Source organism: Malurus melanocephalus, unplaced genomic scaffold (assembly GCF_030028575.1).
Source record: "Malurus melanocephalus ecotype Western Australia unplaced genomic scaffold, MMel_1.1 scaffold_95, whole genome shotgun sequence".
In the NCBI taxonomy this organism is placed as follows: domain Eukaryota; kingdom Metazoa; phylum Chordata; class Aves; order Passeriformes; family Maluridae; genus Malurus; species Malurus melanocephalus.
The window spans coordinates 519,497-591,585 of NW_026623327.1; the positions used below are offsets into that span (position 1 = coordinate 519,497).

General features: G+C 39.2%; 1 protein-coding gene and 1 long non-coding RNA gene across 3 annotated transcripts in view; both read right to left on the reverse strand.

Moving 5' to 3' along the window:
• Positions 1–338: 338 nt before the first annotated feature.
• On the reverse strand, positions 339–53,662 carry SAMSN1 (SAM domain, SH3 domain and nuclear localization signals 1). Of its 2 annotated transcripts, XM_057368595.1 has the most exons (10): positions 53,598–53,662; positions 49,920–50,043; positions 48,366–48,742; positions 16,631–16,702; positions 15,888–16,043; positions 13,846–13,966; positions 12,300–12,451; positions 10,063–10,269; positions 8,948–9,098; positions 339–870 (listed from the first exon to the last, which is right to left on the reverse strand). In XM_057368595.1, the coding sequence occupies exons 1-10, from the start codon at positions 53,598–53,600 to the stop codon at positions 665–667; spliced, it is 1,569 nt and encodes a 522-aa protein (XP_057224578.1). In that variant the 5' UTR covers positions 53,601–53,662; the 3' UTR covers positions 339–664. The 2 variants fall into 2 exon arrangements, with proteins under 2 accessions (XP_057224578.1, XP_057224579.1); XM_057368596.1 differs by lacking the exons at positions 48,366–48,742; positions 49,920–50,043; positions 53,598–53,662 and adding an exon at positions 32,117–32,274.
• An 11,349-nt stretch (positions 53,663–65,011) lies between these two features.
• The window catches only part of LOC130575004 (uncharacterized), a 15,668-nt gene continuing 8,590 nt past the window's right edge, over positions 65,012–72,089 (reverse strand). The window contains exons 2-3 of the long non-coding RNA XR_008965504.1: positions 71,225–71,362; positions 65,012–65,049 (exon numbers count right to left, since the gene is read on the reverse strand). This is a non-coding gene — a long non-coding RNA (uncharacterized LOC130575004). The remainder of the gene's footprint in view (positions 65,050–71,224; positions 71,363–72,089) is intronic.

The window sequence follows — 72,089 nt, forward strand, 5'->3', positions numbered from 1 at the left end:
TCTGTTCTTCCACAAGAAAAGGAACGCAGAGAACTGAATTCACATTCACCTTTYAGTTCTCTCATGCCTCCAGGGAAAAGTACAGGAAATTATGGGCTACTTTAGAGCTCATTTTGGAGAAAAGTGGTGTGAAACAGCTTTAGTATTAATGAGAAATGGCTTAGTACTTTTCAAAGTAGGGTATGACTGTATCCGCTTTTTTATTATGACGATATATCAAAGAAAATACATTCTGTACACAAATCAGCAAAACACAGATGGAAATAGAGACAATGTGATTTATCCATATATTTTTAAAATAAATATGTACAGTATTTACATTTTGAACTGTCCCAGAAATGAACATCTCCAGATTATGAACCTAAAAAATTCTCTATTGTTACAGAAAATGCATTTGCTGTACAAATATTTATAAATACTTTTGTATAAACTTTTTTTTTTTTTAAATATCTGTGGATTCATTGAAAAGAAAAAGGTGAGAAATTCCTATTATCAACTAGCATTTCGCTATCAAGTGTCCACGTATTAAACAGTTTAAAGCATCATGGATCAGATAAAAGTAGATTTTCAGTGTTGACAATATTCTGTGTTCTGCTTCCATGCTGTTGCACTGACGAATGTGATTGTCTTTTCTGAAAATCTGCAGAAAAGCAGCAGGACCGAATCAGTTTGACTCACTGATTGTTATTGACTGCACCATGTCAGACAGGGCTTCTGGGTCTGCTTCTTCTTTACCATTATCTGAATTTTCTGATGAGATGTAACAGCCGGAATCTCTTGGACAGTCATTTAACTGTGATTTGTCAAAGCTCTGGTGAGAGCTTAAGTTCTGAGTCTCCTGACCTCCCTCACTGTTCTGCTGTTGTTCAACTAGAAGAGGAAAAAAAAGAAAGAAAAACTTGTCAAAATAAGTACCTTGGGAAAGAGTTGAGACAGCAGCATGACTGATCTTGAAGAACTTCGGAAAYAGAGCTGGTGATCTACACGACTAAATATATTTTTTCCATCAGAAACAGAAACCTCAGTGTGAGAGAATTAAAAAGATGATTACTTAAGCGTAACAAGTTAATGCTGAGGTTGATCTTTTTCCTTCTGGATGTTTCTCAGGTGCCATTCMCAGCAGGGATGGCGCCATTCCTCCTCCTGTGCTCGTGTATCCCTGGATGAATCCCTGTTTATAACWCATTGCTCTGCAGGTTTGTGACTTTGGAGAGCAGCCTCCAGCCCCTGAGGTGCTCTGTGCAGGGAGAGAGAACGTGCTGGCCCTCAGAAGTGTTTGGCACGAGGATGTGGTAACCAGCTTTTCTAAAGCTCTGAGAGCTTTTCAGCACGAGTGGGTGGCTGATGGAAACTTCCTAAGCTTAGCTTGATATCCAAAAGGTTATTTTCCAAAACACAGAGACCTCACAGGAAGCTAAGATGCCTCACTTCTGCTGCATGGTTTTTGAACACTCTTACAAGACTGAGTAGAAGCAAATTATCTTGCAAATAATTTGTCCTTGTTTAGCTACTGTATGACTAATCTATTCAAATGAAAAAATCTGCAACTTGTAAGAGTATCAACAGACCTCTCAAGAAAAGCTCAAGGAAACGTGTCATGTGTTTTCGTGACTTTTCGTGTTTACTTGTATTTCATGACTCTAACACGTACTGGTTTTAAATATCCTGTTCATGTTTTCTGGCTGTGAAGTACATGTTTACTCGCAGTAAATAAATACTTTAAGAAAATAAACTGTAAAATATAAATCTTTCCCTTTGCTACTTTTTTTCTTGTGCTGTTATCARCCTCCTGTAGCCATAGTTTTACTTCAAACTGTGTTTGGCTTTCTGAATAAAGCAAACTGAACACATTTCAGAAGAAACAGATGGTTTTACTCCATGTTTTCAGTCCTTCAGAAAAATAGTACCTTTTTGCTTTTATRAAGAAATTTCCCTTCTTTCACTTGATTTGTTACTCCATGGTTAAATAGTTCACTTTGGATCTTTAGTCATATTTAAGCTGTCTCAATACAAGTTCAGGCAGAAGGGCAGTCCTAAGATATGAAGGATTTAATGCTGTGTCAAAATCTAAATCTATTTTAGTTCCTAGAATTTTAAATCTCCACAAAGAAAATTCATACCGACTTTTCTTTCAATTGTTGGAAATCGTAACATTTAGTAAAATGGGAAAGATTTTAAATTTGATTTTTTCTATATTGTATTGAATAACAAAGAATAAATTAGAAATGAAAAACTGAAATGTTTCACCCTTTTAGAGCAAAATGGAACAGCGGGAGAGTTTCTTCTGAGACCTTTTTCATTGTGTGAGATTTCAACAAGCTTATTTCACAAAGCATTTTGATAYATGGAGAAATATTTTGAGGTCTTGATGGAAGTCTTGTAGATTTGTTTGGCCTGATTAAATCTGTTTAATATTTTCTAACTTCCAGTTGCCTAAAAAAATTGGAAAAACAAATCTGATTTTTAAAGAAAATAATCCAAAGTCTCAACTTAGTTATTTTTTGAATAAAGTCTAAGGGTGTAGGCATAACCAGATGTATTTAGAAGAATAATAAAAGTAATTACTTTAAATATTTTGCAAGGAATAAGAATTCCACCTTGTTCCCAAATAAATTAACAGTTAATTGCACTTGCGTGAAGGAGTACACGTTGCAGCAGATTTAATTGATATCTGTAACTGTTTGATCTCCTTCTCACTTTACAGAACACAGTTTGTCATGTCAAATGTTATCTCTCTCTTTGCAGGGAAAATATTTGATCATGTAGGCTCCAATTGATTTCTGATTGRAGTCAGGAAGGAATTACAAAGGCATCACCCCGGTAAAGGTATTCCCGCTCTCTCAGCAGCCACAGAAGCATTCAGCACAAACACCAGCGATGCCCCAGTAAAACCTGATCCCGAGTGAGTCTGTAGCTGCCCCCAGCACCATCCCATCCCATCCCATCCCACCCCACCAGGGCAGAGGGAACCCGGGCTGTGCAGCACCAGGACCGTCCCCCCTAATCCCCTCGGCCGCCTAAAGCCGCTCGCTGCCTTTTCATCTGCTCCAGCATCATCTGCTGCCCTGGCAAGCTCTGACCTAAAAAGTGTTAATCCTGTTTACATTTTCAAGGTCAGAGGGGAGCCTCCCTCCACTTTGTTTGTTTTACAATGGCAAGAAGACTGAGTAACCAGTGGATTAAATGGAAAATGCAGTCTCAGTCACTGTATTAGTGCCTTGTAACTAGTTGTCTACATAATCTGAGTGATGCCTGGGTGAACAACAGATCCTAATTTTTTTTTTAATCAATATCTCCCTAGTGTGTTTCAGAAAAAAATTCACAGAAATCCTGGAACTGAGAATTCTTTTTTTTTTTTTTTAAGCTGAATTTAGGTCAGTTAGGAAAATAAGTAAAAGACATACAAATGTATAAAACTTCCTGTAACACTAGTTGGGTTTTCTTACATGAAAAACTGAAAASTGGAAGTATTCAGGTGTTTGAGACAGTAAAAATGTTATATTTTCTGGTTTTCATTCTAAGCAGAAAAAGTTGGAAGAACACCCCTCCCCATCCATTTTTAAGAAGAAAAGACTAAAAGCAAACTTTGATGCCTTTTTTTTCTCTTTAAAGCAACCTTAAATATTATGCAGTAACTACTAAACTGTTTGAACAGGATACTGAGTATTATAAATATACATAGCATGCAATTTTAGAAGTTGTTTTGTGAGAAAAGCAAAGCAATTTTTGCTCTTTTTCTTTCCTTTTCTTTTCTTTTTTTTCTTTTTTAAGCTCTTGGCTCTTCTACTCAGTTTCCTGAAGTAATTTCTCTACATGGTCAAGTTCCACATTAAGAAAGGTGGGTTTGCTGCCTTAATCTTTTGGACATCAGAAGAAAGCTACRCTGCACAGAAAACAGGAATTGATAAAATTAAACTGCCGTTAGATGTTGCGGAATCATCAGAAATAACTATCTTATCAACAAATGGAAGTCCTATCATTTTTCTACAGTAAAGCAGTTTCACATAAGATAAATGGCTCTCAGTCACTGTTGTCTATGATATGGCCAGAAGAGCCCAAGATATGCATCATTTTGACACATATATTCCAGTACTCCTTTGGACGGTAGGATTATATTCAGACTTCTGAAAAAAAAGGGAGCCCTTTAGCCTTGGTAAGAGATGTGTGATGCATCTCTTATCTTCCTCCTCACTGTTTAGAYCTTTAAAATGAGTTTTTGTTATTCAATGACTTAGATGTGCAGGACACGTGCAGGGATAGATTTCTTTTTTCCTTCACCAGCGCTTTTCCCCTTTGTAATGAGGTTAAAGTCCTGATTAGGGAAGCATTTTAAGCTTGGGTTTAGGGGAAATTCAGCTCAAGACTGCACAGAGGTCACACTGACTCTTGTGAGTTTATGTCAGTTTAAACCTGATGAGTGGCAGGAGGCTTGGATTTTGTCTTGGACCAAAAGAAGGAAAACTTCTTGTGTTGTTGTTTCTGGCCACTGGTCCTTGCCCTGTCACTGGCCCCACTGAACAAAGCGAGTCCTGGAGGATGAAACCAGACCTCCTACGTGTGTACACAGCCCMTGTATCACAGACCATCTAAGTGTGAAAAGGAAAGGGGATCTCACAAATATCAAACTTAGAAAGGATCATTTTGAAGCAGTAAAGGGAGGCAATTCTCAAGACGCAGAGAAACCTGAAGTGGTTTGTGCAATACTTTGGGTAYTCAAAAGACAAAATATTTTGCAGATATTTACAAATATACAGTAGTGCACTCACTGAAATCAGTGGCATAGCTTTTGTGAGAGAGAAGTTATTGAATAGATGTGAGAACTTGGGGTGAAAAAAAGAAATGTGAAGCTTCTTTTTTTTTATCTAAAATCTGGAAGCAAACAGATGTGCCTGGAAAAAAAAAGTTGAAAAATGCTAATAGTCATGCAAAGATGAGCTTCCTTGGGAAATCTGGCAATATTATGTCCAGGCCAATGAGTTGTAGCACAGTGCAGAAGGGGAGRTTGTCTTTGAGCACTGTTTGACCTTGACAGGATACTGTGTGATCCCATGTACGTAAAGGGACTGCCCAGTGTGAAATGGCACTTGTGGAGCTCGATTCTTGTGTTAGGAATGTGACTGAGAACTGGAAGTTGTGTCCTTATTTCCTGTCTTGTTGTCCGAGTGCAATACATAAAGAACAAACCTTATCTGGTATTGGTAGTGGAATTTACAGTATAATCTGCCCTGAAATATGAAGAGTAAACTGAGGAAATGGATTTGGGGAGATAAGTGTAAAATATTATCCCCAAAATTGCACATATTCACCTTTTGGGGCTTTTTTTTCCCATAAAATGAACTGTGTACACATATCTAATGGAAGTCTAATTCTTCTTTAACTCAGAATAGCTTTGGACTAGTGTAACCCACTGGACTTCAGGGATGAACCTCTTGATTTAAATCATCTAAGTGAGGAGACAATCAAGCCTATTTCGCACACACAAAAACGTGTGTCCTGGGAAACGGTCAAGAGAAAAGTTCCAAATTTCTTTTATTACTTTATTCATTAACCATCCAGCAACTGCCTCACTTTAAAAATAGCATCCTACAAAAGCACAGACATCCATCTCCTGTCTAGAAGCCATCTGGGAGAAGAATAGAAAGCTATTWAGAAATACTTTATGAAAAAGACTTTTTTTTTCCCACAGCCATGAATTCATGGAAACCAAGAATTTTGCCCAAATACATAGGTCTGATCAACTCATAGAAAATCTAAAAKGATATCTGAGATCTGGGGGAAGGTCATGAGGTGCTTAAAAGTCCTTGCAGTTGTAGGATAGCCCTTCGTTGTGAAATACTTGAAGATGATGAATTTAGGTCTGGACTCCCAGGAAAGGTAGAAAGAAGATAGAGCAGTACTAGGAAAAAAATCTGCTTAAAAAAACACTATGTGGTAGCATTTTCTAAATAAAACTTACTTTTTAATTCATGGTATAAGATGGGTAAAATTTTTCCTTTCAAATTCATTCAGGTCTAAATAGAATGTAAGATTAAAACAATGTCACTGCCAGAAATCCTATATTTTGTATGGCTTTAGGAAGCATTAATGTGGAAACTACTGCTGCAGTTAGAAAACTGAATAAATGTCTTTTCTGCAAAATTAATTATACACCACAAGTACATGTTATGAAGAAATTACTTAGTATAACATACAATAAATGTGAAGAAAAAGCCAAKGAATGAAAAAGAAATTAAAAGCCCTGTAAAAACCTCTGGACATCTCACAAGATCAGATTTCACATTAAAGAAATATGAAATCTTGGTTTTACTACCAAGGATGTTCTACTACTAGGAGGATCTAGTAAAATGAGGCTGTGTTCCAGCACATTTGTCTGTTTTGAATAATATAATTTACAAAAACTCAGAAACCCTTGTATTTCAACTCTGGGCTACACCTGACCCTTCATCCATTAATCAAACATGTACTTCATGGAAACATGAATGGAATGAAGACATGGAAGTCTTCTCAGCTCTGTGAGAAAGATGGGTTTGGAACAGTAAATGCAGTCTATGGCCTTAGCTTACTTTTTTTCATAAAGCTTATTAAAAAAGTGAACTTTTTACCTGCCGAAATTCTATCTAGAATACCCTCGGCCTGTAAACAGATTACTTTGTAGCTGTGGGTAATTATGCAGCTCACTTCTAAGCAATGCACAAAATCAATTTTAATTAAAAAATCATTTATGCTGTACTGAGCCATGCCCATTTAGGAAAAAAAAATATTGACCCAGGAAAGTTCAGTCCTGATGCAGAATTCACTTTCACAGTAGCACCCAGCTCTTTCAACCCAATTTTCCAATGTGACTGACAGAAGGACAAAGAGGTCAAATGATTCCTATAACGTCAAACTCATGCTGAGCTTATCCCCAAGATCATCTTGACGCCTTGTCTTTTGTTATAACAACTTAACAGATAGCTTCTATCCATTTTAGTCTYTAGGATCCTCCTTTTTAGCACAGGTTGTTCAATCCTGTCCTTACCAGTCACGTGACAAACGCTCTGATCCTTTCGCAACCAGACAAGRCAAGGATTTGATTCAGCCCTGATGCAAGATTCAAACTAGGACAGTATTTATTCATGGCTTACCTTAAAATATACATAAGTCTTACGAAACTCAGCTAGACTTAAAGGAATGCTTGCAGCTGGCATGGCATTTAAAGATGTTGTGGTTCTGGTCTCCTGAGAATTCATTAATTCTGGGAAAATTATTTGACTGAATTTGAATACTGGAAAGATTYGTTCTACCTATCTAAAGTGCATGTGAAACAAATACTCATTTCACCTCTTGAAATAAGACTACAGTGTCATCACTGATTTTGAAGCATAGACCACTTTATAAGATTTAATGTTATTATTCCCAGAACTGTTACAAGACTTTGAACTATKGGATTACCATGCAGATAACATCATGGGCACTGTTTTGCCTGGAGAAGTTACTTAATCTTATGTTGCCAGTATGGGAAAAACCCAATGTGGATTATAAAGGTAAATTTATTAATTTTCAGTGTATGGGACATGTAAGAACCTTGTTAGGTTTGGTCCTTGCAGAGGACTATGTAGAATATTAAGTGTTAAGACGCCTTCAGAAAAGAGGTTCAGTATTGAAAGCTGCTTGCTCTGCTTTTTTAACTCCATGAACATAAACAGCAAACCATATTCTCACCACTACAGAATAGTTTGGTTCTCCTGTGGTCTGTTAGAAACTGTTATGTGTCGGTTTGGCTTTCACACTGATGCGAAGCTGCAAAATTACAGTCTAACATTTTTCTTTATGATTTTTCTGGTGTTAAATATTAAAAAACATTCACAATAAAAGGTGCAGAAAGCACAACAAAGCTGGTTCCCACAAAGAATACACCATGCTCAGTATATGTGACACATATACATAATTTTCAGATGATTTCCAGGTAGATCTCTGCAACAGAATTCCTGAAAAAMCCCTTTTTCTTCAAGAAKTCACTCTTTCAATTGTTTTTTCTACATAGACAGCCCTTCAAGAGTTCTTTTCAAACCTGTCATCTTGCAAAGCTACAGACCAGAAAGAACTTCTGAACCTGGAGGGCAAAGAAAACATTTCTAACGCCACTCCAACATGTTTGCAAGAGCCTTACCTTTCCCTGGAAGCTGAATAAGAGCAGAACAACTGAATGTACAAATGGGCTTCCAAAAAAAGCCCAAACATTCAGCAAGAAAATTGAAGGCTGCCTACCTACYGAGGAGATAATAACTGGATGTGTGACAAAAATTGATATTAAAATTTCCCAGGAATACATTTTTCCTTCTCTCCCTTTCCTATGCTTCTCAGTTGCAAGTGCACATTTGATGATACAACTGTTCAGCATAGGGGGGAATATGCACAAACATTAATGAAGACAAAAACATCTCCTGTTTTGAGTGCCTAATTAAATAGATGCTCAGCTGTAGTTTCTACAAAGTTGACATAAATTATTCAAAACCTGAAAAGTCAGACTGGAAACACCATTCAAATATCAGAAGAAAAGGTTTTTCTGTTCCATATCCTAGTTTTTCCACTCCCAATGAAAGGAAACAAGTGAAAAAAATATAATGGTGAGCAAGACATGTGCATATACACACCCCATGTGTACACCTCTTGGAAACTCACCTGAAACACAAGTTAGATTAATTTTGACAGAAGAAAGCAGACCAGCTATTAGTGGGTTTTTGGTTGACTTTTTTTTTTTTTTTTTTTTAATAATACCTTCCCACAAGAAAAAGCTAATTTGGATAAGGATTTAAGTGTGAGATGAAGTTAGGGAAGAACAAATCTGTAATTACTTGTAGAATGTTGTTTAAAAAAATTAAAGAAAATTCTTTGCTGGAGCTGTTTGGAATAAGCTCTGTTTTGGTTAAGAGACTAAGGCATATGACTCTTAACAAATCTCACTTACTGTCACATTCCTGGAGATTTTCAATTGCTGATAACAATCTTGCCCTGTCTTCTGGGTTTGAAATATTTAATTCGATCAGGTGGCTGTCCTGTAGATCCTTTAAGTCCTCTAGAGTTTCATAGCCATTTAGCAAGAGGGTTGAGGCATATTCCTACAAAAGCAAACAAGCAAATCATCCCATGAAAACAAGCACTATATTTAGTAGAGGAATAGGCAGAATTTCACTTTTACTTTTTGGCCAGGTTGAAAAGGGCTCYATTCTCCAGTCTGACTGACTCACCTTTGGCAGAGGTGGAGAGCAAGAGGGGRCAGAGGCAGAGATGCCTGGAAGTCCTCCTGGCCATCCCAGCCTGTAGAACAGTCCAGCGGCAAACTGGACCAGGGCAGACCCTGTCAGGARTTATTTAATCTGCTGAGCGTCTGGATTTTGTGGGTCACTCCCACACTGGGCCCAGGAGGGACTCTGAGGAATGGAGTGCTCTGGCTTTGCACAGGAGGAGCCCCTCGAGACCAGCAAGGTGGAGGAGCTGAGGGAGCCCTTGGCCCTTGAGCTGTGTCAACTCAGTACAAAACTCTGTGCATGCTCCAGGGGAAGGAGTGTTTGCATCAGCAGCAAAGCAATTACCCTTATTAAAAATGTTACTTGTAAATCATGACCTCATTACACTTTGACACTCAGTCAGGATCCAGGGTTGCAGAGAGGGAGAGGCACACCATRAGCTTAGTGCAAAACCACTCTGGCTCCCTAAAGATCACGAGAAATTACAAAYACAAATTCTCAATTTTGGCACTGGACTCAGACTGCAGCCCTGTCCCTGAAGTGTCCACAGCCACACATCTCCTRTGCTCAGGGACACAATTGCAGCCAGGCTGACCTGACAAGCCACCAGTGTCCCTGTGTGAGTGGAGTCTCCCAGCCCTGCCATGTGATGCGGTAAAATGTGGTTCTGTAAGCCGCTCACATCAGATAAAAGACAGGCACGAGGTTGCTCTGCTTTGCTTTGCTGACATCAAAACTGCTGAAAGCTGCCTTTCTCCTGCCTGTRAATGACATTCAAACCCGAGTGCACAGAAAGGGAACATTTCAAACAGAGCTGGGAAATGCGTTGGCTGACCTGCAGGTGGACGCATTCCAGGAGCTCTTGCAATGTTTTAGACTTGGTCCTTTTGCTTCCTCTGTGTGGGTTTCTCTTTCTGGGTGCAGCTTCTTCCTCCAAGATAATATCCACGTAAATGAACTTGAAATTTCCTACTTTGTTGTTCAGCATGCCAGTCCATATGCCCATGGGTGTTTTGCAGATGATATCTATGATGTCTCCTTTCTAGAAAAATAAAAAAAAGCACACCACTGCTTACACTTCTGGTTTGTTATATGTAGCTTTTCCTCTGTAGACCAAAACCAGCACTAGTCAGTGTGAACTAACTTTTTTTAATTACCTAGATTTAGTGCCTTTGCTTTTATAAAATCCCAGGAAAATAACTACAGAAAATGTATCCTTATCTCCAAACCTTTGTGAAGGAGAGGTCAGCATAAGCAGCCCCTCTGACTATTTTTGTGCTCCGCTTGGTCCCTGAAAAGGGATGGGGTTGCATCACCAGTTTTGTCATGGGCAGTGGGCATAGATTTGGCAAAAAGGAAGGGATTACTGTAAGGTTATTTTTCAAATGTGTGGCAAAGCATTTACAGAATAATCTTATTACCTAGCCTCTCAAGGGTCTTCAAAAACAGATAACAGATMTATGTGAAAGGTGGGCTCCTATACATTTTATAGTAAAATACACCGGCTACATTTCTTAAAGATAATAAAGAACATTTAACTCCCTTAACAAATAGGAATGCTAAAACAGTTGACAACACAGCTACTTCAAGGGGGCTTTTTGGTAAAGGTGTTCACTGTGACACTGTGGAAACCAAGGTCTCAGCTCAGAAAAATGGTCACTCTGAGTAATTCTCATAGTAAAAAGACTCTTACAAAGTCACCCCACACAACCTGCTCCCAGGACCTCAAAAAATGAGCCCTCTCTTCTTGGCACATAGCAGAGAAAAATGTTGAAAGCCTTTGAAGGGTTATCCAACAAATGCCTACTTTATTTGGGATGCTGTTACAAAGTTAGAAATCAAACYCAGTTTGTTAAGATGTGTTCACAGCTCCAAGACTTTCACATCTTTTCTGTTCTGGTCAAGGAACAGCAAGTCAAGTGGTCACCMTAGTTTTGGTACAAATCCAAATATAAAATTGACTGTGAGCTGGTGWCCTGGTTTAATTAGAATAAAGAGCTCAGAGCAACGAGCACATTTGAAATGTAAACTAAAATATATTTGTTTGAAGCTGTATAAGCACACATGTTATTCTACACACTCATGCAGTCGCAGGAGCTTCAGATGTGGATGCAGATAAGGATAAGACAGTGGCTCTAAGCCAAGCTGCAGAGGCACTTTGAATTCAGATTCAGGGTACTAAAATTTTGTGTGACAAATATAGGGGATTTCAACCCTAAGTATTAGTTTATAATTCCAATATACCTAATGACTAAATGACTAATTAAACTAACTAAAACAGTTAAAGTGTTTTAAGAGAAATGCCCCAGACATGGGTGGAAGTGGAGAGCAAGTGGTGAAGACCGCAAGCTCTCACGTGGGCCAGAGAGGAGGAGAGGAAGTCTGTGAGAGATACAGCTGAGGATCTGGCAAAAAGGCTGTAAAGAAGAAGAAAAGAGGCTGAAGTGTGAATAGAGTCTGGATATGAAGGCTCTTCCAAAGAGGGAAGAGAAGGCCAGATTACAGACTTGAGTAAGACATGAGTACAGACATCTGAAGGGCCAGGGGGGCCCATGTTTGTTGCTCCTCTTCCTCACTCACAGCTCAGATACCCCTGCCACGTCTGGGCTGAAGAAAGTTCATAGCTCAAAGGCAGGCCTTAAGCAAAGTCTAATGAAAAGGCAAACTGTTTTTATTAAAGGCACTGGGTGCCACTGAGCGGYGGATATATCCTGGTTGTGCCTTAGCAAACTGGGGAGACAACTTCATGTTCAATGAGATTTTATCTTCTCTTACTCCAGATTATGTATGGGGAGAGCAACACGTGTTTTACTCTGAGGAAAGCTGGGGTATGTAGGTAGATACCATGAGGAGGCACCTACCTGGAATYTGTGCCTTAAAGCCTTGAGCAGCAGGTGGCTTTGTCTGAACTAAGTCCTTACAGAAGCATTGAAAAACCTGATTGGCCTTGCTGTTCGAGTGTTCCAATGCTTCAACAGTTTAAAACTCACTATTAAATGTATTTTCACAGGTAAAAAATGCCATCCACTGGCACTGTTAGTGGGAAAGAAGGAATCCTGGTGCCTGCCTTACCTTGATTTTGAGTGAGTCGGTGTCGTAAGGGCTCGGTGTGAAGTCGGTGTGGACTTTGGCTCGGCCGCAGAAGGGGCCGTTGTAGGGCACCTCGTCATCAAAGCGCAGGCTGTCCCTGTTGCTCGTGCCATCGGAGCAGCTCGTCACCCCACCTGAGAGAGAGGCAGCTTGAGACACCCTGCACCCYGTGCCCAGACATGCAGCTCTGCACACAGCCAAGAGCAGAGTGTTCAAAACCACAGAATCAGAGGCAGAGTGTGTTCTGGTGGGTTTGACACGTTCCAGGGTAACTACATTCAATAAAAATCATGCCACAAGAGACGGGAGAAAATGGGTAGGAGATCTTTCATTAATACCTTCCCTACAGTAATCTTTTTCTGGTGATGATACTAATARTCTACACATTTTGCTTACAGACTTTTTGAAATATTACCTCTGCAGATTAATAAAATGTACCCTAAAAGTGCAATTTAGGGAATTAATTCTGCTGAACCTCTCCTGTTTATTCAGAGGAATGAAAACAAGTACTGTAGAAGTTATTTTATTTCATTCCAGAGCTAGCTGAAACATCAAAAGAACCTGCATTGCAGAGGGAAATTTTAATCTTATCAACATTTCTGCCTGTCATTTTATCCAAGTTGAGCAATAAAATATCAGCAGAGTAATTCAAGCAAATTTGAGCAAGCTCTGCAATATCCCATCCAAATATGTTTTTAGATAAGAGCAGCAGTGTGTTGGAAGTAAACTCCATATACGATTTTCACAAATCACGTCATAGAAAATGATCATAAAAATGGTTTTGTTTGAGGTGATTGCTTAAGTGCCCAGCTCCATCTCAGGGCCAGATGAACTCTAAGTGCAAATTGTCTGGACTGCAGCTCCAGTCTGCACTCAGGGCTCAGGTGGYGCCTGCAGGGTGGCACAGCAGTGTCACCAGGGATAGCTGTGCCCTGACACTCAGCAAATGTCCACAGCAGAGCAACACAGAGAGAGAGAGRTGGAGGCACATTTCCCATCAGAGACTCCTCTGCCCTCTGACCCAGACTGCCCTGATGGGGGAGGGTTTTCAGTGTGTTTCAGATGGGCTGTGTCTCCCTGCATCATGGCCTGAGACGGCCAGGTCAGACTCACATTCCAGCATCTCAGAGAGACTTTGCCCCACGTCTGCAGGGCAAAGGATGAACTCACAGCCATTCYCCCAGGAAAGGATGCTTGTGTGGCTGCACCCAGTGACTGCAAACCAGCACTACAGCAATGGTAACCCCACAAAAAAAWATTATGGCATGTATGCCAGCAACATCCCATAAATTCCATCCTAATTTTTTTCTTAAGTTGGTATTTCCACTCWTAAAACCACTCAACTTATTTCTGGAGAGAACTGTATCTACCCTAGCTGCTACCCACTTAAACAAATTACACTTTTGTCTGTCAGACTGAAGAGCTCTSTACCATCCCATTTTTGATCACCAGCTCTGATTTCACAGACGTAAACAATAACTGTATTGATTCAGTCACTGGATAAGAAGCATAGGTGTCTTGTACTTACTAGATGAGCTCTGGCCACTGTTCAGGCTATAGAGACTTTCCAAAGAGTCACTGGTTTTCAGGGAGACCTTCTCAGTGTGTGTTCCACCACCAGGATCACTGTCATCTTTTCCCTCTTCATTCTTTAACACAAAAATCAAATGTTAACCCCCAAGAAATGTATTTGAGAGAAATATTTTTTGTTTGTTTCAAAGCATCATTGGAGATTAGCTCATCAGTGTACTRAATGAAAAACTACTTGGTGAGAGAAAGCATTTTAGAAATTAGTGCCTGGTACTAACCATGCCCAACAATCACCCCTAGTGTTTTATGATCTTGGAGAAATTCCCTGTCTTGTCTCTGTCCCACTCACCTCATCCCAACCCTGCTCAAACAGCTAAGCCAGGAAGACTGCAAGACAGCATGGCAGAGCTGAAAGCTTGTAACAGGAAATTCGTMGGCAATCTGATAAGATTTTGTCTGCTTGTCTCCAGAGAAGGAAATACAGAAAAGCAGGTGAATTCTGAAGAACTGGCTGGCACAGCTGTGTTTGAGACTGAACTTGTGAAGAGGGTGTTGKCTGGGTGGCAGGCTGGGGACAGCTTGCACACACGTAGGGCACTGGTGTGTTCTAGCACCGTGCTCACCACACTGCCCAGCAAACACCCTGGCCTCAAAATCCAGTGCACTTYAGAATTAACAGGTGCATGTTTCTCTCACAAAGTCTAATGGTGTATGAAATTGGCCCCTTGAGATGATACCAATAAATCACACCTCAGGAATCACAGCCTGYTCAAAACAGTAAGATCCATATTTCAGTCTCAGGTAAGTTAGAGACGATGTAACAGATAAATGAAATAGTGATGACCTTTCAAAGGGAGGGATTTTTCAGCAGAATTCACCATGTTGCCAGTGTCTGTGATATTCTGATGCAAATGAAGCTTCCTTCAGCACATTATATTTCGGTAAAAATAAGTTATTCAGCAGTTAGATGCTGAAGTGAAGCAAAGATGATGGTACATGTGCAAAGTACAAGCACAGCTCAGGCATAGCACTGAAATGAGAATTATGCTGGTTTTCAACAAGAACTGTGCTTGTTACACCAGCCAGCAGTATAACCCATAGAWTCATCAGCAGGAGGCCAGCATTGATTGCCATCATCTCCTGCAGGAATGAAGATCATGCTACATGTGTGCGTCCAACCAGATAATCCATTGAATTTCTGTCATGGGAATTGTTACTTTAAATGTGCAGAAAGYAAATATACAAATATAATATAAGGATCATGGATTACATTTTAGAAAAAAAAATAATGAGATAGAGATCCTTGTCTTCGACCTTCAAAAACTATTTCAAGGTATCCTGTGAAATACAATTTTCTACTTGTGAGAAAGTAGAAACTGATTTATTTACCTTGCTTACTTGATATTGCAGATGTAGACTGGCTAGATTTTTTAGGATTGTTAATTGTGACAATTTTTTTCCCTTATATTTTTAAAATTTGGAACATACTGACACAACTGCACTGAGAAAACAGGGTTTGCAGTATGTGGAAGATTATGTTATGTTTAATAAAGATAGTTTCACTAAGATTAGATGAGGCAAAAGGAGATAAGGCATACGAGCTGGAATTCTCTAGGATGCTGGCTGACCTTTACAAAATGGACTTCAGAAATAATTCTTGTATTGGAAGATAAATTCTTCTAATGAAGCTTTTTGTACAGAGTATCAGACTGATAGTGAGGTTCAACCAGTGCTCCCCTGTGTCCACATGAGAAGGTTTTTTGTGCTYCTACACACATGCTCATACATGATAAAAAAGCAACATTAAATGATGTAAAACTCCTATGACTCTCTTGGGCTCTTACTATGTGATTTGTGTGTACACTAAAATGCACATAAAAGAGCAGGTGCACACCAAAAGCTGGCTTAATTCAGAATATGTTGTTACCCTGGTTTTGTGGACTGTCACAACTGAGGACAGTTGAAACCTGAACAGAAAAAATGCATATTTTACTTCTCATTCATTTTCAACGAACACAAAGCTCTTTGACTGTTATTTACCATCTCCTCGGACAGTGCCTTGGTGTATTTTTTACCCATCTTTCTCCTCATGGTAAGTGAAATGGCTCTCATCTTCTTGCCCAGAGTTCCTCCATTGTTTGCTGCTTTGGTTTGTACTGCTTCCCCAATGTCACTTATAGTCTCCAGCTCACATATCTGTTTTGAAATCAAAAAGTAAGCAATAACTAGCCACGAAAATAAAATGCAGCACAGTGGAATAGGGATTACAGGGAAATATTAAGGACACTAACACAGTTAGCATGACAAAATTCAGTCACGGCCATTTTGCTTGGAAACTCCGTACCTAAACATATTTGCAACACAATACTTTTTGCAACACAATACTTGGTGTGTGAATGACAGAAGGAAGATACATTTTACGGTAAAAAATGTTGTTTATCATTATTTATTGTCCCTAATACAAATAAGAGTTGAGGCAATTTTTGCAGAGGTCTTGAAATCAGAAGTGTGACATTTGTGGTTTATTTGTAAAGTGCTGGTTACTTTGGGCATACACCAATGTGAAGTGCACTTTTTTTTTTAAACTGTTTCTAATTTTCACATCAAAGTGCCAAATTTTAGGTGTGATTCTCTTCTTCATTTTGGCAAGGCCTCAATCACTCAGATCCAGGAACATGAGAAAAGTTCTCACCAGTGTAAAATCTACACAATAACTTCCCAATATTTTTGCAATTGCTATGGGAAAGTGAACTGCAGAAATTTAAAGTTTGTGCTGTACAGACCTCAGCTGAATCATCTGCCTTTGATATTGAGTGATGCCTGAAACGGTCAAAGCTTCCAAAGCTGCTGGTGCGCTGTAAAAGAAAAGAAGACAAACCTTGAGTCACTGGTGATGTTTTGCTTTRTTCTGTTATTAAGTCTTAAATAAAACTGTCAAAGACGCCTGTTTGTGTTAAAAATCCCTCCCCTATCAGTGGACCATGAACTGCTAAATCCAGCTAGAAACAAACTAGGTGACTGTGAAAAAAAAAAAAAAATTGTGGCTGTACAGCCAGAAGCAGAAAAATGAGTAAGAGAAACAATACTGCTTCAAATACAAATCAGTTAATGGATATGATTATATGAGTCCTTCTACATCTGTTTCACATTATTTATATAATAGGTATATAAATRGCCATGCATTATTTGAAAGAAAGACCATCGTTCATGAGTTTCAAAAAAAAGGTAGTTTCATAAATATGATACAAGAAATAGACTTGGTTTTGGCGGTGCAAATTGTGGAATTTATACAATGTACTTGTGCAGCTAGGGACATTATTTATGGTTCTTTGCCATCAGGAATCAACAAGAAATGCTGAGGATTAGGAATACATCTTCTCCAAAGTGCACACAGTGGAGAGAGCATAAGTGACCGAATAATCGGGCAGGCCTTGTGCTTTTCTTCCCAACTTTCCAATTAGAAAGTCTGATTTTTAAACATAAATGGGTACAACTTTCCTCTGTGCCACAGCTTTACTTGGCATAGCAAAGCTGCATCACCTGAGCTGTGCAAAAAGACAGTGAACAGATTACTCTTACTTCCTTCTGCATTTTACTCTTTCTGCATGTGGATAAATGACTTTGAAGGAAGGGAAGTGGCACAGCAGATTTTGAGGAGCGAGATAATTCAGAAATACCTGTCAGACATGCCCAGGCTGACACTGTACTGCTCATGGTGGCAAAATGCATAAAATTGGCATTGATGACAAGTCTGGAGTCCCTTTAAGTGTGGCCCTACTAACAGCCAGAATTTGAACAATTATCCACTCTACAGTGTCTTCAAGAACATATTTTTATGTTTTATTTCACCAAGACTCCCAGCTAAATCCAGAATGATTTGGGGTTTTTTAAGTACTTCCCTCTTCCATTCCAAAATAAAGTCTTCAAAGCATTATGAGAGTTCTTGAGCAGAGCTTACTATTATATGTGATGCATTGTAATCTGTCTATTTTTGAGTATTAAAAATCCCCTCTGAAGGAAAAAAAAACCACTGAACTAAATAGCAAACCAYTGAAGTAAAAGGAAACCACAAAATAAATGCATCCTGGCTGATTTAATAAGTGATTTCAGACTATCTGGGCTACAGCTTTTCCTGTACGTATTCATCCTTTTGCCTTGCCCATGTGATTTCAGCCAAACTAGTTCCTTGTTCCATTGCTTTCTTCCCCCACCCCCAGCCACATGAGTCATCTTTTCCTCTGYCCAGGTTTCTAAAGCACCCCCTGTGCCCTCCTCACCTGGCATCTCCCGCTCCCTCCTTTTGCTGTCCATCCAGGAACTTCACAAGCCTCAAAAGGCTTGTGAGCTCCTGGCTTTCCTATTACAGCATTCAATCTTCCCCACCAAGCAAGAATTGTCATGAGGGAGCCTCAGAAGMAGCAGAGGCGCATCATCCCCTGGGCAACCAAAGAGGAGGAGCAAAGGATTGGTTTGGGAGCCAGTGCCTCTGCCTGCCTTCTCACAATTAATGCTGGCATGGACCTGCTTCCAGAGGAGTTAAGGAGAGATCCCTCCTTGATATATTTCCCTGTTTTCCATTTATTAACCAGCTCTGCCACCTCCCCCAAAAAATGAATGTGGGCATAGCAGYGGGAGCCTCAGCAGAGTCAGAGGAAAGTCTACCCATATTTTGGCTCATATTCTAAGAGTGTATCTTAAAAGAAAAATAACATACTTTTCTCTCCCCCCACCCTTATATTTCTGGCCATATCTAACCTGAAAAATATTTYGAGCCAAAGGTTATTTGAAGAAACTGACCCAGATTTGTGAATATTTTTGGACAACTAAAATGCCATTTACTATTCACTGAGGAAGGAAAAAAAAAAGAAAATACAAAAATCTCACCGCTCTTCTCTTAATTGATTGTAAAATCTCTGATGGCTAAACATTGTGGTTTATTTGTTTTATTTTACACTGTGAAATTGGAAACAACAATTTGAATGGTACACTTAATTTTATCTAAAATTCCCATAAAGAACTTTTCTATTAAGTCGATGAAGATCAACCTGTGACAAGGGGTTAGCTCAATAGTATGATATAAAAAACACAACCCTGAGGATTATGGTTCTATTAGACAGGATTAACACCTTTCACTAGCTCGTCAACCCAGCCAAATGTGCCCTGCGGCATGGAGAGGGAGGGACAGGAAGGCAGCCTGGGATTCACAGCAATATTGGGAAAGTATAAAACAGTCTCAGCAATCTCTAAACATACACTGACCTTTCTGCTGCATTCCATCACTTCAATATGTCTAGTAGGAATAAGTGTATATTAAAGTGCAGATGTGCTGCAAGTAGTTTAAAAGGAGCAAGAAGGAAAACATTGTTTAGTGTTGGTCTTACCCATAAAAAGCTTGAGCACAGGGAAATCAGTTTTTCTTTCCTGACCCTTGAAACAACCTTATATCCTACATGTGCAGGAGCCTTGGGCTATTTTGTAGCGTACTTCAGTGTTGCTTCATCCCTATTAAATATTAATAAGGGTTACAGGATGATTTCCACTGTTCTAGATAATGGTCTTGCTTGCGCTGAGTAGGGCTGCTTCAGCAGTTCTCCACACTAACTTTTTCCATTAAGTAATCAATAGGCACCACCTTTTAAAAATATATCCAACCCCATTATACTGATAACGAAAAGCAGATTTAGGAGCTCCTGGCTGCAGAGGGAATGGGACTATTAYTTTCGGTAGTGTCAGTCACTGCATTAGTGTCAGGGAACACCTACTTTGTGAAGATATGGACAGGCCTTATTTCCAGGTGAAGGGAAGCTTTTAAAGTAAATGCAAAGCTACTAAGAGAAAATACCCTATTGACTTTTGATACCGGGATTCAGCATCCTATAAAGTTAAGTGGTTTTTCTGGCTCAATTCATGCAAGAGCTACCCAGGGATATGTTAAGCAAATATGAATTTGCTCAGTAAAATCTAATGGAGGCATGGGCAGAGGGAGAAACAACTGTGTTTTCCCACGCAAGGACTGATCAAATAATTTATATAAATCAACACATTAACTTTCATCTCTTTCCCTTCAGTATTCCAAACTAACATAATAAAAAACATCAAAGATACTTTTATGAATTTGAAAAYCTTCTTCCATCATCTCCTGCATCATTTATTCCCTGAAATCCAGGAACTTTAAACAATCCTTTTAAAGAGATAAGTGCTATGTAATTGTTGTTTATTTTARTTTGGACAGTCTGCAGTTGATTGTCTGGTTTGTCTGTAAATAGCCTATCATTTTCYCTAGAAAATAATATGGTGTTGTATGCAAATAGTAAGACAAAAACAACAGGTTCTGCAATCTACGACTTTCTGTTGTAAAACATCCTTCTCTTGTAGGATATTTCATAGGAGAAGTAAGTTCGTGTCTGTGATAAAATAGTCAGAGCTTCCCTGTGTTTAAAGACAACCTTTGAGCCAAAAATGACAGCAGTTAGCCTGCTAAATAACCATTATGGGTGATATTCATCCCATATTTTTCTTTGGAAAATTCACCCTGCCCAGCAATCTGGTTCCCTGCTCTGAGAAATTCTGGCCTATTATATTTTGCTTCAAGTCCTATTGAAAATGTCTTTTAAGTCCCGCGCGTTGCAATGGCTTTGTACTGACCCTCTCACACAAGTGAATCTCTTCAAATTCCTCCATGCATTTTAATTTTTAGCTATTCRTCCTTAGACTACCCAAACCATGTAAGCTGCATAGGGGCAAACATGGTCACTGGAAGTCATAAAAAGGGAACTCAGCACGTTGCTCAATTTCCTTGCCTGCCCCAGGCACTTGTCTTCTTCCCTCTTTTTTTGAGGGAAGTCACAACAGCCTGAAAGAGAACAGGCTGTTCTTGCTGCTCTGATTGATGGAGATAAGTGGAGATCAGGATTTGATTAATTTCCTCTATTCTCTGATGGTTCTAGCCCCTTCAGAAGGAGGACACCACTCTGAGAATGAAAGAGTTACCAAGTAGGGATGACTATTTCCCCTCTGCTAGCTTATCTTCTTGCATAGATAATCAAAAGAATTGTCTCCTATTTTCCCAGATGGCAAGATAGAAATTTAYAGCTTTTGGGATGTTCTGAGAAAAAAACCCCACAGACCAAACACCACCACTGCACTTCTGTCTAAGGAATGAGAATTTGCGTAAAAGATTAAGCAACTCTCCAAAGAGCAAGGGAAGCAACAAAAGAGAAGACATCATGACCTCTCTGCCACAGGGAATTTTTCCTATTTACGCATTAGTTACACATACAGAAMTTCTGACCACTAACCAACACATTAATATAACTTTATAGCCCACATGAAACACGGCCTAAACCTTGCACTTCACCAGTCAAAAGCAATAAAAAAGATACAGCTTGTTCCTTCTAACTCAAATAGAGCAATCTACTGAAATGGCATTTTTAACTGGCTTAAAAATGACTCCATAAAAGAGTGGTTGTTATCRTGGCCTGGTGTTCAGAAGCTGCAGGGAGGTGGGGACAGCGGGGAGCAAAGTGGACTTTGAACAGAAAGTCCAYTTGCCACCATGAAGCCTCAGATCAAACACCTGAATTTTAACAGTGGGAAACGACTGGAAAAGAAAAGCTGAATTAAAAAATGAGTTAATCATACCTAACACTCCTCCAGGTGAACAAATTGCACTCTCCAAAGTAAACACTGAGCAGCTGTTTTATCAGTGCTTCTATCTGGTACCAGCCTCGGGCTCTCAAGCCTAAATCCCTGCTGACATGAGGTACATAGTTCCCATAACCCCAGTCTGAGTTACCACCAGCAACCCACTCTCCAGTGCTTCCCAGGGTCACCTTGCACTGGRCAGGTGCTGGGGCAGCTGAGAGCAAGGGCAGAGCTGCTGTTCCTGAAGTTAAATGAGGTGGGGATTGTTTGCAAGGTCTCTAAGTCTTCCTCTGGAAGGGGGCAACCATGTAGGACATAAAAAGGCACATTTGCCGGGCAAAAAAATGTGCTGGGTTGATTAATACACTTTGTGAGGGACTAAATGAGGAAGCAATTTAAGAAACGCCGATCTTAACACTCGGAAAGTTTTGTGCAAGTGAGTGTTGCAAAATGTGCAAGGCGAGGGGCGTGGGCAAAGGATCTGACTCTGCTTTCTTTAAGTGCACATTGACCCTGAGTTCTGAGCACCGTCGTTCCTGCCCAGTTGCTGCAGAGCACTCTCAGTTCCCGGTGAAAAAAGTCACTCCAAGTGCTCTCCTGGCAGTCTGTCCAATTCTGGGAGTGTGCACACAGGTATTTGCAATAATTATGTAATTAAGACTTTATTATTTATATGACWTTTAATTAAAAGTGACTTTCAGTGGCACACAAAACCATGAAAAGAAAATGACTTTAAAAGAAGGTTAAGGATGTGTGACAAACTCAGAGGAGCTATGAAAATGACAGTTAAGGATTTGGCATGATGTGCACTACCACCTCCCTGCTATCCTTTTTTTACCCTTCATTTACACACCGGCAGAAACGCTGAGGGAGAGCCTTGAAATCCACCCTCCACAGAAGCATCGCTGCAGTCGAGSGGAGTGCTGCCTGAGTAAAGGCTGCTTAAACTCCGCGTAAGCACTGCAGGCTTTGATCTTTAATCCCTTAAATACCAACATCTTCCCCCTCCTGAAACTTCCTCCTCTTCAAACCCGCTGAATTCACAGACAAGTTCTCACATTTTGAAACCACATCACCTAGCTTCAATTAAAGTCCTTTCCCTGCTTACTTATCCAGCATGATTTTATTAATGCTGTGTGTTATCTGGGTCCTGACCTTGCAGGGYTTGGCTGGATTTCCCGTGTGAGAGAAATTACTCACAAGCATGTTTGTAGGCTTTAAGTGAAGACAAAAATACACATACCCAAAGAGGGGCTGAGAAGAATACAGCCCCAGCGGCTCAGTTTTACAGGGACCCCCACCCCTGCCCAGCCACTGTTTGCCAGTGCGGCAAACAGTGTGCTCCAGCAAAGGAGCTGGGAGCATGGTTGTTCAGTGGAAGAGGTTCCTTCAAATGACCTTCCAGATGAAAACAAGATTAAAAAAATAACCTCTAAGTCACGGTCAAGTCTGACCATCCCAAAAGCTTGTTTGGTTTTTTTTTCTGAAGAGTAAGCAAACTTGAGAAAGCCCCTGCATGAGTTTTACTGCCCTACTGCAGTCTTGCCCTTGACAAYAGGTAATGACCAACAATAAGCTAATTCTAAGAAACTTGGGGGAGGGGGGCAGAAAGAGAGTTAGTTTTTATTACTTTTAAATGAGTGTTTGATACATCATCTTGGTTCCCCTGATTAATGTTCGCAGCAAACTCAGCCATTGGAGTTGTAATGTTTCTGCGAGCTTCCCCACAGCAAAGCCTAGCCATTAATTCAGTGGCATATGTCAGCTCAGCAGAGCAAGGTCACTCTTCCCTTTCAAGGGGAACCTTTTTAGAAATAATAAAACTGACAGAAAGTTCTTTTTTGCATGCTTTATGTCACCTGAGGTTGAGTGCTGCAGTTAATATCACAGAGCTTATAAACATTCCCATCTTCAGCGGTCTCCAAACCCACCAGGCTCTTAGAACCTCAACTTTCTTTTTTTTTTCCTAAAGTAATATAGTGACAGCTTTATGTTGGGCAGATATACAGTATGTAATCCTAAATGAGTAAAAAGTAAGTAAAAAATGAACAAATCTTTTCTTGGGCATTTTAGAGGAGAAATTTTGGAAGACACTAAGGACTGCTGATACTGCAGGATKTTAGTGCTTAGAGAAAAAGATTGTGGATTGGGGAATTTATCTCCATGCATGCTTGCATCTTTGGATAAAAGGAGGAAATTTTAAAATGCATCAGTCTACTTTGTTTCCATTTCACTGCTARCTGATATTGCAGGCTGGAAATCTGTATAGGCATGTGATGCAAAGAGAACACAAAGTTAATTGATCTATTTATAGAATGATTTTGAATTTGTAAGTAAAGGTGTCCTAGTCATCTGTTATGATAACTAATTGCAACTGGAGCTTATTTATTGGGTTACAAATATTATGGAACATGATAAACAAAATAACTAGCTGAAGAAAAAGATCCAAACATTAGGCCCTTTTTTCCCCCTCATTATATCCCTTCAGACATCCTGACTACACTTGATTAATGAATCCATAGTGAGATTAGCTGAAATTGCCTTAATGGAGATGCACTACAGTAGAGAAGCAAAATTCAGTGAGTATCTATCATCAGTCACTGTGAATTAGAGTGTTTCATCAGATCTACATGMCCATTTATTTAAATTATTTTTATCTTGGAAAACAAAMCAAAAAACCCAACAAACAAATAAAATACTATACACATAACAGTGGGTTAACTTTTGACTCCTTTGAAATGCAGACCAGGGTCACCATTTTTTATCTTCCATGTGTCCCCCTTTGTCAAATGKCTGACTTCCAGCTTTGGCTTATTGTCATCCACAGGCCAAAGTTATCCKTATTGTCCAGTTGAAAAAAGAACATGTGGCACTTCATTGCAGCTTCTCAGGCTCCAAAAACTGGACATGTTCACACAATTTATGCCTGGGAAGCTAAAATATGCTCCTTGGAAATTTGAACTCATAAAATAAGTTCATCAAGCTTTTGGTTTTGGAAGCTGAAAGCAGATTGCCAGCTCAGGGTTTCCTTGTGATTCGGAAATCCTTCTTAGTTCACGAGGTATGATGGATAAAATTCCCTGTTTGCTTTGTGGTGTAAGCTCTATAATTGAAGTCCAAGGGGGAAAAAAATTCTAGGAATCTGAAGATATCATCCTGATTAAGTTCAGGTCACTTCAGAAAAGGAATTCATGCAATCAACATCTCACTGGGGTACCAGTAATGGCACATCAGTTCTCCTCTCTCCATTTGATTATCTCTGTGGACTGGGTTGTTCTGATCACAACTCAGTGGAAAACTACAGCTTCATTTCATGAAAAACAAATGTACCAGGTGCATGAAGTGTGTTTTCATTCTGACACGTGAGAAAAGTGAAACTGAGCTTTTCCCCCCTCCCCRGCTCCCACAACCTCCATGAAAACCACACACACTTGAGAGACACCACCGGTGAGGGCTTTGAGGTGTTCCTTGAACCCCAAATTCAAGGACATACTCCAGATCCTACTGAAATCAGCCACTCTAAAAGGGACTTAAAGTGCCAGCTACAGGGTTTTAAGCTTTCACAAATGTGGTAGGAAAATATTGCCTCTTCCCATTCCTTCAGAYACTGGCTAAAATCCCACAAACAAAGACATTTTCAAACCATTTGCCACAATTGCCAAGGTATATTAGTGAAGCAAGTATAAACTCCATTAGAGAGACAGGAGGGAAACAATGTAAACCTGCCATAGCCAACATCAGAAGAGCCCTGCCATGTGCTGGTGTTGAGCTGAATGCCTGCTCTACCATCATCACTCATTTCATGCAGTCTCCACTGGTTCTGAGCTGGGGCAAAACAGCAGATCATTAGAGCTTCTTCCCAGAGAAAACTTGACATCTTCTGTGCTRAGTGAGGATTAGAGATGAAACACCCTTTGCTCTTGACATTCAGCTTTCCAGAAAGGGGCCAGAAGATGCTATGACTGGCAATCAAGCAGCCTGAAGACTGGGTACAGGTGAAGTCATTATCCAGCTTTCTTGTGTATCCATGGAATAAACCAAAGAAAGCATGGGGAGGAAAAGTGGCAGTAAGGTATATTATAAATAGCCAAAGAAGCAGCTTCCTTGAAGCAGCCTCCAAACTTTTCCCTAGGCCGGAATTCCATTCTCAAGTTTAAGAAGAAGAAAAATAGTAAGAACTTGCTGTTGGATGCACTGCAAGTGGAACAAGATTAAAAAAGCTACAAGGGTAAGAGCAAGCACAAATATAGGAGATTTCACTTGGGAAAAAGATAGGTGATAATCATTCTTCCTGTGGAATAACAACATATATACAGCACATCTCTATCTGATGCATGAGACAAAATTCTCCATTAAGATKGTTTAAAGGATATATGATTTGCTAAATATTCAGATCATATATAATCTGTAGCCTGGTGCCAAGGAGCAAATGTTGAGCAAAACCACTGACACAACCAATTTGTAGAATAGAGTGTAATAGTTTCTAACAACTGGAGTTACTCTGCTGTCTTTATTGCAGCCTTTCAGAAGAGAAACCTTGAGGGGTATTGTGATTACAGAGACCCAGAAGACTTTTTCCCCTTCTCAGGAAATTCCCCTKCTCAGTATTCCCAGCAGGTTCTGCCCACACAGCAAGGGGTTGATTCTTGTGGCTCAAGTGTTTGTAGCCACCCAGAAAGTGTTTGTAGAGCTGCCAAGGGATGGCTTTGTAACATCTTCTGTCGGCATTTCTGCTGTGACACAGATTACTAGAAGAACGTTGAAGCTTAGGAAATGATAGGCCACATCCTCTGCCAGTCSTGCTAACACATAGCTACTGCTTTTTCCCAGCAGTGACAGATATCCTCGTCCATGTTTGATTTGGGGTATTTGGGTTTTCCTAGAAACACAGTATTGAAGTAAGTCAACTKCTCTTAAACAGCTCCTTAAAGAATTAGGAGGCAGCTAATGCTGATTTATGTCACTTTGGTAGTTGTGCTATGTTATTTATCAGAGAAAACACTTTTAAATGCTGTGGCTGATAGTTTCTGGTTTCTAAAAATGGATGGACAAGGTGGTTCAGGAATGCTTCTTGAAATATTCCTACTTGCTTAAGAAAAGAAACAAAAAACTCTATTAGTACTCTATGCGAAATGAATGTTAATGTGTAAATATACCCTTCAGAAGATTGCTCTCACTTGTTTTAAAATATTCTGCTCTTAAGGACTTAAGCTTCGCTAGTGAAGGAAACCAAGACAGGCAAGAAACAAGAAATTWAAATAAGATTGTGCAAAACTGATGAAAATGGAAAAGATGCTGTAATCAAGGGAACGCAAAAAAATACATCAGTACTGGAACAGGCCATGGRTATCATTTTTCCTTTGAAACAAAAGGTGACCAAGAGTTGTGTGATCCCTCAATAAGACTGTGTCTTGATGTCAGTGCCAAAATTTGGAGTTTGGTCATCCTAATCAGCCTCCTGCCAAGGGGTGGATGAGAAGTAGCTGGTTTTCCCCACAAACACTCTGGACCTTTACTTTCTGCTGAGAAAACAAAATTCCTCAAATTTCTTCCTAGAAGAAATATGTTAACATATGAGTTAAGAAACAAACAACTTTCTGAAGCTGCTCTTGACAAAAAAGAATAATTAGCTGATGATCGAGAAGCAAGATGATAATATAAATTAAGAAAAATTATCAAGTAAGAGCAGCAATAATACRGTTGTGGAACCTCCCACTCACACAAGGAAAATAACCCAAGGTTCATTCTAACCTTGTTCCAGTGTTTTATGAAGCCTAGAGGGGACACAAAACACCTTCTGAAGTGTCACCTGCAATCCCTCCTGTCCCCATCTACACACACATGGTTGTTACAAGTATCATTATTTCTTTCTCTGAACCACCCCCCATAAAGGCCCACAGGTATTTACACCACAAACCAGGTTCTTAAAAATACTTCCCAGATGTTGTCATCTGTTCCTGCTTATTTACCAGAGCTCAAATGGATTTTGACAAACAGTCTTTCTTCAAGAGGCAATGCAGTAAAGACCTTTAATGACAGAACTACGTGTCATCTTTGCCTATAAGCATAAATTTGCACAGCGGGCAGTACRGTGAAAACAGCTTATCATCAACTCATCACCTCTCATCATTGTTAGAATGAAATGCAAATGGAAACGAACATCACTTCAGTCATGGCTGTGAAAATTAGCATCTGTGACATTAGCAGTGGCTCATTTATTATGCACTCGAAATTTCAGGGGGGAAGAAAAGAATGTAAAACTTCATAACTCCACCAAGTCTTTACCTTTGAAATAAAATTAAAACCTTCAGCTTTCCCCACTCAAGGATAAATCCTAGTTAATATTCATTAACACCCAGCAATCTCTTCACTGCAGATCTTGTCCTACAGAAGATCTAATTATGTCTCRAATTATTTTTGGTGTTTAGGTTTGCTGTACCTATTTTCTATTTTCTTTTCTTTAATAAGTATTCCCCATTGGAGAGGCATGAGCCACCGTCTGAGAAAAATGCAGCACCAAAAAACTCGTTTATAGCATCTGTCTGCATTACAGGCTCCAAACACTTAGGCAAGCGATAAACTTTGCTCAGATAATCCCACTGAAATCAATGGGATCACAGCTAATTTATTCATTTAAGTCAGGATCAGGATCAGGCCTTCTGTGAAGAATATATAAAAAGGTGAAATTCTGGCCTCAAGTCAGTGGGAAAAAATGTGCATTGATTCCTGCGATGTCAGGATTTCATTTTAGCTTATAAAAAGTAAAATTACTGGTATGAAATTGTACCAGGGAATAAATTTGCATATTAAAATGTTTCCTCCCACTGGATTTGCCACGTTTTCTCACAACCCTGAAAACAAATAATGGTTTATCACCTAAGTAAGTGAATATTGATTTAATTAGAAGCTTGGATGTATTTTTGCCTAAACAAAATGCAGAGGCATTGACCCTGAATTGTCTTACACACCAGAAGTAAGCTGAGTTTAAAGCACCAAGTGMATTTGGAAGCAGAATAAGGAAACAAAAACGTCTCAAATCTTTAGCATAAACATAGATCAACTGTCATGTAGAATAATGACACAAGACTTTCTTCAGTCAAGCCAGAAAAAAYGGCACAAAGTCGTCTTTGCTTTGTGTTGAAGGAAAGCCAAGAATCATCAGGCAGTTCTCAAGTTTGCGTGTCCAGAGGAATGGTGGGGGAGAGAGAGAAAGGAGTAGGTTCTGCCCAGCACATCACATCGTGTGATGTGGGCAAGACAATGCAGGGATGTTTTACAGATTATTTGCACCTGGACACATGTGTGAAACAGTGCAAAGTGGAATGCAGAATAGCTGTGAAGTGCTTCAATGGGGTTTTATGTGTGTGRTGCTGCCTGAAGGGTGTACAAAAGAGAAGACCTGTGTAGTTTTTTTTTTTGCTAAATCTGCTTCTTTCCACTCCCCAGATGCACTCACATCTGGAACATCGTAAAGGTCAAAGAGGGTAAAATCCAGGTGATTTCAGGGCTGTTCCCTTTATCCTCCAAATCAACTGCTCTCCTCCTCCCCAGCTCTCTGAGGGGTGCTGGGGCAGACTGCACAGACCCATCGCTGAAACACACCAGGAAAAGTATCCTTCCCCCCTTGCTTTTCTGCTCTGCAGGGCTCCAGGGATGCAGGAGCCACATGCTCTCCCTTCAGTGAGCCACTCCAGCCAGCAGCGTGACCATGGACCTCAGGGCTTTGTGCAAGACCTACTTTGTCTGACCTCAGCTGCCCACAAATAATTCTGCAGCTCTGAACAGCTACAYCATGTAAACCAAGCCGTGTCTCATCTGGCAGAAACGAAAGGAGGGCAGGTAAGGACTCCCTCAAGGAAGGGATGGGAGATGAACAGGTTCTGTTGTGATAGAAAGTCATTTAAGGTCCAGGATAGACAGATAGGTTAGATTAGATAGGCTTGAAATAGTTTAGCCCTTCAATTTGTTGAATTTCTTCAACATTAAGCAAAGTATTTTTAACCCTTAGGACTTTTCCGTTATAATTCAGCTAGCTGAGGTCGTCAGCTGATACAAAAGGTATAAATGTACATTAGTATGTGCAGCTGCAATGATAAATATTTGCAAAGGATCAGAATCGTTCCAGTATCTCTTTTGAATGCATTTCTCTCTCATTTCTCTCCCAGTTTTCTCTGGGATGACACCAGGTAAGATGTCTTTTTGCCTAACAATGAGTGTTTATTTATATAAATGCATTCAGTAGTTGTATGCACACCCATGAATACACAAAAGCTACCAGACATTCAAAGAAGTTATTAGCAAGGCTGCAGCACTACTGAAATCTTGCTGCAGGATAAAAAACCCCTGCAACACAATTCTTTCATTATATTGATCAACTTTTTCATTTTGTACACTGAGAGTGGTAAAATAGATTTTTTTCTAGCAGAACCTAACATGTCTGCAGGAGTCCCTTAAGCACCACAATAATAAATAAGGTAAATWCATTGCACACAGAGAACAGGGAGATTCTGAAAACCTATATTACTCTTTCATTGGTCACTGAATTGCACACCACCATGAGGTGTTTTATACAGGGACAGAAGCTTGCCTTGAGAAAAGCTTTAACACCAGTCTTGCATGGTATGCCTTGATCTTTATCAAAARGCATCAATCCATGCCAATATTCTTTACATTAGAAAGGAATAAAACCAAAAGGGTTAAAAAATATTGGTGAAAAGATGTAATTAATGCACAGAAATTTGTACAGTTGTGACAAAGACAAGTAGCCCCCATGGTTAAGATTCAGTTGCCTAAAAAGATCGTTTYGGTGCCCTCTTTGAGGTTCTAAGGCTGAAAACTTGATTTTCATTTAAAATTAAAAACAGGCCTTATGGCTTTGCCACAGGTCTGAGTGGATGTGTTGTCCACATCCAGGGCACTGGGACATCTAAGTGGCCCAAAGGCAAGGTGAGGTAGCCCAAGACCTGCCCAGTGCCCTGGTATCATGCTGCGTGAGAATGAGGAGGTACCAAATGTTGGTGGCACAGAGCAGGACAGCCAGGACGTCATCTACAGAGGTTATTTGGTCATTTGTGAAATCCTGTAACTTCTCCTGGAGGTGAGGACCTGTGCCCCATCTTACCCAACTCAGCATTGAGCAATTTGAGTATTTAYGTTGCTTCGTTGGGACAAGTTTCGAAATGTGCTACAGCAAACCAYGATTCCTATTCTGTGCAGCACAGGGCTGCCTTCTCCCCTGCCCTGTTTGTGAGCAGCACATTCTGCAAAGGCATTCTCATCGTGGAAAGTTTACACAGTTCTGTGCAAAAATGGGCTTTAAAAAATAAAAATCTATTGTTTAGGAATGCCTTGTTCTGGAGGAAGAAAGCGGCCAAAAGTAGCTTTTCAAAATATTTTACAGACAGGAAAACAAAGCCCATCCACAGAGTCTTTCATGGTCATTTCTTGCTTAATCAATAATGCAATTAGATATTAATTATAATTCTTCCTTGCCATTAAAACAGAATATAATGATTGAGCAGAAAAAAATGTGTACCAAACCAACCAGCGCAATGCTTAAAAAATACTAAAATGTGGGGAAAACTGAATTCACAAACACTTCAAATCCGTGGAAAAAGCCATTAATTTTACCTGTTAATAAGTCAGCCTAAGACTGTAAGCACAATCTACAAAAGCCAATGCTGTGTAAAACCAGAAGACATTCTTGCTGGAACAGTGTCTGCAATAATCTCTTAGGACACAGAAGTCACTAAGGGAGGTCTATTCCCAAACAATGAGAAGTTGGATCTGTAAACCAGGACACGAGTTGTTGAGAGCAGAGAAATACTAAAAGGCTTTTCTTATCTCTGTTAAATTTTCAGCACCAACAAAYTGAGGCAGAAATGGAGCCTGAAGTGCTCAGGTCGAGCAGTAGCCATTGCACCGCAGCCTTACAAGACTCTAAAATACATTTGTACAATGCAATGCACAGAGGTCATTTCGCACTCAGTCCAGGGACTGAAAATAATCTTCGAGCATCGGACACATCCTTGTGCCTCTTGCAAAACTCTCACTTCCTTTCTTACAATTCCAGATTGTGGAAAATGTCCATTGTAGCACATTATCAATTTGTTTAGAGTATTTCTTTTAGGCTGATGATTCCCAGAGAAATTAAGATGACGAACACTGATTGCCAAGTACGCTATTCTCTTTTGGTTATGGTAATGCAAAAACAAATTTATTAAAATAAGAAAAAAATTTAATAGCTTTTCTAACTCTTCACTGATCCTCACTTCTTTTTTGTTTTGTTTTTTTTTTCTGGGATATCGTTTTATCATAGATGAAGTGGAGAAAGGGGATTTTGTGTGCCCGTCTGCTAAAAGACTGATGCAGAGCATAAAACTATAGAAAAAGTCCAACCCCAGAATTCTTTAGCACAGCTACAGAAGCTTCACAATGAGGATCCCYTGAATTGGATCTTTACTGCTATAARGTGAGTATATACAGATTCCTGAGATTATGTCACTGAAGTGCTTGCGAGCACATCAGGAAATTCTGAAGCTAGAATTTAAGAGGAAACCTTCCTATTAAAAATTGTTACGAATTCCTTTTAGTATTAATTGACAAMAAAAGTGAGACATTCCTACCTTTGGCTTTTGGCTTTTCTCCTTATCAGATGCATTAGATGGTTTTCTCTTCAGCATGTTTAACTCCTGTTAATCCAGCTGATGTGCAACTGGTGCTAACTTGTACCCAAAATAAGAGCAAGGGACGGCACCACGGACATGTGCATTGGTTCTGAGTTCCTTATTCTGTCAGGATGTGACTTCACACAGCTGCTTTGTTGCCTGGGGGGAGTAAGCTGAATACTTCCTTTGGGGAGGGGGTGAGGAAGGAAGGGAGGAAATGATGGGGACAAAAAAGAGAGAGGTGCACCAAGGGGATGAGTTAAAAATGAGGGCAGGGGTCAAAGTAAGAAATGTGCTAAAACCTCTCTGCTGCCTSTGTCACCATCAGGCCCCAGCAAGGSTTTGGACATCATCAAGAAAATYATCCTCTTTTCCTYTTTCAATTTTTTYCTCTCAGCCTCATGGCTCTGAGAGGACCTTTATTTCAGCCTGTGCTGGGATTTGTACACGAGGAAGGTGTGAAGATATTCAGAGAGCCAAGAGATATTACTGATATCAGCTGTGAGCCACCTCATGGGTGTAACTGGTCCCTAATTCTTCCCTTCCTCTCCTACCTCTCCAGCAATGCTGTTTAGTAGAGAATTATCTAAAGCCATCTTTTGCATGGTGAAATAATTTTTTGCCATTCAGCACAGGACTTGGGCTCCCTGAAACAGCACTTTTCAGTCTTCCATTTTCCTTGATTTGCTGATGAAGTCATGGGGAGAAAAGGCAAATTTTTAAAGTCTTTAAACAAAAATGCAGAGGGAAACAGCAGATCCTCTACAACCTCTTGAAAACCAGCCCAGAGGCTAAAGGAAAGTGGAACTATTAAAATAACTTGAATTCCTGCTTCATTTTGTTCAAAATTATTTGCCAAAGAGAAACAAAAGTCTTGAGCATCCTAAGTACCTATTTGTTGTGAATCATAGGCCAYAAACCCTGAAACCATGAAATATTCTTAACATTTTGTTTAATGGAGGCAAATTGTCAATTTCAAAACTCAAACTTTTGCCCCCTGCCCAGAACTTCAATTAAATCCTAATTTAGGATTACTACAAATGAAAAAGAAATGTATTTCTTGGTAAGTTGCAAGAAAAAGCTGTAAGAGCAACTATCAAGAAGAAAACCTTGTTTGTTTTATTTTTTCAAAATTTTGATATTTAAAAAAAAAATCTTTTTCAAGCATAGTATTCTAAGCACCCTTTACTCATAATTTTGGCATAAATTAAAGCTCTTTTATTTATATTGCTCTTCCTCCTCTACCATTTGAATATTCCAAGGCCGGATAAGCATGCTCATCAGATGAATTCTCGTTTTGGTTTGCTATTTGGACTTCTCTTTAAAGGTTTAAGAAAAATTTTGGAGGGTTTCTTGGATTCTGATGGATGGGCAGCTGAACAGACTGAGACTGATTGATGAAGAAATAATTGTTAAACACTAATGGTATTCTGAGGTTTTCCTTTCCAGTCCTTCTAGGAATGGGGTTGTTAAGAAGTGGGGGAAGAAATGGGGTTAAGCTGAAATGCTGAAATTCTGATAACTATAACCCCAGACTCTCTAGGTTAGTGGGTTGCAGTGGAGTGTGTGTTGAACTTCAACCCAATAACCAGAATGCTTCACAGTTTAATAAGAACAACACTAATTTAAACTGAAATTGAATGAGGGGGTTTTATTGTTGAAAATAGCATATCCATCAGAGTTCCCAGTAATTTAYATTATTGTTAATAATTAATTGTTAATAAAGGTGAACTCTGAGAGATATTTTTCTTTTCTGTATTGGAAAACACCAYCTGAAATATCAATTTATGTTTCTAAGCAGAAGGAGGTTTTACCATGGATATTTCATCAGCCTTAGTAATTCAGTAGGGCCATAAGTTGTTACAAAAGCTGTATGTATGTTTAATAGTAATTAAACTTGATTATTACCTACATAGATTTACATTGCAGTATATTGGTTTTCTTTTTAATCTGATCCAAACGTGAGGATTAAATCAGACTCTGCTGATCATTAGACTGTGATTTCCTGTCTCAGGCCGCTGTTAAAATCTTCATGATTAATAAAATGGGAACTCAGCTGAAGAGTAATATATGAGCTTCCTTTCTGKAGAATATTTATTGTTAAACAGGAAGAAAGAGGCTATTTCAAGAGATATAGTGCCCACCCATATCTATTTCCTTTCCTCATCCACATATCAGAAAAATTATAGCAGCTTGAAGGCTGACCTGATTATGTTCTTGCCCTTGGAAGGTTGACCCACCAGTTTTAAAAAGTAACAAAGTGAAGAAAATCAAACATATATAACATTAAGTTCATTTAATTTAGTTAACCATTACATTTCGAAAGGAGCTCTTTTGAATTAAAAATTAATAATAAGCTTGGTGCTTATATCCTCTGTATTTAAAGCTAATTTTTCAAAGGGGAATGAGCACCTGTGTAAAATTAAAAGAAAAATTCTTATACTTAGTTTTCTGTTGGACATAACTTATTCCATTTCCTTGCTGGACTTTGAATCTGATCCAAACCCCAGTGAAATCAATAGAAGTTTTTCAGGTGAATTTTATGGGGCTTGGCCTGTCTCCTCTATCCTGAAACAACCAGGCAATGTCACTCTTTTATCTGGAAAGTCTTATGGGCAAAAAGGCTATCCACTTAAAAATAATTATGACCCCAGGAGAATGATTCCCAGTGTCATTATATTTATAAAAGGCAACATACCTTATAGCTTATTATTATCATTACTCAAATTTAATGAATGGACCGTGATGGATGGTCCTGGATATTCAAGGGCTTTATGTGCCTCCCTCCCACATGGTATCATATTCCCTCAGGGGCTCCATCCAGTTACCTTCCCTGAGAGATCACTTCCAGACTAAACTGCAAGTGTAAACTTATCCTTTCAATACTTGATTACTCTGATAAAAACAGAAAGTAGGGTGTGAAGTAGATTGAAGGGTTTAGCACACTGGCCACCTGTCAAAAAGCAAATGAAATGAGACTTTCTCTGTATTAACAACTCATTTTTCATTGTCCATCAGACAAATCTGGTCCAAGCTYAACTGAAGACTCAAAGATACCTTGGGGCTGTACATTGTTTTCCCTAATGCTAAGCAAGCCCAGAGTGTCTTAGACCATTTATTTTAATTAAAAGAAGACATATTCTTACGAGGAAGGAATCCTGCCTTCAGCCTGTGATTTTATGGCCATGCCTCTCCCTGCACCATCTAACTCAGATATTGCAGAAATCTCAGAATAGCAAGTGAGGCTGAGTGAATAATTTGCAGTGAATAATTTACTCAACRAATTTAATCTTTATTTCCTCAAGGAATGTTCGTGAGCAGAACACAATTTCCTCAAATGCATTAATTATGGGCCAGAATTTAGCKAGATACTTCCCTCTCCTGGTCTGATTTGAGCAAGGGCCAGCCACAGTCACAGGCCTTGCTAATCCTCAGCAGAGCTCTCCCCATAAATGACCACAGCAAAGACTCTTCAGAAACTAAAAGGARCAAGTGTGGAAAAGTGAAGTCAAGCTCTCCCTCCCCTGAAAAACAACCCATGAAAGAAGACAGAGATTGCAGGCTGAGCTGCGTTTGTCGCTATTTAAACAACACATTCAATTTTGACTCCAAAAATCGAGGCTGTGATTTTCCACCAAGATGCTGGGAAACAGCACTGGATGTTTAAAGACACATCTTTAAGGCTCTCACACTCTCTGCAAACTCATCATCCAGAATTTAGAATTGAAAATGGGTCCAAAATACTCAGGGGCTTCATGCAAYAAGCTATATGATTTCCTATTGAATAAACTATTGAATATGTGCATTTCTCATCAGGAATAGAAAATGGAGAACCTACTAAAACTCAAAATCTGAGAGAGACAGGACATGTTTAAAGAATATTYTAAGCTTACACCTTTGATTTGACAGTATGTTGACACTTTATCAAGAAGAATATCAAGCAGACTTCTATTCCATACAAAGTATAATACTTAGGAAACCTGCAGAAAATGGCTGTGCAGCAAAGTGAGTAACACCTGAATTGGGCTGCAAAAACTTAATTTTTGCTAAATTATTTACACTGAGTGGATTTTTAATTACATGCATGCAATGAAAAGGCATAAGACACCACAAAGAGTGGGAGTTGAAGCTTGTTTTGGGAGCCATCATGGTGCAAAACAGCAGGAATACCCTTCTTTGTGCCAGGTTCCAGGAAGTGTGATTTTGGTCTCACAGATTATTTGGCTTCCTCCTCTTCCTGAAAAAAATGTTATTATAATTCTTCCTTCTTTTATGCTAATCCTTTACCTTTAAGATCAATAGAGTWATGAAGAAATATGGCAGGGACAAGCTATAGAACACCACTACCAGGGTTTAAAKGGGTGTCTGGTCCGAAAGAGTGGTGGCTACTCTGTAAGAAAAAATGTCTCATCACCAGGCCCTCAGGCTGTGTCCTTGGCATGTTCCCAACACCACCTGGCCTCAAGGGAAATTGAAGTACCAGGAACTTAYCTCCAGCTTTGATCCCAACACATTCTCTTGCATTAGCAGTAGATGAACAGATCAGTCATACCAATACTGTGTCAGGTTAGCACTAACACTAATAAAAATCTATACTACTGTGACATAAGGATTCTCAAGGAGATTGGCTTTCACCTATTGAACAAATCCCTTTCTTATTAGYTTGAAGAGCAAGAGCCAAAGTTGTGTCTATATCTTCTAGATATTCCTGCAGAGGAAACTCAAAGTCAGCAAGGTTGGTGTCTTGTAAAACACAGCCACAGGTTTATCCAACATCTGTGTAATCGTTTCCTACAAAAATGTGCGTCACTGGTGGTTTTCCTGTAGAGTTTTTTTGTAAGCAGAGTACACTTTACAGTCTGTGATGAACAACAGAGAGTAAGTGGCAGGATRCTGCTGCTGTGAGCTCAGACAGGGGAACAGCCACACTGTTCTCAGAGTGAATGTTCAAATCAAGGCTACACTGCAGCGTTCATACCTAGAATCCTCAATGGATTCTGCTGGTGAACGCTGTGATTAGTAACCAGCTGCAAGGACATTTTATCCCATGGAATTTTCAGGTTTGCAGGACTTGTTTTATAGTCACCCAGCTGAAGCCCAGCCTTCCAGAAATGCATTTACAGATAAATACTGACGGTTGCCTTGTACATCTGTTTAAAAAGCTCAGATATGAGATTTTCAATAAAGGGAACTGATATAAAAATAAATTTAGGCTCTGTGTTTTAATCTCATACACAGAACATGACATGCTTCATTGGGTATTTAGAAGACCAGCTTAACACAGGAGCACTGACAGTGCAGCAGGAGATTTTTTCAAGCAATGTACATGATGTCTGCCAGCCTATCTCTGATTAGAATCAAGATCAACAGAAGTAAATTCTGATTAACTCTAATGCCAGCCTGCTGTCAGAAAACTCTGCAATTTGAACCATCTTTTACAAGTAAACATCTCCTGCTGAATTTCTTCACCGGTGTCAGAGTGTCACATCGCTGTGCCATCACAGCATTAGGACCGCTGTGCAAAGGCTAACAGGAAAAGGAATAACAGGCACATTCACTTGCAGGGCTTGCATTTCATACTGGTTGTGTTCCAGGACAGGGGTGATGGAAGGTGGGCAAGCTGCAGCCACACCGAGCTCCCCAGCAAAGAGGACGAGATGCTTTTCCTGCTGCATTTTGGCACTGAGGGCTGGCAAGGTGACTGCTGCACYGTGTGCTGGTCATGGCTGGTGCCCCACCTGCCTCACTCGGGATTTCATGGGATGCTTCAGGCTGTGGCTGAATGGTCACAACTCACTAAAATGCCCCAGGTCAGCTGAGTCTCACCAATAGGGTGGGGACTTGCTCRTAGCCCGTGAACAAGATGAAGTGAAGCACTGTCACATAATTTTGTTTCCCTGAGGGTTTAAGATAACATGTTTTTTCTCGAGCCATAGGCTGAAAGCACTCACAGGGACAGTCATGGTGCTCAGTATGTTTAAGGTAATTACTTYTGTGTCAGTAACTTGTCTTTGGGGAGACAAGGGAGTGGAAAAGGAAGGCTGTCTCCAAAACTGTGCTCTGTAGAAAGAGATTGATGCTTTGCTTCCTCACAAACATTTCGCTTTTCTTCCATATTCATTCCACTGAACTTTCCCTTTTCTCATTCTATTACCAAACTCCTTCCCTTCTCACTTCCCACAAAGTCTATGAGCTTTTGACTCACCTTGCATACCTCTTCTCTAGAGAATGGCTTTTTAGCATCTACTCTCATCTATGTGATCCCTTTTTCTTCTATCTTATGCATTATTGTGGGTGCTTTCTGCCTCCTTTGCCTTTCCACTGCTTCAGACAGCAAAGGGTGATGAAGAGGGAACAAAACTTCCCCCTCCAACAGCTCCATGATTAGCTAAAAGTTCTGCTGAGCCACAGACAGCAGACTGGAGAGGAGCCTCACTCCAGGAGCAGTGAAACTATGTACGATAGATATAGGCCTTGCAGTTTACAAAAAGTTTGTGGTTTTTTTTTAATATATGTACAAGCTGGTGGAGAGAAATATTAATATTATGCTTCTCTGGTTTGTGAGGGGAAARCTCACAAGAATTTTGAAATATCTTTGTGTTCAAACACCTCTGTAAGGGGAAAGAATAAKAGCTAAAACCCCCCAAAAAATGAGCATCCTTATGGACCATACACACCAAATTCATTAGATGAGGAAAAGTTTAAAGGCAGAATTATTGCTCTGTGCTACCTGAGTCTCACCCCCATGCATGTGTGTTTCACGGTGCAGTTTTAATAAGACAGCTTTAATGTTTACCACAATTTCTCCACTGAATGTCCGTCTAATTTAGTGCAAACAATGAATCTGAGTGGAAGTGTCAGAGCCTGCAAATAAACTGTTTGAACTGCTGCCCTCCTGGTGCTCAAGCTGAAATGTGTATCCTTGCTTGTGCAACACCCCTCTGATGCGTGCAATTACACACTATCCCCATTTTGCAAATGAARCCTGAGGCAGACAAATGAAGTGATTTGTCTAATTTCACACAAGAGGTCTGTAGTAGTGCAGGGAATTGAATCTGCATTATCTACATCCTTAATCACTGCATCGTGATTCATGGGTTTAAAGAAGCCACGCTGCTATGAAGAACTGGAATAAGGATTTATTTTGTCATTCTAATTCAGGGAAGCACTGAGAAATTGTGTTCAAATTTATTTACTTTGCAATTGATCATTCACTGCATGTAATTCTCAGGCTGTGACCCTGTGGTTAGATGTGCAGAAAATGGGAGCAAATATAGCTGCAAGCAGAGTTTGGGGAGCTTGATTTCAAGTATTTCAGACTGGAAAATCTGAATATCCTGCCATAATTTTTAGAAGAATTATGTCGAAGTATAAATCTGAAGAAAGATACCTAGGTATTGAAACACTTGCAAAACTGAGAACTAAATAYAGAAACCCTCAACATAACTGCAAAAGTTTCTGTCTCATGATCTTAAACTATCCGAACTCTTGATTTTCCTACTTCCCACACACTGTTTGTCATCATTTCTTGTGCTATGCTAGCAAAGATAAGTTGTAAGCAGAAGTGAACAAGAAGTTTTATGTCATTTAACCTAATTAATTTGGTCCTTTTGCAAAAACTATTCAGCCAGATTTCTTCAAATGGATTGGAGTGTAAGCACTTCCAGCAAGAATTATATTATGTTCAAATTTCCAATTTGCTTTCCTTAAGTATTAGGGAAGGTGAACTTATTCAATCAATTAAATGTCTACAGAAAAATGGTCCAGAAATTTCATTACCAGAGGTGAATTCCTTTCAAAACAAAAGAGAATACTCAGATACAAATCACTGTCCAGTTCTTWCTGAAAAGCCCTGGTTTTTGTCTTCTAATGATCTGTCCATATACCTGAATGTATTTAAATAGCAGAATTAGAGGTGTGTCCACTCTGTGTTCATTGTTTCATTTCCAATCTTATTTTTCAGCCCCTATCCTTGTTCACTTCACCCACAAGTATTTTTTTCAAAGTTGGATGAACACACAGTTTTCACATTAAATTTTCAGTTTCTAAAAACAAGTTTGGAATTATGCAAGACATGCCCTGCTTTTGGAGAATGTCACAACAGAAGTGCTTCTTTTAAAGGACTTTGAAACACATTCATTATAATAATGCTGCAGCCCTGGAAACCTTAGTACCTTTCTGGCACTGAAAATCCTCACTCTTCCATTAATGCCATTGCTGAACACTGATACTGTGTGACTTTCCCTTCATTTCTGTGTGAGGGAGATGAWAACAGAACTAATTTCTTCTGATTTATAAAGGCTTATTTCATAAATGCGCTGTAGGGAGCACTTTAAAGCGTACAAAAGTGACTTACCAAAGAGAGCAACAAACTTAATCTACACACACAAAAAGAAGCAAACACACGTAACCAGATTCTGAGCCAGCTCAGAACTTCCAGAAAATCGATGTCCCCAAAAGAAGAGCCATTTCAATCAGCTAGAGAAGGAGACAAGGAGTATCAGACATTGTGATGTGCACTGCTAGGCACCACGTAGATAGCCTTGTAACTTCAGAGCAGTGAATATCCTTGAGCCATCTTCCTCACCAAAGCCTCAGAATCCTCACCTAATTAGCCACGTGGGTAGCACTTTAATTTCAGCTTCATCAGGGACTCTGAGGAAACCTGAAGCTGATCTTGCTCGTCTCCTGAATGAAGATGAGCACACACCCAGGGTGCTCTGAGCTAATGTAAGCACAGTGAAAATGAAACACTTTGGCTGCAAAGGGAAGCTCATCAGCCGCTCAACAAGCACAAGATCTAGAAAATATTTTATGTTTTAAAAGCAAATCTACRCAGGAGTAAACCTTCATTACATTGTGTGAGGAGATAAATTGCACTTTGAAAGCTGCAGACTTGGATAGGCAGATCCCAAAGCACCTGATGGCTCCATTGGTCAAGATGTCCCTGCCAGTATCAGGAGCTAATGCATTAGCACAACACAGCAGGAAAACACAGCCATATCAACTCATTCATTCAGCAGGAGCACTGATCAAGCAGAGCAGTGTGTACTTTTTACTTTTCTTTTTGATTTTTATAGTGTTTGGGAAGAAATTATACCTTTTTTTTWAWTWAAAAAWAAACCAGGAAAAATGTCTTTTATWCTGGACTGACAGCAGATCCACATAAGGATGATATTGTCACAGATTAGGTGTATAAAGCAGCAGACAGGCARTGCAATCTATTTCCTTCAGTATGCAAAAGTGCATCATTTTGGCAAATCTAAAGGAGGCTAACAGGAAGTCATCCTTTCACCAGACAGYTTGTTACCGACAACTTCACTTAGCTTAATTATATTTTTACTCTTAATCATGTTTCATGAAGCAGGTAGCATTCCTCTTTTTCTGTTAATAATTCATATGCCRTTTACAAAGAATGTCTACGAAATGCAGAGTTTTCCCCACACTTTGAACAATCATATTCCCCTTCAAACTATATTCACAACAGCAATTCAAAATCTTTCATTTCTCTCTCTAGCTGTAGCTCTGCAGGACCCAACAGTTATGTCAGAAGCAAACCCATGAAATCTGCTGAGGTGAATTGCAATGTTCTTCTGCAGTTATCTGTAACAATATTAAAAATGTTGTGGTATTCCAAAACATCTTTTAGTGCAAATAAATTCACTYCATCATCATTCCACCTCATATATGCTAACAAGTACTAGCAATCCAGCTTCACAGAACAGCCCAGAAGTTTGTGGCAGAAAAAGTTTGGGAAGCTTTTTGTTAGAGTTAGGTAAACATGCCTCTAAGAAGAATGGAAAATATGACATTATTCCCTACATAGCTATGAAAATTCTAGTAAGGTATTAAAAATAAAAAATAGGACAAGAGTTACCAGAGTGAAGAATAACAGCAGATTTTTCACATTTTTTAAAACCTGCTTTAAGACTGCATGGTCAAAGTCATCACAGATGAGGACACAAAATTTTTCACATTACTATGCAGGGAATAGTAAAAATCACTGTAGGAAGCAGAATTTTTGCTATCAGCACAGTGCAATGGTGCAGCTCTTGAGAGGCTGGACACCCTCCCAAGCTCGAGAGATGAAGTCTTGCACTTTAAAAGGTGATTTTCTCTCATTTTGTATGTTTAACTGAAGCAAACCCTGTAATATTTATCAACTAATTGCTGTAATTGTCTCTTGAATAAAGGTCCCTGTGACAGGAGACAAAGTAAACCTCTACAGACTTTGAAGCATCAAGAAAATGAGTACTCCTTARTTCACTAGCATTTGTGTCTTTTTGGCTGAGTCCAAATCATTCTTGGTATTTCCAGGAAAACTAAACACTGAAAATTTTGTCATGGCTCTTGCTTTTCACTGGTTTAAAAAACAAAGCCATTCAAATGTCACAAGCACTTCACTACAACAGACTTGCATAAATATAWCTCAATGCCTACCCACTCACAAGCCTTAAAATTCAAAATGTTTTCACAAGGTTCTGGAACAGGGTTTGAACTGGGGAAAAGTGAGTGCCTTTGTAACACTGTTCCTTTTTGTCTGTCAGTTCCTGTGTACCTGATGTCTGCAATCTGGGGAGCATGGGGGTGTTTCTGGCTGTCTCTTTACCTTATGAAAGAGGTGCTGAATGTAGAGGGAACAGGGTAACAGCTGAAATTAGCTGGAATTAGCTAGAATGTTATAAAAAGCAACAGGGGTAAATAAAGTCATTGTAAATGAAGATATGACAAGATGAAAAAGAAGCAGCTGGGGACAGTTTCATRTCTTAGACAACAAATCCTGTTTTCGTGTCTTAGCCACAGCTTGTCACCTGAACACACATATCATGGTCTGGATTGTTTTTGTYTGCTGCCTTTCAGCTGCCCTTTATCTCCTCACTGGGCAAAGACTTTGGGCCTCAGCTTGGCTACAGCTGAGCAAGACTCTCTAACACCCGTAGAAAATAGATTTATACTTGGTGAGGATCTGGCTTCCTACCTTGTCACTGAAACAGGAACAAGAGCTATAGCTTTTAAAAGGACCACTTATCACTGACAGTGAAGCAGCCAGAGTGACCGGAGCAGCTGAAAATTGGCGTCTCAGRAAAGCAATTTGGGGATTTCCAGGCATTCTTTTTAGTGCTATATTTGTGCCAAATGAGGATTCAAAATGCAATTGAGAAAGCTCTTCTAAGGCATGTTCAGGTGTCTCTCAACAGAAAGACATTAGCTGAAGGAAGGAAAAACTGCAGAAAACAGTCAAATTGCTCAAGAAAATTGAGCAGTCAGAAAGTCCATTAAAGCCCACAGCATTCTGGTGTGCAGCAGAAACTGCTGGCTGAAATGGAGCAGAAATCCTCCCACAGCAATTCTCTGGGCAGTGCAAATACAACTTTCAGCTCTGGAGCACATTTTGCTAGAGAAGAACGCTCTGTCCCGTTTGTTCATTACCAGCTGTCCATACTCTTCCTCCCCACTCCGCTAACCCAGGGAGCAGAGATCAGTCACTGGTATCACCYACACCCAGCGCCTGCAGAAACCTCCAGGCAATCACAGCACGTTTTTGAGAACCAAGGTGATCAGGAGCAGCAGGGAAGGTGCAGAGGACAGGTCAAGAGCAGCAAGGAAGCAAGGCTGTCATGGGGCAAAGGGGAACCACGACCTATAACGTACAAGATGTCAGGAAATGTTAGGGTAAGAAAATGTCCAAAATCAGGTTGACAATTGGAGTGTTTCTTCAACACAAAAAATGAGTGTCAAACTAGACATGTCTGCTAGGGGTCAAAGGGAGRTGCTGGAAAATGGCTTGTCTGACTGCGGAGCAAGCCAGAGCAGAAGGAAAGGAAAAAGCCCCAAGGTCACTGGAAGGGCAGAGAACCATGGCCATGAACAGCAGGGCAAACATAACCATGACAAGACCAAAACGCTTTGCTGAGAGGAATATGGAGAGAATGAACACAGGTATTGGCATRAAGCCTTTTGCAGTTTTCCCAATCTTACTGTTTGCTCCATCATAATATAATACATTCATATCAGATAGAAACCGATTGGTTTTGATGCTTTCCCATCTCCTCTATACCTGAAAACGGGACAGAAAATGTATCTTCCTCTGCAGTACCTTTAGATTTTTTTTTCTTTCTCCTAATCAAAACCCCAGGTCTGTTTAGTCTTGGGAAATGTCCCTCATATTTCATTCTTACCAAATGCCAAGCACATAAATATTCTTAGATAAATATATAATATAATAACAGCAGATAAATATTCTTAGAGTATCAATGACTAAACCCTTATTCTCCAAAACTTAGCCATGCTGCTAGGATGTGTGAAGAAGAGAAACCCACTTCCAGTAACTCTCTGCTGATTTGTCTCCAACAGAGGATGTTGTCTCCTCTCTCTTTCCTGTAAAGGATGCCTGTGTGATTCTACAAACACATCTTCCCCATTTCACAGATTTTGGGAGAGTGGGTCAGCCAGCCAGTGACACAAMATGGTAAAGGATTGAGGGAGAGGAGAAGGGGACTCACGTGCTTTTTTTCCTTTTGTCTCAGTCTGCCCAGGATAGTCTCAGAGCCCTTTTGTGAAGAGAATCCCTCAGCTGTGACCTCACTGGRCTCCACGGTGCCTCTTTCAGGTCCATTCAAGCCTGGCAAGCACCTGTCCTTTACAGCCTTCTGACTGTAGCTTTTTCCTGCTTTATGAGGTTGCAAAAGTCACATGCAATTGCACAGATTGAGAAAAAGCAACAGAAGGCTGAAATAGCTTGTATAAAACTCTTACGGACATGGCACTTCTAAGTAAACTACTTTGTTAGGGTAGTATCTTAGCATAAAAGCAACAGAAGGGCAGCTTTTAGTAAAAAAAAAAAAAAAAAAAAAAAAAAAATAAAAAAAAAAAAAAAAAAAAAAAAAAAAAAAAAAAGAAAAAAATAGTCTGAGACAGACAGCTTAACTGTTTTCTGCAGGGCTAATCCTGAGGAATAAAAAGAGGTATAAAAACCCAATAACCTTTCCTATTGGGGTCAAGTGGTGGTTAAAGTGGTGTCTGGACAATCTTTTCTTCCATCCCCTGCCTGCTTTTCAGCTGATTCATAACATCACAAACATTAGCTCAGATCTCCCCAATATGGTTTGTGGTGGTAGAAAAACCTGCAGCATAGTAGTTGCTTTATCCAAGAATACAAGAATATTTTCTTTTTTTTTTTTTTTCCGCATCAAATATTCTGTATTTTTTAAAATATATTCTTCCACTTTCTAAGGAAGAGCTATTTATAAATTACATCTCTCTGGAAAGAATACCACTAACAATAATTTCACATGGCAAGTTTGACACACCAAAAAAAGCAATGATCTATGTTGCCCTTAGCAAAATTTTGACCAGCCACTAATTATATTGTAAAAAGCTGAAAGATAAAAAAATATATAAAAAAGGATCTGTGGGTAAGTTAACTCTGCACAAAGAATCTAATGGTGGCACCAAGGAAGGACGGGGCAAGTGTGAGGGGTCTGCAATATCCCTGTGCTCCAGCTAATTCAGGTGGTTGTTGAGAGCTTAAGTGGGGGAAGCTGAAGGAARAGTAGCTGGAGGAGCCCGTTGGAGCTGCAGATAAAGGTGATTTTTGGAGTCTGTTTACACWGTTCTTTTCTAGATGACACTTGTTAGCCTTTTTATTGGTTTAGGTAACAAAAAATGGCAATGTAAAGTACCATAAGGGAGGCTGATGTGGAAGAAAGGAAGAAGAAGAAAGGACTCTAAGGAAGAAATGAGAGGAAGGGAATTAGGATTACTCATATTTTGTCTCTCCAAACAACAATCTGTCACGGAGAGATTCGTGTCTTTCTTTGTGATTACAGGAGAGCACTACTTAATTTACTGTCTGCCATTCAAGCTTTAATAAGAACCAGGCTCAATCAGCTTTGTGTGTGTTATTGAGATGCATCTGGATAATATTTGTCCAACCTAGATTTTTGTCTGTCCCCCAGGCCAGATCAGCAGCACTTTGCTGATGGAGTAGCAGAGTCTTGGTTCTTTGTCTTGCATTTACCAGTTTAGCCTCAGTTCAGGGCATACCAACCAGCATTTTACTAGYTCATCTCCAGCTACCTCCTCCACAACTTGCTGCAGCAGAGGAGTTGCCAAAGTCAAGAAAATGAAACCCAAAATGGACCATTATTTCTCATAGAATAAGGAAGAGTATTATGGAATATAKACGGTTTTACTCTAATAAGTAAATCAACATCAGAAAGAACATCTGCACCATCCCCTCTGTCTGATCCTCTCATAGCAAAACCACCAGTGTCCGCTTTTTGATCCTTAAACAGCAAAACTGAAAATCCAGCCTCTGTAATCTTCAATTGAGCCAGTTGGTAGAATGTAAATGCAAAGAATGAGATGTCTTGCTACTGGCTGTAATCTAAATCTAAAGACACTAAGCCCACAGAGATACATTAAAGTCAGAGAGCCCGTCAGGAAGGCAGATGGCAAAATAAACAATTCAGGAAAAAAAAAAAAAAGCACTAAACCCCTTGCTGGCATTTAATAGTAACATGGGTAGGACAAATCTCACCAGGGTAGGGAACGTTAACAGCCTGTTTGTGACAAAATGAAATAAAATGATTGGAATTGACACTTCCACTCTCATCAATCTGACCGACTCCTCTATTACTGTTTTGACCTGGGACTTCAGCCCTTGCTTGGGATGCTGAAAGCTGCTTGCATTAAGGAGCCAGGCATAGGATGGAGCCCAGCATCCCTGACACAATTCATTTCCTGCACAGAGCCCTATTTCCTGTCAGGCAGAAGGACTCACCTGGCAGAGCACCGTCTTTGTTCACAGCTCCCAGCCCAGTTATAGCAAAGCTCTGCCCCACAGGTCTGTCTGCAGGTGCTCTCCCTGGGAGTGTGCAGCACTGGGGTTGTCCAGGGTTTCATTGCTGCATTTCCCTCAGCTTTTTCAGAGGTAGTTTCCTTTACTTCTTTTTCTAATTATCCATAAATCAAAGTTTTAGACTCTGTTTTTTATGTCAAATCCCAGGAAAATCTGCAGCTAGACAAATCCCATGTTTCAGGTCCTGCCTGGTCTGTCAGCCACTGTGTCACTGGGAAGGAGCTGAATTTCCACCTCCATGAGTTCAGAAATATGGCTGCTGTACAGACCCCATATCTATTACCTTTCTTATGCTATATAGGCACCGGGTACAGAGCATCTTGCTCTCAGCAGGACTCTCTCTATTCTATGACTGTGCCTGCTCAGGCCTCCATTTGAACACTCAGCTGCCAGGTTTCAGCAGGTATCTCACCTCCTGGGGTTTAGGTGCACTTTCCTGGGATCTGGTCTTTTTTCACAGTCAGAGGCACCTCTGTCCATTGAGCATKGTAAAGAGAACAGGCATGAAAGGAAAAAGTGGCTGCTTTTTACTGCTTCCCTGATGTATTTCACTCGACTAGTCACCCTTCAAGTGCTCACCACAGCCAGAAAACCTGCTGCGCCCAGTAAGAAGAGGGAGAAAAGCCTCATTGTAGTGTCCATATTTTGTATATCTCACCAAARAAAAGGTTTTCTTGGTTTTGTTCTTCTGATTTTAAATAGCCCTTTAAAAAAGGCCAGCAATCAAAATACAAGTGCCTCCATCAGAGAGCTATCCAGAAAGATATTTTCAGGCCAAGATTTAACTTTGCTTTGTTTCTGTCCCTAAAATCTTCTTGCTGCCATGCAGGTAATTGCAAAAATAGGCTCCACCAGCTGAGCTGATCCAGGGAGGCAGAGACACAGATACMCCTTCAACCTCTGACATTTGCCTAAATAACTCCAGTGTCCTTTACTAGTATTGCAGTGACYTCTAGGAGCCTGCTCCAAGGCCATTGGCTTCATTGTCGCTTACTGACTTAGCCCAGACTTCCAGAAGGTTTTCTAAGCCTGGAAGGATGAGTATAGTACAGATGAAAAAAACCAAAAAAAAACATGAGTGTGCTGATGAGAAACAGAATAGCCTAAAGCCTTCCATCTCAATGCTGCTGATGTCTGCATGGTTAAAAATGAACTACCTAGGGCTATACGAACCCCTGGTGTTAGCCTGAACAATGCATTCACATCCATTTACCTGGAATCTAAATTTGGTTTATTGCATTTCATAACCACGCAGAAGATGACAGCATCCCTTTAATGCTGAATCAGAGCAAAAAGTTTCCAATTTTTATGCATATCAGCACAAAAGAAACCACTGCCACTTACCCAGGAGTACTGTAGATCCATATCAGTTAGGGAATATGTAAGATGTGGCTGATGAGAAGAGCAAGTACAGTTTTCCCATTCTTCTATTTTTGAAATTAAGAAGTCACAAGGACAGAGCTGGTTGTCAGGAAATGGCTTCCAGTCACTCCACAAGTGAAATTCTGTTTCGGAATGAATTGAAATAGTTCCTAAGTTATTGAGTCTGGAAGTGTATGAGCGGCCCAGAGACGCAGAAATAAAATCCGCCCTGGTCTCGGTCTCTTCTTTTCTCCTTGTGCTGTCTTTCCACGTCTTCTTGTCCTGAGGTTTTGACAGCTTCATGCAAGAAGTTAGCGCCTCTTCATCCTCTTCAGAGAGATAATTATCTTCTAAGGTATCTTTAAAAATGAAAATMCTTGTTATAGTATGTTGCAATTCATAGAGAAAGTAACACTCTTTTTTAAAAAAAAAATTAATGCTGTCTTTCACTCTATACAATGAAAAAGCCAAGGACTCCTTACAGAAACCCCATTAAACACAACAAGAATGAAAAAAAACCTCCCAAAAAACAAACAAACAAATAAACAAACAAACAAACCCCAACAAAACCAAAACCAAATAATTATGATAATTAGGGACGTGGAAAGGATTTTGTATTGGGTCAGACATCTGAGCCAAAAATTAGKTTTTTTCTCCATTTGGTGTATTTGTCTTGTTCCCTCAAAAGTGTGGAAAACTTTGCTAGTTCTGCCCAGGAAAAATTGCTAACTAAATATCATATTGCTGATAGTTGCAGAGAGCATGAGTTGAGCTGGAAAAGTTCAGGAAGCTYGCAGGATTATTTCTCTCCAATGCCTTGTATGCATTTTGTCGTTACAAAGCAGTGCTGAAGTCCCTGTTTCCTCATGAATTTCAGCCCAAGCAGTGATYTGGCTGAAGCAGTAGTTCATCAGACAGTTTAAACTCATTTTGCTAATAGTGGGTTATAAATAATCATATAAACAAATGCATTGTACAACAAATGCATGCACTGTAAAAACAATGTTGGCAAAACAAGTGCAGAGGAAGAACTGCAGCACAGTCAGATCAGAGATCTGTAGAAGATTCCARGAAATCAGCTGAAGCCAGAATAATTTCAGAATTTCTGGGTGTTGAAGCCCTGGGCACCCAGGTATGATGAGAGACTGACTTAACTCAGATCTTCCTGCACTTGCTGGTGCCACTGACTTATGGATTAACACTGGAAGTTTTCTTCTCCGTTTGTGAATTTTGCCTTTCTGACCTGAAATATGCTACAAAACTAGGAAAACGAACGTCTCCCCAGCACAATTCTATTTATCTAAAATCCCCACTCGCAAGATAATACTGTTACAAAACTCCAGCTCGTGTGGCAGGAAACAGGTTTTCACACCACAAGGAAGTCAGCACTGGAGCAGTATCGCAGCAACGTCCCAGCTGGGGGTTGAGAGTGGTGGGTGGTGAATGACAGACCGGGACAGGGTTGTTTACAGTTATGTTCGATCCAGGGTCGTTTGCCAAATGCTGGAATGAATGCTGATGTGATGCTGTACTTACTGAGGGGGACCAGAACGTGCTTGACATCTTCCAAGCTTTGTGTACTCGTTTTCTTGGTTCGTACCAATTTCTGTAGTCGTTTCAATGTTCCCCTGGACTCTGCTTTGTTCTCTGGTTCTGTACCCTGACCAAAAAAAAAGCCCAACCAATCAAAGAAAGACATGAAAATTATTCAAACCTTACAAATAAAACTAAGGGTAATGTGCTTCTTTTCAGAATGACAAAGTCTCGTTCAAAGAACTGATCATTGACACAATGCTTTAAAAGTTAGGCTCTTCCTGCTTTGGACTAATAAGAAAAAAAAAAGGAAAAAGGCAACTYACAAGAAAAATCAAGCTTAGGCCACTGTTCATATTGCTGTTTACATATTACTTTTCTTGAATACCTGAGAATTACTGAATACTTAATTCGAGATTTGTTCCAGAAAACATTTCCATATCTCCATCCACTACATTACCTGAAAGCATTTTAAGTGTTCTCAGAAATCCCAGATGTGGAGAGTTAGTGCATTTAAATGTGTATGGAAGTGGTTCTGAAGCATTGGTGTATTTCTCTTTTCAAGACCTGGTTCTGAAGCATTGGTGTATTTCTCTTTTCAAGACCTTATTTTGTTTCCCAGATTAAATAACAATAATGTAAATGACAATTCAAATCTTTTATTGTACACACCAGCAATATCCAACTGAGAAAGTCCAGGTGTGGATATTACAGTCTCCTAGAGCAGGGACATGGTGAACATGCTCACCAAGCTCCTATCTTGAAAATCACTCCAGAAACATTAAACTTCCCTTCCAACCTGACTCTGAACTTCTCTGTGAGCTTCAGAGATAAATTTCATACTCTGACAGCAAATAACATCTATTCCACAGTCATAAGCTCTGTTTCATATAGAATATCTGCTTTTCATTGAAAAATTCCAAAGAAAAGCAAAATTAGAAATTCTCGAATTAAGTAAGACTGTAATTCACCAAYGGCTGCTTTTTGGAACAATACTGTCTGGCTTCTCTCGATATTCAGATGTTTGATTTCAAACCTTTAAATTATTTGCACAGCCACTTCATCCTTCTCCAGATATAAACTGGATAAATGAAGATATAACAGCCTACAGAATCTCCTATATCCTTTTCATTTATGAACAATGGGCTAACACGCTATTAGAAACTGTCTTGAACCAAGAAGGACCAAATGAAATAAACATACACCAACATGACTTAAATTACACACAAAAAAAATCTGAAACTGTTTTATTCTTTCAGGCACTGTTAGGATAAAATTAGTTATGTAAAACCACAATATTACTGTTATTATTATTATTATTATGTGTCTAGATAAACCTTACAGGGCTTCCTTCATGGGTGATATAAATCACACTGATGTTTTTTCTTTTAGGATAGGACCTTAGGAGCCCTCCCTTTTTAATCACAATAATGCAAAAGTCCCCAGAGTGGATAGCACGTGGGTTTAGACACCTTCCATCTCAGCAGCGTGCTACATTCCCTGAAATCTGCAGYGTCCTGGAAACTGGGAATCAACCACAGGAACAGAGCAGGAAGCCAAAGAGTTGACTTTCCATGACTTTTCCATGTCTCCAGTGTCTCTTGTAAGTCATGGCTTCATTAGTGTCTTAGTTTTGAAATWAATTTCACAGTTATCCCTGCAAGCTGCAGTTTGGGCTCAAGGTGCCACAAACTGAAATCATCACAGAAGAAATGTAAACAAAAGGCAMTTTCCAGTTCAGCTGATGAGCTCCAGCTACTGGTTGGTGCCCAACAGAGAGGATGTGAACACAGGGAKACGTCCCCATAAGACACAATGAGGACATCAGCTCATCAGTTCTGCTGTGCTTTTTCTGTGCTTCAATTCTGTGTAGATTTATTTCCTCTTCCAAATTCAAGATAGMAGGAATGCATTTTTACCTTGGCTAAAGAGAGAAACTGAGGTTTAATTTTTCAGTCTCTCATTGTGGGATGTCTTTGCAAAATAAATCACAGCRGTTTAAAATGCTAATATTGCTCTCATATCAGATCTCTTGTAGCAATAATAATTTGTTCACTTGTAAGTAACGACACAAAAGCAACGTGGTGGCTTTGATTTATGATCTGAGATTTCCATCATGGAGACATCAAGATAAATGGAAGATAATCTATTCAGATAATTTCRTTAATGGCAAACTCTAATCCTCTTTTCCTTAAAAGCACTCATTTCATGGAGTCTATTGTTAGGGAAAAGTCATAAGTGCTTAAATAATAAATGCAGTAACCCCCTTTCATGGAGAAAAAAGCTCATGCAGTATCAGCTAGTGGTGAGACACCTTTTAAATTTACAATATTTTATTTTGGCTAACCTAAGCATTCAAATCTGGAATTTTGTCTGCCTATCCAAACATTCTTTGATGTAGACACCAGACAATCAGGTGAACTGTTTTTCTCCAATCTATAAGCAAAGCTATCTATAAGGGAAGAATTCCCACATGACCAAGAACCAAGAATATTATTGATTTCCCTACTTAATGGGTTTTAGTGATGAAAAATCATGTCACATCGCAAATCAAAATGAATTGTGCAAAAACATAAATCACAGGTTGCCCTTTAGTTGCAAATAATTTACATGAAGGGTGCAGGAATACTTAAGTACAAAAAATATACATTTAAAAATGCACTTCCAAAATGCATTACAGGAGAAAGACCTAAATTGTGTCTGATAAACTGTTTCCAGTTTATCGGAGGGYATTTAAAATACCTTGGAAATCTTTGCACAGTGAGATGTTATGAGGATTAACCTGGTGACAGAAATACAGCAATTTGGAAGGTAAGTGTAAAACACTGCTGGTCAGATTCCAGCAATCTCAGTCCTGTTGAGCACTCTCCTTCCTGGGTGCAACTGCATTAATTTCAATAAAACTACTTGCACAGCATGTCACTTCTCAGCATAAAGTATTTAGTCATGGCACARCCTAATCTCTGTGATTTTTCTTCAACTGCTTTGCCTTTCCCMAAGAAGTGCAATGATTTAATCATGATTACCAATGCACTTAAATTCAGAGCACAGTGTAATAGCCAGAAGACAAAAATTAATGTATGTTTACTGTGTCCACAGTGTTAATTGTTCGGGTAGCATAAAAACTTTCGGCAAGTTTCAGTAATAACTTGGCTGCACATAATGAATATTAAAATAGGATATGACATTTTGACATATTTTTTGATCTGTTTAAAAGAGTTCTGTAAAACGCACCAAATTTAGATAAATTTTCTGCTAAAAAGTGTCAGTAAAGCTATGGTTAACCAATGTATAGAGCAGCTCTGTACAAACTTCTTTCATATGCTCYGGCCCATGTATATCTGACCTTTAAATATTCCCATTATTTTGGTGTGGTGCTCCAACCAGTTTAAAATTAGTACAGTCAGATTAAGCAGGCTAGGATTATAGGCAGATTTTGTCCTGGGAATCACAGAGCAATAATACAATATTCTATAAATGATAAAGAAATATCATGATTAATAGCAGAGCAATAATAAGGTATTCTGCAAAACACAAAGAGATATCATGATTAATAACATGGATATSGATAAAGATCTTTCAGGTTTTGGAGAAGGAACATACTGCACAGGAAATTCTACTAAAACAGCCTGCTCTTCCCAGCTGCTGGTGAAAAAAAAATGAATTTTCACAGCAACTCACCATTTCACTGTTACCAGGCACACCTGGATTGTGTATTCGTGGTGGAATCCATTGCTCATAGTTTATCACCTAGATAGTAAGAAAAGTAAAATAATTAAAAAAAGAATACCATTTACCATAAAATTAATGAGTGTAATTAGCATCATGTAACTGAATATTGATGAGAGCTCAGCAATTTTTCAACCTGATACTGTGTGGATGTGAAAGCAAAAGACTGACATCCACCAGCTGAAATAATTTTAATAYTGAGTTGTCTTGATTTCCTCAGTTATCTGGGGCTCAGTAACATCTTGCAGACATCACAGTGTAAGTGCTACTATGGCATTATGGTATGGGATCCTTRGATGTCATCCTAAATCTCGGCTTTCCTTGCTCAATGAGCAGGCAAGCCAGAGGARACGCCCCTCAGGAGCAACCCCGAGCTGATGCAGTTCTAAAGGATCTTGCTTAGTTCTCCTCATTTTTCCTGGGATGTTGAGCACCAAGAGTGTGAGTTTGACCTGGATTAACAATTTGGAGCAAATGGGAGGATCCTCAGAACTAAGACAAGACTGTCCACACTTTCACCRTGTGTCCATAAGCCATTCCTTGGTGGCAGTGTCCTCAGGAAAGGAACACCATGGGAATGCACTTTCCCTGGGGCACTGCTGCAGTCCCTGTGGGCAAGTCTGACAGTGCCTACAGCTTATCAGGAAAGTAATGAACGCTGWCCTCTTTTCTTCATGAATATGAATGACACATTGAAGGCTGAATGCAACCTAAGAATTTACGTGAGAAATGAGGCATGAAACATTTTTGAAAATGTATTAGCCCAAAGACTGCATTACTTGATATTTTATGTCCTTCCCAATATGCTACAAAGGCTTCAAGCCATCAAGGGAGCTCTGCTAGRCATGAGTAAATAAGAACAAAGGTATGAAAAATAAATGCAGAAAGTAAAGGTACTTTYTATGGTAAGATACAATTATTACAGTGCTCTTGCTATATCCCTCAACCTGTACTTCTGTTTCAAGCCCCATTTTCCAGCACTTACAGAATGAATGGAATGAATGAATGTCAATTTAGGAAATGGAGAAGGATTAAAGCTTTTGTGAAATACTCAGGGAAAAGTATTTGCATTCTCTTTTTCTTTGGTTTTTTTTTTTCTTCTGCAAGAGGGGAAAAAAAATCTAAGGTTCATCTGCGCTATTTACTCCTGCTTGTAAATTTACCTCTTCCACGTCTCATAGAATCACAAAYTACCACAGACCAGCTGAGGCAGGAATGCACTTCTGAGGATTGTGCAGTCTAACTCCCTGCTCAGAACAGGTCACCAAAGCAAGTTGCATAGGTCCATGTCCTGGCAGGAGTGTATCCAAAGATGAACTTCTCATACCCCCTCTAGAAAGCTTCATCAGTGTCTGACTTCCCCTTATGCTAGAAAAGTACTTTCTTTATGTTCCGTGAAATTACCCATATCTCAGTTTGTGCCTCTTGCTCCATCAAATTCCTGGGCGTAGCAGCCTGTAATTCCCTGGACTTTCTGGGATAGCTCAGTTGTGTGAGCTTTCCCAGCTCTGTCATCCTGAGGCTGCAGTTGTGCAACTGCATGCAGGATTTTAATTCCTCCTCTCTGTTCCTCATGCTGTGTGCATCAGCAGACAGGCACTTCGTAAGGACACTCATTTGTGCTGATTTTGCAGAAAAAGTGTGAGAGCTTCCCCCATAATGCTGTTCTCTCAGCATTTCCTTGTTTGTGTGCATAATGTAGTGCAGCAAATGAATACAGATATAATCAGACTATTTTGGAAGCTTAAAAGAGAATTATAGCAATGCTACCTTGATGATGATGAAGATGAGAGGTAACAATTGCTAAAATTCAAAATAATGCCATTTAACCTGATTKTTTTAAAAAGCAAGTGCAATAGGTCTTAAATTTATACCGAAATTTTGAGGGGTCCAAGTCCCTACAGTTCATCATTTATGTATCCCAAAATARCATCTTCAAATGCCTTGATTAGTTAAAAATAGAACTTGGCTTCTAAAATGGGGCAAATGGATCACGAGGAAAAGTTTTAAGGGATTTTATGGGAGCTTATACTTAAAGCAAACACAGACCTTATTCCCTTTTCCCTCCATAGTCTGCCATGTCTGAGGAATGACCTCTGAGATTYTAACCAGGAGCTAGTCCTAAAACTGCCATGGCAGATATGGGCAGAGCCAGAGATACCTCACACTGAGGGAAGAACTATTGTAGGAAAGCAGAGTAATCTTTCTCTACAATACTGAGAAMATGAGAGGAAGAAATCAGAGAATGAGAGACGCAAAAGGAAAAAGAGATCTCTTCTCCTTTCCTTCCTCCTCAGCTACTTTTTTGGCAGCTGGGAGAGGAGATAATCATGGGAACAAACTAAAAATGCAGAGACAGATAAAACCCTGAGGGAAAGCAGGAGGAACCTGGGACGCACTGACTTTCACGGCACTGGTTTCCAATACGGCTGTCTGTCCCCCGATATGCAGATCATTTGACTCTTTATTTTCACCCAGATCTTGTCTGTGACCTACACTGGAGCAGAGCACTGCCTAAACACTAGGTCTTCACAGTTCTCTGTCTTATCTCAATGCCTTCAGGGTGATGACTGCACATTTTTTTCTTGGTTTCAARCTAAACATCCAAAAGGACTCCTGACATTGTGCAGAAACAACAGAAGAAACTTTAACTCTCACTTTGAATTTAAAACTTTTCTGCAGAGGAAAATTGAGTATTTTTTCAGCATCTAAATAATTTTATTGTATTRATTCTTCATTTAGAGCACACACATATAGACAGGTAGGTCACACATCTTTAGTCCCAAACTGGGTAAAATGTTATGTGCTGTGAAAYCAGCAGAGCTGAGCTGGTTGGCCACAGATAGGAGGTGAAATGACGCATTATCAGAGCAAGCATTGGGCTGGAAGTGACACAAAAGCCTAACACCAGGCATTCCCATTCCAGAGCTAAAAGTCTTTCTCTTCATCTCTGCTGATGGGTTGTTACCTGCTTTTATGTTTTTGTTATGASTGTGCAAACCCCAGGGTCAGAATTCATCAATTGCTCATGCCAGTGGGATGACTAATACRCTACTAGGATGAGGAGATATGGTATAAGTTTATGGAAATTCAGAAAGGATACATATGCCAATATGGATCATGCAAGACAGATCGAAACACTCAGTATAGATCTCGCCAGACACAGTTCTAGCACATCAATTTAGCAGAAATATATTCACTCAGGGAAAGAAAAGGTTTTCTAGGCAATGGAATCCATATGGCCTGCATGAGTAAAATCATGAACAACTTTGGTAGTCACCAGAGTCTTCTTTTAAATTCAGCTTCTAAAATACAGATGCATACTGAGCATGAAGTTTAGGCTAGGCAAGTGCTGAATGGAAACAAGAAATGAAATTTTACTTGAATGAAATTTTAGATTCTGAAAAAAAGAGCGGTTGTTTCACCTGACATGTTGTTTCTTCTATCTTCTTTCCTTGCAGCAAATGTATTCCATCAGCAATAATATTATCTTCTGTGAATTATGACCAGAAAAGAGAAAACATGCTTTAAAATGTCCTGCTTTATGTTTTTATGAGGAATATCATTTGAATTGCACTTGATGTTTTGAGCTGACATTTTGACTCTCTGAAGTTAATCTTATATCATTTAAGCACACATTTTATCTTAAACTGCTTTGAAGTGAGACTGCAGAACAAATTGGCAAACTGGCTCACAGAAAGAAAACTCATTCACGCTTATTTCTTCTTCTGAATTTAGTCATGAGTTTACTAACCCAGAACCCCACTGGGACCTTCCTCTTGCCCTGCTAATTTACAGCAGCAAAGTCTAGAATATTCATATGAGAAATGAAGGGCAAAAGTGATCTTTTCAACCGAGATCTGTTTAGTTTAGATTAGATTAGAAATTGCTTTCAAAGGATGAACRTCCTCCCCTCTCTTGCAACAAATGAATGTTTGCATGGGAAGAGTAATAACCTTCAATACAACAATGAGCAATAATAGGTCAAAAATAGTCTAAAAAATTATTTTAAGCAAGGTTGCTTTGAAAGATCTACTTTTACTCCCAATCTTAAAGCAAAGCACCCACCATTACACAACTGTAGGACAGCCCTACAGATTAGGTTCCATCAGAACAGATAGCAGGATCACTCAGATATTTCACAGAGGAAAAACAAATATGAAGAAAAGTATCTGCTAATCCCACCACATTTTCTAAAATCACTAGAAAACAGCAGGAATGTGTTGGGGTTTCTTCTTTCATTAGTCTTATTTTGGCATCCTTATTTCTTCTGTGAAATACCTTACAGCAAAAGGACAGCTTACTAAACATAGATTCACAAAAACTAACTGTAGGCAGGTGAGACTGATTGCATTGTATTCCCTACAATTAGCAGGGAAAGAAAGAGTAATTCAAGGAATAACTCTGAGTGCCTAAGATTCTTTAGTTATCATGTGGGAAAGTGTCTGAATGTGAYCATTAAAAATTATATTCAAAGACTCACATAAGATCCTGGTCCAGATTTGAGGTTGTCTCAAGCAGCTACAAATCTCCCTAAAGTCACCGAGGGCCTGGTGTCTGACAATCTGGTTGTTTATTTCATTACAGAGCTTGCTGGACTTCCAGGAGCACCATAACTCATGTGAAGCAGTGCTTATGCAACACCAGATTAACATAACTGGGCTCTTTCTGGGCTTCAGGATAACTTGTTTTCATCCCCTGMAGGCATCTCTGCAGCCCTGTGCTCTGTGAGCTTACCCTGGAAGTTAAATCTTGCAGTGTTCAGCCCCTTGCCCCAAAGTCCTCTTACAGCCTAATCCAAAATACTGTTATTGAACAGCTGTTTGCAGATGAATCACAAAAAACTGTGGGCAACATATAATGTCCAGTGACACTGCTTTTGATGTGATATTTTTCAAACCTAAAYTAAAACAGCGAGGTATTAAAGCAAACCTTAGTGGTCCTCCCCAGCCACAATGTCTTTTGACAACCACAGTAGTCTTACATCTTGCTTAGACCAAGCCTGCTGAATTATGGAATAGGATATTTGTGTAAATAAAAACAAAAAGACAAAAAAAAAAAAAAAAAAAAAAAAAAAAAAAAAAAAAAAAAAAAAAACAAAAAAAAACCCAAAAACCAAAAGATATAGAAGCACTACAAATAGAGCTGCAGTGTTCTTGTCTGCCTGGCCATGGGTACCAGTCACTCTTCTGCGGAACGAATGAGGAACAGTGGAGAATGACACCCACTGGCTCTGAGAGGTGCCAGTTCTTCCCTGTTTAGCTCCATAATCTTTCATGGAAGCCCAAGGCCATGACTTCCACAGTCAAATTTTCAGCCATGATGCTTTTAGGCTGGCAAATCTTGTACTGATGATTTGGGTTCAGCCTTGGGAGCAAAGGCAGGCATTCCCACCATTGTGGCTGTGGGAYATTTATGTTTTCACTGCATTTTCAGTCTGGAAAACTTGGGTTTGTAGACGTAATAATACACATGCTGCCAYCAAGGGCTTCATCCAAAGGCTACCAGTGTCCATGGATGTCTCTCCATGGATTTCAGTCAGATTTGAGACAGGGCTGTGGATGCAAGCAGAGAAGCCTCTGCTATCCACGACACATGGCTTTTCAAACCTAACAGAAATTCATATTATGCAATAGACTTGCAGACCTTGAAGGATTATCTCTGCTAAGAGAAAAGTTTGATCAATARCGATGAATTATCTTGATCGATAGCGATACACTGTAAATCTCCTTGCGAAGGTTTTTACCACTGTGTGAAGGGGACTTCCCTTGAAATAATTTTACTGCAGTAGGGGAAAGGGAGATTTTTMTTTAGCTGCCAGCTTTGCTTCCTGTTCCCTCTGGGCCCCTGCCCTTCAATTACAACACTTGTCAGCTTTTAAAATGTGCACTGCTTCTTTTGCATGCTTTGGATATTTAAAAGGGTAAAAAATGCCTGGAGTAGAAAAGACTTTGGAGGAAGGTCAAAAAGTTCTGCTTTCTTATTCAGCCTCTACCCGCTTCCAATCCGGCAACCTCTGGAGTATCATTTGAAGAATCATTCCAAAATGGTTTTGGTTAAAAGTAAGACTTGTGGAGAGAGAAATGCCTAATATTTCTKTCTCCTATCATTAGAACCTGTTCCTTGCAAGTCAATGAGACTTACTGAAGGTCCCTTTCCCCCTCACTAGCGCAGTAAAGAGGAGAATTTCTCTAAATTCTCCCATAATCTCTTATTCTGTGTTCTGGTTCAAGAAACCAAWTTTTTCCATAGATGGTCAAAAGCTATAGGTATTGCAATTTTAGGTCTATTTCCAAACATTTAAGAGTTTAACTTCAAGTGGTAAAGTGAACAAAATCCAGAAGGAAAGCTGGCACCCTGTTCTTTGCTTTCTTGGGCATATTCAGGTAACAGTGGAGTCTCCTATCAGTGCATGATCTCTGGACCATTTCTGCAGGAGATATGCACACTTTTTTGGTTGAAGTTGAGAATGAAACATACACCCAATTTAATCTCACATATCTTGGTTTCTGCTTCTGCTTTGTCTTGTCTTGTCTGACAGAGCCTTGTCTGCTTTGGTCTGATCATGCAACAGTAAGAGACCAACCTTAACTTTGAAAAGTACAAATAMAAATGCCATTCCTGGAAGCAACACCGAGCAGATTATTAAAGCATTTTGATTTTTAAAGGCCAGTTTGTATTTAAATAGGTGAGGTGACTGCTCACTTGTTAATACTCAATGTCATTTTAATGAATTTGTACTAGTACACTCTTAAACAGCAACTTTCCATATATTGGCTGTATGGTTGTTTTGGTAAAGTTGGTCAGAACAGGTTTAGAAAGAGAATCAGACAAAGTACTTGTATCTAAAATTCTTCCAACTCTCTTTCACACCTGCCACAACAATTTTTCTTCTGAGAAAAGCTGCACACTTTCCCTGTTGGATATCTGGAGCAGTGTAAAATTTCCRGGAAACATGGATTACTACAGCTGGCAAAGCCCTATACAACACAATGTGGCAATTTACTGTAGGGAAAGTCTCCTTTGGCCCATGGACTACAGAGAAAACTGGTCACAGAGCATGTTCTTAGCTTCCCAGTTTTAAGATAAGCTTTATTTTAACTACTTTTTTCCCCCTTGAGGACAAAATAARTCTCTAAAAGACCTGACAAATTATTTAGCTGGATTATTGGTGAAAAATGAGAAATTTTCCTAGGTGGCCTTTTAAATACTTTGTGGAAAATGCAAAATCAGCTGAAATATGTTTAGCAATTACCTTCAARCTGACAGTGCCTTCTGATGTACGAATCATTCTCCGGCTTCTTGGAACCCTGCCAAAGTGTGCCATTCACATTTTTCCTGTCTAAAGTAAAAGCACAGAGAACAGTCACCTGAATTCATAGCAAACCTGTGAAATAACAGGAAATTCTATAAAAATAATATCAGAATGCAAATCAAGCAAGCTTGCAGAGCACTAGAGCATCTGCTGAAACATGGGAATGAACTGATGATTTTGCAATATAGGAATTTGGATGGATTGATGGATGGATAATATTAATCGTAGCCAGATTTCAAGTTTTATCACCTTTTGTTAGGGTCTAAAACCTCATTTAACACTGTTAACACATGATCAGAATGATTATTATCTTAACCCTGGATTTGAGACCTAAGATCCCACAGAACATCGATGCCTTTATTTTGCTTCCAGGAATTGTGTTTAATAATAGCATTGTTATTTTTTAAGTCTGGCATTAATGAGCCAGAGTGTTTGCAAGGGACAGCATCAAGGATGCCCACATGGATGTCCCATGCACTCCAAGGCTTGGACTGTCTCCTCCTGGATGGCAGAACTGGGCTGGCTTTGGGAAGGAGATGGCCATTCTGCTCCCTCAGTGAACTTCAAAGTGCTCATGTTTCACAATGCGTAGATAACTATTAGGGGTTTGTGCTTTCTGCATTTGTTTGGTTTGGTTTTCWTAAATTTGATTTAATGTTTGGTTTCACTCTAACTATTATGTCAGAAATTTTTCTTTCTGAAAGCTTTTGTTGATCCTGTCAGGTGCTGGGAATTCATTGGAGCCTGTTTGCTGCRGACCAAATGCTGCTGTTCTGCATGAAAGTCCTGCCAGAGCAGGGCTTCAGAGCAAAGCCTCGACACAGGGGAGCTTTCATCTGCCCGAGCCATGCTGTAAAATGGAGCCACATTAATACAGGCACACACAATAACCTTTTTACTCAGCAAGGACTAGGTACAGCAACTAAACCAAAACTCCAAAGGATAAATGAAAGCACAGTAACAGGAAGCTCTTGCTGAAAAAAAAAAAAAAAAAAAGGAAATTTTACTTTTAAGAAGAWGATGATTGTTTCCTATAGAGGATTTACAAAACAGAACCCATTGAAACACAAGTGTAGATAATAATACACAGTGTCAGGGTGGGTTTAACAAAACCCCTGAATTTCTTTCTTGGTTAACTTGTTTGTGAAAACTTCCACAAAGTAGTTTAAAATGGGAAAGGRCAGGGACGTGAATTTTGTTAGATCAGAGGCACTTCAGGGTTTTATTGAAATGATTAAAAGAACAGTGGACATGCTGAGTATTTCTAGTGCTGTCCCATAACAAATTGTTCATCTCAATGTGGTTTCTATGTTTCACTGGTTTGTTTTCAGTATCTGCCAGCAAATGTGTCAGTGGAAAGCAGGGAAGATGGTAGAATATATTGATAGCTTAATTCTATTTTTCTCTTTCCTTTGCATTTGCTCCAACAGCTGTAAAACAAAACAGACCCTTAATTAAAGTTGACTTTCTGAGATTAGCAAGTAAACAGTAAATTATWTAAGCAGCTACTAACCAAATGCTTCATTTTCAGACATGGACTTCTGGATGGATCTAAAAGAATTAAAAGAATTTACCATTAGCTGAAAGTCAGAATGAAAAAATTAAAGCGTGTTTAATCAAATATGGGTATTTTCAAACTAATTCCTCAAAGCAGGGCACAGGGATTTAGCTGTGCTATTCCCACTGGATTTAATTGAAGTTACTTGTCTCATTCACCCAATCATCTGCTCCCACATGCCACACAAAACTCTGAAAGCATCTGAGGTTTCATTCTGCAAGGATGTGTGACTGAAGTTTCATTTTTGGAATGAAGAATTCATGTTGGAATCAGGARAACCCATCAGGAAGAAAAGAAGATRTACTTTTCTTTAGAWATTATCTAAAGTGTCCTACAACTTTTAGAAATTATTTCCTGAAGTTTGGTGACATAATAATGGATTAACCCAAAGATCTGCATATGAACACACCATACCTAGGCTTTGGGAAGGAAATACATTTTATTGCCCCAGTAAACCATCAGCTTTTTGTGCATTTACATCAAGGATTAGCCCTAACTCATGCTTTCATCTGTGGTCAGTGGTTTATAGAGGACATGAAGAATACGTAAATGTAACAGACAGTAAAAAATTCTTYGAATAAAGGTCAATTTGTTTCACTTTATCCATTAAACACCCAGTGGAGAGTAGATTATGAGCAGCGGATGAAGCCAGAAGGTTGTAGTAGATGAGAGCAGGGACTCTCTAATCTGTGACAAYGATCAGTAGAAGGGAAAGAGCCCAAAATCTGTGATCCCTCTCCCACCTTCAGTCACGTGGGTGCTGAAGGATTTCCTGAGTAAGAGGGTACAACTGAGCTACTACGGGTTTTTAGGGAACTGGGCTGTACCCACTAKTTCCCACTAGTGGCTGAACCCACTAGTTCCCATACCCACTAGTTCCTTGGATTTTTTTATTCCAGAATTCCACAATTTAATTCTTATTGTCTAAACAAGGGTTATTTCTGTTTATTTTATTTCTGCTACTCTACATAATTTGGTGGTTTGTTTGTTTTTTTTTTTTTTACACATTGTAGGGAACACAGAATGATTAATTCCTCATTCACTTCCTCCATCCCTACATGAAAGGTCAGTGGAAAAATTGCTGCATTATCACTGGGAGTGTCRTGCCAGCATAGTGATAGCTGGACACTATGAAATAATTTTCATTACAAAATCTTTTCATGTTTGCTGAATTTTTTTGAGCTATTTTTTTTTTCCAACTCACTCTTTTTTTTTTTAATTGATGAGTCAAATGATCTTGACAACACTTCTAAATTTTGATAATTTGTCTAAAATAGGGTTAGGTTTCAAATAGAAAATTTTATTTGCATTGTAAAATCTGACATTGTAGCTATAGATTGCTATTTTTATTCCTGGGGCAGACCTAGTTCTGATCTAAGCAGGACAATTTTAGGCACCCAGGTGATTGCATCATCTTTGGTAGAGCTTGTTAAGGCCTACACAGTAGTTTGACTTCCTTTAAAGTGCAAAAGAATGATGAGAAATCCATGAGTAATAGAGTTATGGCCCTATTTTAATTAATGAAATTTTGGAAGCAGTTTCACTGAGTCCTGGGTGGTGACATGTAATTGAGATCTCCCAGATGAGCGCCCACATCTCGATGTTTGCAGCTGGTAAGTTACTAGTGTTTTTATCAGATAACCAGAAATAGATTAAAGCTCTTAGTTAAGACCAGAGCTCTTCATTTTCTTAGAAATCTTTACCTATTTTGAAATTTCCTAGCAACAGACATAGATAACACTGATGTTCTGAATTTAGTGGAGCCCCACCAAAAATGAAAAAAACAAAACCCAACAAAAACTCCAGGGATTTTCATGTCTGTCCCAGCAGACAGATAAGATCCGTCTGCATCATTCCATTAGGCAGGATTTCAGATTTCATCTGAAGGGGACCACTTCAGTAATGCAATAGCCTTCAACCTGAAGCAATAAAGAATTTTCAAAATAAATTCCTCTGCCTGCTAATAAATATTTTTCATTAGCCCAAACCACAGCATTGTGTTCATGAATGGATTCAAAAGATGCTGCCATCACAAAAATGATTCATAAAATAATGTCTGACCTGCTTTATCTGAATCATTTTGCAAACTCGTTTTTTACTTGGATTAAAAACAAAACCAAGAACAAACAAAAAAAAAATCTCTGCAGGAGATTATCAGGTCAATGGTGCAAACATGCTATAAAATAGGTTACCACTTCAATCTTTCAGAAAAGCAGACATATGGTTAAACCAAGCCCAGATTAACTGCATTTGATTTTAGCTGTCCTGGTTCTGATATTTTGGAAGAAAGCTCTGTGGATATGAAAAAGTCATGGCAAAAGAGCTTTAGTAACGCATTACAAGCTTATTACGTGCTCTTCAACTGCAACATTAATACGTGTACTCCATGAGAATGAAAGCAACATTCGCAAACATTAATAAAACAACAAGGATGAAAGGTACAGACAAATATAGTGACACTGTGTAGACCTTGAACTGGTCTCAACTTACTTTCTTTTTTTGGTCAGTGTGTTCTCAAAGTCAGGAAACTCCTTTTAAAAAAGATAGAGAAAAAAAGGTCCATGAAAATCAAAAATGTTTAATCCAAATATTTTTTTTTTCACTGAAAAGACAATGAATTATATATTTTTGATGTGTGTTTTTTCGTATCCACTAACATTTCCAGTCTTTCTTTTTCCAACAGCTGAAGCTGTAGAGACACAGTGCATCAGAGAATATTTGTAGTTATGTCTCCTGATTCCAGGAGGCTTCATTTATCCATGACTCCCAGGCAGCTGACAATCATAACATCCCTGAAAAGCCAGAGAACCATGCTCATACCCCAAGAATGAAGATCATATTTCTTCCATAATTTGAATCTTTTAAACTTTTTGAGAATTAAATACCCACACATTACAATGGGATGTGTYTTTCTGATGGACATGGGATGCAGACTCTGCAAACCTAAACATACAGGGGAATGTGGAAGAGTGCAGGAAACTGTAAATTAAATTGAAAGCTCTGAGAAATCAGAACCAAATCAGAACCAAACACTGGCYTGGGGGCAAGACACACAGTGCCCAGGGCCCAGACAATAAATATTTATACCCTGATGAGGTGTGGGAAGGAGGAGAAGTTATGTAGCCGTTGAAAGAGAGAAGAAAAGGGTGMCTTGCTGGGCAAAAAAATGCCAGCACATGTCAATATATATATTTGCTGTGCAATTAACCGTGGACTTGAGTTTAATTTGAACTGCAGGAAAACCTGAGAATGTCCTGCTAGGACACAAGAGATCTCTATTCCTGTGTTATTCTGACATCTCCTGAKACAGAATATCAAAGCACTGTATAACTTCTGTATCTCTTCCAGCCTGGAAATCAGGAACTGTGATAAAAATGTCCACGATGATACCAATCCAATCTGCTGTGCAACAAGAGGAATGAAAAAATTAACCATTCATTATTTTATAAACATGAAAACTTAGTGTATCTGGACCTATTTCTCATAGTATTATGCTTAATTTATTTCCTTCCTGTAACACTAAGTACATCTGCATAAATCTGATCATATTAATTAAAAAAATCTCATCTAGGTTTCATGATAAAAAAACAAAACCTGTACTACATAAAACCATGTAAGTGCATAATTGAGCATTTTATACATTTCCCCTCCTTTCTGTAAAACCCATCATAGATTTCTTTTTTTAAGCTTCTTCAGGGAGTACATYAAGAAAAGGCTGTTTTCCTGCACTAAGTTATTTTAGCTGAGCGTAGGAGGTCCTTTTAGCATGGATATTTGTGAATGTTAATAATTGTATGCAGTTTCCACATCATTTTTTTGCCTATGTCGATTTGTTCACAGATGCTGTGTGCAGATCAAAAGACTATATCGAATTTATCACTCACTTTGAAATAATGTTAGCAATGTAAGATAAATTTCTTGCTGAAAAAAAAAGTCAGCATTTTAGTCTTGGGACAAGTCTTTTAAATAATTCAAGAGAAATGACTAGATGAGATGCACAAACAACACAGAGAAGTTAAAAAATGTTTAAAAAGTGTTTTTAAGGTTTACCCAAAAGGGTAGTGTCAACATTTCATTGAAAAATATCAAATATTTGATTTCAAAGAGGTTTGTTAAAGGAAGCATTGTGCATGGAGGTCAGAGACCAAAGGATATTGTAACTTAAAATCTTTATAAGATCCAGGGAAAAAACTGGAGACAGGACCTATTGTGGTCATGTACCTAGAAAGACTTGATTCATGTCCTCACACACCAAACTCTTGGTGAGGACCATGAAACACGATTTAATCTTTCGCTCCACAACTTGAAAACAAATCCTAAAATCCAGCAAAGTTGCATTGATGACAATACATCATGTATTGAAGTGATGACTGATGTGAGTTCATAGGATACCACGGGATGCTGTTACACAATGAAATATGGACTTAAATGGACATTTTAAAATGGCACCTTTCATTCAACACACTCATCCTGCTATTTGTGAATCAGGTGGCTAAAATGGGGTACAAGAATAAATTACTGTGGCTTGTACTTTTTTAAAGTGTCTTTTCATCATTTACTACATTTAAAATTGTATGTTACTTTAATGTGAAACTGGATTTTAGAAACATATTTTATCTTAGAATGTTTATTAAGGTTCACCTGGACTTTACTCTCCACATTCTCTAAAGAGCATAATTAACTTGTTTATGGGAACAATTTTTTCCTTCCTTATCCCAAATGTGAACAATCTGTATTGTAGAAACAAACTGCACATGTGGAAACCCAGCATGATGAAATTATTGATAAAGTCCTTTTCTCTCGATTTTATCAAATAACTCTGAATAAAGAAATTGAATTAAACCCTCTGGTGWTTCCAAGCTGGCTGAGAAAAGCTGGAGCTCCTGTGTGTGTTAAGATTTGCAAACAGGGGAATGACCATTTCAGATTATTAGCCCTCTTCTTGCCCTCCCTGTAATCAAGGGTCAATTACAACCTTGCAGATTCAAGCAGGTATCACAACCGATTGTGATTTTCCTGGCAACAGTTTAGAATGACTGATAAATTATTTGGCACTTTTCTGATATGCACGGTAGTCAACCATATCACGATCAGCAGTTCAAAAATACGTGGATCTTACGACATTAGGTGATTGCAGTCTGACAGGATATATATGAAAATGCAGGTTATATATATAAAATGTTTTAATTCTGAAGACTTTTCTGAGAAGCTGGACACAGGTGATGAGGTAGAAGACTGTAACACCAGTAGAAGTAGAAATACAGTTTCAGTAACAAGAGATAGAAATTCAGTTTCCCAGTTAATAGCAAAAGAGTATCCATATGATTCRTTATGTGCTCATGGCTACCAGCTGTTTCCGAGGAAGGTCCAATTCAGATTTGCTRTGCATGAAGTACAAAAACAACTCCATAAATCCATTTTCTTCTTTCTTTCTGAGTGTATTACTGAAGCTAAGCAACAGCCAAMGCAACCACAAAGTTAGCAAGTCAATTTTTCAAGAGGATTAAAATCAAAAGGCAAGTGTGCATAACAGGCCCAGGATGGTACCACAGGAACCCAGAGTGGAAACCTCCCTGGCAAATAATTCTGAATACTAAGCAGATCTCTGGAGTTATGTAAAGAAGAACACTGCACGTGAAAGAGAGATTATTCTTCATACTGGATGTGCCATTTGGGCAGGTATTTGGCCAGGATCAGAAAGAGCCATGGTTCAAAAAGGAGTGTCCAAAGAGTRTGCTCACTGGATGATGTCCTGCACAGCCTCTGTGACTGCACTATTCCGTATTTCCCACATCTCCAGAGGAACTYCATGGCCCAGCTATGATTAGGACAAATCACAACAGATGGGATCACTGCAAGAAAAAAACTCCCTTGTTAAAGTACATGTAAGAATTTTCTCTAGCCCTAGTCACCCCTTTTTTCATGTGACAGGAGCTGATGTTGGATGCCTGCCCTGTCGATTTTGAAGTTGTATGAGAAAAAGKAAAGTCAAAGCCTCCAGAGGAGGAAGTGTGCCATGCCAGGCTGCTCCACCCTTCGGAGATTTCACAGCTCTGTGGAACYCTCCGTGCTGCAGCCAACCATTTAAACATTCACTCGAGTCCAGACCTACTTAGCAGCCCACTTATACACGTGCATTACCRGATAATGATGGATGGCTAAATGAAGCCAATAATGTCCCGAATTCATCATGCTGTGGGGGCTGCCCCGCAGCCTGGGCCGAGTGACGGAATTAAAAATGGGCGAGAAGTACAAATGGGCTCAGTTAATAAGCTTAACGGCTTCATCCAAGGTGTAGCTCTAATAACTCACATGCCAGAAATAGCAGATAAGATTACACACAGGCCCCTGGCCTTAGCGACATTTTTCCATAGGTCTTACTGCCGACACGTCATCGCTAATCTTGTTTTCCATTTCTAGAAAGTATTTTATAAATAATCGTGTTGATTCCATGGCCAGCACAGTGACACAGCATCCAGTTATTTTTAGTTAAGTGCTGAGCTGAATATTCTCTCAAACCAGAAAATAAAACCCAGAGCCAGCCTTGAGAAGCTTCTTGTTAATACCTAGTGAGCCAAGCATGMATGCCCCATTTGGTATTGGTTTTATTGATGATGAACTTTATATTTAAGGATGAATTAATGTGTCATCACCAAAATATCTCCTTTAAGAAAATAAAAATATATCATAAGAGGGAGCAGGAACAAAAGTGCTGGATTCCTCTATTCATTGTTATRCATGTATCTTCATGGATTATGCAGTGCCATCCCACAAAACACTGAGCAAGGGGAAAGATGTCGTGCTACAATTTGTWCAGATTAATGTATAAGATTTTCTAATCCTACATTAGTAGCAAATCTGCTTCTGCAGGTTGGCTCAAGGAAAAGAAAGTTCTGGATAATAATCAACTGGATAGGTTGATTATTTTTATTTAGCCGAATAATTTATGAAGCCTAACTCAATACTGACACAATGAAAAGTCTGAAGTAATGCTGCCAAATAAAAAGCAGAAAACCACTGCAGTTTTAGATCTTAGTCTGATACATTGTGAAAACCACAGCAAAGCAAGAGGCTGTGGATGTGTCTTTACCATACCTTGAGAAAATAAAGGGCAATTGCTGTTAGTTTTCTATTGGTTCTTTAGGCCATCCAATGTCCTATTCTGGGCACAAACCAAAAAATCAAATCTGCCTTTTTCACTTTCATTTTACCTTGACTAATACTGCTTCTAACAGATAAACATCTGCTGCTCAAGGAGATATTAGTGTAGCAGTGATTGAATATTAATTTTGGTGTCAYGGCAAAGGGGTAAAAGATTGAATAGATGTAGGAGCTGTACTATAACGCTCATCTTTAGACATTATGCATGTGAAATACAAGTACAAATAAAGTAGAGCTTCCYACAGTGAGGATGCTACAGCCATGTTAGGATGTGGTTACAGCCCTATTTCACATCCACAATTAAACTCTCTTAACTGGAGCATTGGAGAGGTGGCTCATTCTTATAGCGACAAGGTCACAGCCTGGTAACGGGGAAAACCCCGTCACTCAGGAGACCATCTCCTACCTATTGGAGGAAAATTATAATTAGYAGGGACATTTCAGAGGCCAGGCTCATATATCTGTACTGATCCTATGAGGAATCATATTGAGATCTCTGTTCTGCTGCACTCTCAAAACCAGGGCCATTATAMAAAGTCCCAACGTGATGATCTGGAAGAGAGGGACATGCACAGAGTGAGATGGCTACAGCAGAAGAGTCTGAGAAGAACAAGTTGTTTTCAGCCCTTTAGCAATTTAACAAGTGCATGCCACAACTCCCCAGCCATACTCGTATCCCACCAGCTYCAGCACTTTCTCCAAGCAAATCCTGTGTGCAAACCCGCTGTGTGATATTGGTACCTAAGCCAGAGTGCACGTGGGTAAAACTTGGCATAATGTCTGAAGGGAGGACAATCTCCTCTGAATGATGAGCATCCTGTTTTCCCCTCTATTCAATCACCAGCCTGCCTCATACATCGAAATAGAAGCAGTAATTATAAGCAAAGGCACATTGCATAGCAAAGAACAGAGATTAGAGATTATGAAAAGAATAAAATCATGAAATTTAATATACCATGTTAAAGTATTTGTATTTGTCAAAGCCCCTCATATATTTTACCAGTAACACACAAATAAGAAAGGRTTAAGTAGAGTAACATAATTTAGAAAAGAAAAAAACCCAGAAGACAACCTCCTTCACATGTTTGCGTAATGAGGTCTTGTAAAATGTCAAGTCTATTCCAGAGGCCATCAGTTACAAAATTCATACAACCCCCACTTTAGAAATGCATTTTTTGTGTTAATAAAAAGGACGACCAAAGACACCAACAGGACACTCTGCAGAGACAACCCACAGCAATATCAATACCCAGAGTTTTCATATGCAGTTACTTGCAAAGAGAAATTCCCTTGCCCAGTGCAGCTGCACTAATCTCCCTTTGCTGCTCGCTGTAGAGAAACTCATGACCTGCTTTTCAAATGTGCTTGTTAAGACTGGACAGAAATCAGGTCATTGGCTACAGAGATGAGATTTGAACAGTGGCTCTAAAGAGCCTAAATAGTCCAAACTGGCATATAGGCCAGCAGAACACACATGTGCCCACATACAGAGCAATAATTTTTTTGCAGAATGTGTTGCATGCTTTGTAATTAAATTTTACTTACCAAAGACATGGACCTGTCAGGCGGCCCAGAGCTCACATGTGTGCTCACTGGAGTGTCAGCCTGGCTGTCAGGAGTAGTTGTATCCTTGGCTTCCTGATGTTCTGGGACAGGCTCATACAAGCTGTCCATCGAGCCCTCCTAAAACACATTTAAACAGAGTTTCAATGATGGACGCTTGCAAACATAGTAAATTAAYAGCTATTTAAAAAACAAGATGTTTGTGTGATTTGCAGAAGGGAGTGTGTTTTTTCTCCCCTGTGTTTTGAAATCCTTTATTTAGGTTTTTCTCAAAAAAGGCATATAGAAGTTGATTTTAATAAACACCCAAATGCTGGAGTTCACAGTGTCATGAGTTAGACACCACAGATTGCCAGCTGTAAAGCTGAGGGTACAGCAAAAATTAATATTACCTGCTCAGAAGGAGTAAAATCAGGYGTTTATCTCCAATTGAAAACTACTTGAAAATTCCTGTGAAAACTATGAAAACCATAAACCATGAAAACTTTAATATAAACCATAGAAATGTTTTTTAGTTAGTACTTCCATACAGGAAAATAAAGTTAATTTGATGCAGAAAGGTAACCCCATTACTTGGAAATAGACAGAAAAAAATCCTGCCAGCTCACAGAATTTGACAATTATGGTTTAAGTCCCCAAAATAATGATAATGGCTAGAATTAAAAACTCCATTTGTATTCAAATTTTTTAACTCCATGTTTCAATGCACACGTAAAGTTTTTTTTCTCCAACCACCAAGAACATAAACATTTTAATAGGAACTAAGATTTTCATATTTATCCCACAATTCCAAGAGCCAGGATTACATATACACACACTGCTATTTCATAATTCAAGAGTTAAGTGA

Coding starts and splice junctions, on each gene's coding strand:
- SAMSN1 (XM_057368595.1), bottom strand. Junction 16,044..16,630: donor AGGCAGATGATTCAGCTGAG/GTCTGTACAGCA, acceptor ATTTCAAAACAG/ATATGTGAGCTGGAGACTAT. Junction 871..8,947: donor AAATCTCCAGGAATGTGACA/GTAAGTGAGATT, acceptor TTCCTCTTCTAG/TTGAACAACAGCAGAACAGT.